Here is a 72,089-nt window from a genome sequence, read left to right as displayed (position 1 = left end):
ATGGATGGATAAAGAAAATATGGTATGTATGCATATATAGATACAATGGAATATTATTTAGTGATTAAAAAAATATCTTTCCATTTGAGATAACATGGATGGACTTTGAGGACATTATATTGAGTGAAACACAAGTCAGAAAGAGAAAGACAAATACCTTGTGATCTCATTTATATGTAATCTAAAAAAAAAAAATACTACAACACCAAGCTCATAGATACGAGGAACAGATTAGTGGTTGCCAGAGGTGGGTGTTGGGGGAGTGGGAAAAATGGATGAATGGAGTTAAAAGGTACAAACTTCCAGTTATAAAATATATAAGACATGGGGACATAGTCTACAACATGGTGACTATAGTTAATAATACTGTACTTTATATTTGAAAGTTGCTAAGAGATCTTAAAAGTTCTCATCACAAGAAAAATTAATTTTGTAGCTAGGTATGCTGACAGATAACTAGAATTATTGTGGTGATCATTTTACAATATTGACAAATATTGAATTGTTATATTGTACACCTGAAACTAATATAATGCTATATGTCAATTATACCTCAAAAAAATAGAAGAAAATGTAACAGAATTAGGATCAAGAGAAGAAGAAGTAGGAGGAGAAAAAAATAATACCTCTCTCACAAGGATTTCCAGGGCATGCATGAGGTCACAAATGTACATATGGAATTATGTCTAGCACAGATCAGGCAATTATTGATTTATTAATTATTCAAGTAATATTAGCTCCAATCTCTTCTCCTCTCTACGAATGAAACAATACCATGAAGCTCATTAGAGAAAATTCAACGATGAAGAGAATTCAGAGAAATGAAAGGCCACCCTTCCTGGACATCTGGGGGAATCAACAGATTGATATTGACATAACGTGGGGCAGCTTTAAGTTAGAACCGTCTGGAGCAGATGTGTTTGGCAATCCATCAGATGGAGATTTAAACCGGACTAAGACAACAAGTTTCCGAATTATCTTACAAAATAAAAGAAAATCAAATGATGGCTTCTTAGCTACTGATTCATGAATTTTAAGTTAAACCACATTTTAACTGCTACTCGTGTGTCATGCTTTCTTTCTTCTCCCTGGCACTGAGGTGATTGTCAGCTGCCATTCACCTTGATTATGCTTTTTTTTTTTTTAAGTTCAGCTGGTATCATTACTTTTGTATCTGCCTGGCCCCTGTAAGTATTTACGCTCTCCTTCGTGGATTGGGGCAATCTGGTAGGCAAAATACTAGGTATGTGCTTGGAATCAGATAACTCCTGGGAAGTTAGTTGGTCCAAAAGAATTTTATATAATTTAGGTACATATTGACACAGTAGAAGTGCCATCAAGTTCCACCTAAATTTCAAGGTTCACCCCCATCCTTTTTTTTTTTAACATAATCAAATGTTTTCCCCATCATATCAGGGACACTCATGCCATTGTGTAATTGCTTCATCTCTGGGGAAGACTTCATTTCTCTCCACCATCTTCACTAGGATCTAAATTCTCAAGAGCATTATTCGAAATCTTCTAAAGGACTTCTGCTCTTTTCTGGAACTATAAGAACTTCCATCAGATGTGCCATTGTATATGTTTCCAGAAATCTTCTATTCCTCCTTTTTGAATGGCTACCTTCTAATCTTCTCCTTTATCAATTAAAAGAGAGTAGTTTTTTTCCCTTATATCCATTAGCATTCTTTACATTCTCTTATCATTTTAAATATTTGGATTTAAAAATGTCTATGAATTTATCTCTCTTATACGAATGTGGAAGCTCTTTGAATGCTGGGAGTCTAACTTATTCTGTCATTCACAATCTAGCACAACACATGGTACAATATAATTTTCCAGCAAGTACTTCATATATGTGCATGACATGAAGAATGATTTAACTGGTTATGCACAGCAATATTTGCCTTCGATATCTGGGATGAAAAATAAGAGGTAAAAAGTATTCTCTGAGGTATTTCCACTCAGTCATGCTCTTGGAAGTTGTAATAATGAGAATGTAAACTCCACATGAGTTTGGACTGTTGTGGTCACTGCCGTGTTTCCAGGTTTAGAACAAAACCTGCCACAGGTCAGCACTCACTAAATATACCACAAACGAAAGTGCATGGGTGAATGAACAAATGGGAGAACCTCTTTATGCTCCGTTCTGCATGGTCACTAATCCTTCTACTGGCCTTACTGTTCTGAAAAATGGTCAGAATTGGAAGGGAATGGATTACTTTTTGCTACTTTCTCTTATACAGAGTGAGACCAGTATACAATGTTTTTAAAAGAATACTTTTTATTTAATTAATTTTTGAGGTAACATTGGTTTATAATATTATATAAATTTGGGGTGAACATCACTATATTTTGACTTCTGTGTAGACCACATTGTGTTCACTACCCAAAGTTTAATTGTCATCCATCACCATACCCATGGGCCCTTTTACTCATTTTGCCTTCCCCCTGCTCCCCTTCCCTGCTGGTAACTGCCAAACTATTCTCTGTGTCTATGTGTTTGTTTGTGGTTCTTGTTTTTGTATCTTCTACGTATGAGTGAAATCATATAGCATTTGGCTTTCTTCAACTGATTTATTTCACTTAATGCCCTCAAAGTCCATCCATGTTGTCCCAAATGGGCAGATTTCATATTTTTTTGTGACTGAGTGGTATTCCATTGTACATTAATATTCCATAAATATATATGTAGAGTAGCATTAGTAGTATACTTTAGTGTATAGTGTATATATATATTTATATATATATTTATATTTATACCACATCTTCTTCATCCATTCATCCCTTTATGGGCATATAGTTTGCCTCCAAGTCTTGGTTACTGTGAATACTGTGCTGCAATGCACATCAGGGTGCATATATCTTTTTTTCGTGTTCTTTGGATAAATATTCAGAATTGGAATAACTGGTTCATATAGTAGTTCTATTCTTAATTTTTGAGAAATCTCCATACTGTTTTCAATAGTGACTGTACCAGTTTACATACCCACCAGCAATGTGTGAGAGTTCCTTTTTCCTCACGTCCCCTGCAACACTTGTTATTTATCATCTTTTTAGTAACAGCCATTCTGATGGGTGTGAAGTAATTTCTCATTGTATTTTAATTTGCATTTCCCTAATAATTAGTGATATTGAACATCTTTTCATGTGCCTCATGGCCATCTGTATATCTTATTAGGAAAATTATCTATTTATGTCCTCTGCTCTTTTTGTAATTGGGTTGTTGGTTTTTTTGTTGCTGAGTTGTATGAGATTTTTGTATATTTTGGATATTAACTCCTTATCAGATATAGGATTTGCAAATATCTTCTCCAAGTTGTTAGTCTGTCCTTACACTTTGGTTATGATTCACTTTACTGTGCAGAAGACTTTTTGTTTGATGTAGTCCCATTTGTTTACTTTTTCTTTTTGTTTCTCTGCCTGAGGAGACTTGATATTCAAAAAGATATTGCTAAGACTGATGTCAAAGAGTGTACTGCTTATGTTTTCTTGTAGGTGTTTTAAGGTTTCAGGTCTTAAACATTAAGTTTTTAATCCATTTTGAGTTAATTTTTGTGTATGGTGTAAGATAATGGTCTACATTCATTCTTTTCACGTGGCTGACCATTTATTAAGGAGATTTTTCCTTTCTCCATTGTATGGTCTTGGCACCTTTGTTGAAAATTAGGTGTTCATAGATGTGTGGGTTTATTTCTGGGCTCTTGATTCTGTTCCATTGATCTGTGTGTGTGTGTTTTTCTGCCACTATCACGCTGTTTCAATTACTATAGCTTTACTATAGCTTTGTAGTATATTTTTGAAATCATGGAGTTTGATACCTCCAGCTTTGTTTTATCTCAAGATTGCTTTGGCTATTGGGAGTCTTTTGGTGTTTCATGTAAATTTTAGGATTCTTTGTTCTATTTCTATGAAAGATGTCTTTGGGACTTTGGCAGGCATTGCATTGAATCTGTTGATTGCCCTAGGAAGAACGAATATTTTAAGTCTAATTCTTCCAATTTATGAGCACGGAATATCTTTTCATTTCTTGTCTTCGAATTCTTTCAACGTTTTATAGGTTTCAGGTAATAGGTCTTTCACATCCCTGGTTAAATTTATTCCTAGGTATTTTATTCTTTTTGTTGTGATTATAAATGAAACTGTATTCTTGATTTCTCTTTCTGGAACTTCATTCTTAGCGAACAGAATCACGACTGATTTTTGTATGTGGATTTTGTACTCTGCAACTTTACTCTATTATTTTATCATTTCTTATAGTTTGTTGGTGGATTCTTTAGGGTTTTATACAATATTTAAAAAGTTATCTGTTGAGATACTTTCCTTTTAAACCCTTTTATTTAAGGTTTTATCATAAATAGATGCTGTATCTTGTTAAATGCTTTGTTGGCATCTATGCAGATGACCATGTGATTTTTGTTCTTCATTTTGTTGATGTGGTGTATCACATTGATCAGTTTTTAGATGCTGAAGCATCCTTGCACCCCTGGAATAAATCTGGCTTGATCATGGTCTATGATCATTTTAATGTGTTGTTATATTCAATTTGCTAATATTTTGTTGACGATTTTTGCATCTTTGTTCACCAGTGACATTGGCCTGTAATTTTCTTTTTTGTTTTTTTTTAAAGATTGGCACCTGAGCTAACAACTGTTGCCAACCTTTTTTTTTCTTTTTGCTTTTTCTCCCCAAATCCCCCCAATACACAGTTGTACATCCTAGTTGTGGGTCCTTCTAGTTGTGGCATGTGGGACGCCACCTCAACATGGCCTGATGAGTGGTGCCATGTCTGTGCCCAGGATCTGAACTGGTGAAACCCTGGGCCACTGAAGTGGAGCACATGAAGTTAACCACTGGGCCAGGGAGCCAGCCCCTGTAATTTTCTTTTTTGTGCTCTCCTTCTCTTGTTTTGGTATCTGGGTAATGTTTGCCTAATGTTGGCCTAGCTGGAGTTAGGAAGCATCTCTTCCTCTTCAAATTTTTGGAAGATTGAGTGAGATAGGTATTAAATCTTCTTTGAATATAACTTCTTTGAATAATATAATTTACCAGAGAAGCTATGACTTTTGTTTTTTAGAAGGTTTATGGTAACTGTTTGGATCTCCTTACTAGTTATCTGTCTATTCAAATTCTCTATTCTTCTTCATTCAGTTTTGGAAGATTGCATAATTCTAAGAATTTATCCTTTTCTTCAAGACTATCTAATTTGTTGGCATATAGGTTTTCATAGCTTCTTCTATAATCCTTTGTATTCTATGTGTTACAATTTCTCATTTTTTCTAACTTTACTTACTTGAGCTTTCTCTTTTTCTTTGTGAGTCTGCAGTTTTTATAATTGTTAGTACTCAGTCCTTCCTTCCTCCATTGAGTAAAATTCGTGTCAAATACTTTCAGTAACAACATGCCCTTTTCTAATGTTACCCAAATGATGTTGACACTCAACTAATAACAAGAACAGTGAGGTCAGAAGACCCATAACCACTCCTAAGACCTTACCTTGCTTGGATACTGACTAATGTAGATGTCAGGTCATGTGTTCTCTACAACCCATAACCAGCTCCCATCCTTCTCACCTCCAGGGTTAGGGTGTCTTTGATATTCTTCTTTCCATTTCTGTGTGCAGCTTTTCTGAGTTCCCTTAAGCCCTCCTGAGGCTTGTTGGTGATAATCAGCCACCGAGCAGACTCCATCAGCCAACTGATCAAAGGACAGAACAGAGGTGCCGTTAACTCTCATTTTCCCATTTTTCATATTATCTTTGTCCAGAAATGGGAAGCAGCTCTGAACATGCCACCCAAAATACGCTGCTTTAAAACATTGATTATTTGAGCTGAAGGAACTTGGGAAACAGCAGATGCAGGAAGATCTCTCTGTCTTCCCTTTCTACCTAAGAGAGTCGTAAAATTTACCATGAAAAGATGCCCTTCTTGTGCCAGGAAGAAAAGAACATTCTTATCATCAGAGACTTGGAGTTGACATCAAAAAGAACCTATACAAACAAACTTACCAAAATAACTGTTACTTTCCCTTAGTTTCCCCATATATTTCTTAGTCTTGGTCCCACAAATTCCCACCCCTAGTCCAGACCAATGTGTCTTATCGCATCTACACAATTTATAGTTTTCATTGTGTATAAAAATGTAAATAAGCTTTTGGGCCTAATGGCTTCTTTGGGTCTTAATTTTTCTCCTGAAGACGTATACATATAAAATATTGAATAAATTTCTGTGCATTTCTCCTGTTAATTGTCTTATGTCAGTTTAATTCTTAGGCCATTCACAGGACCTACAAGGGTAGAAGGAAATTTTCCTCCCCTGCTTATGCCTTTCAACTCCAATGTAATATCCACCACTGTTTGGTTATACCAGAAAATATAAACTTACTTTCTCTTATATTGTAACTAGGAAAATATGAAGATGACACCTTAATGCAGTACACTTTCACTACTTGGAACATTGGCTTCACTCTTATTCAGGGGAAATGCCAATATCAGTAACTATAAATAAAGTGTGCCTAATTAAATTTGTATTCAAATAAACAGTGAATAACTCTTTAGTATAACTATGTTCCATGCAATATTTGGGGCACACTTGTACTAAAATATTGTTTGCTATTTACCCAAAATTTGAATTTAATGGAACATTCTGTATTTTTCTACTTAGCACATGAAAATACAGACCACTCGGATAAATAGAAATTTCACAAAAATGAAGAATTTTCAGTGTAATTGTGTGCCATTTAAACTTTGGGATATTATTATACAAAAATATTTGTTGTTTATCTGAAATTAAACATAATTTCATTTCCATGATATAATCTGGCAATGGTGTCTGTTGAGCTTCTGAAATTACACAGATTAGTAGAGTACATGCTCAAGTGTTGACCAAGGATCACAGAGAATTCATGTCTCTTGATTCCATGCATCTTTCATTCCAGGATCCTCTAAGACTGAGAGAGAGCTTGTACCTTGAAGACAGAAAGATGACAAATACCGGCACAGAAACCACCAGCTGGAGGGTGCGCCAGTCTCGAATGGCATAAGCCAGTCCTCCTGATATTATCTGTCCAATACTATGAGAACAGAATGCAAGTGTTGTTCCCATGGCTTGGAATCGGGGCACTGTCCATTCTACAACTGAAAGAAAACACAAACAGGATTTTGATTTTAAACAACGGTGGAATGTCTACATCAAAGTCAAGGCTTAGAAAATGTACAAGATCAAAAGTGTTGACTTACTGAGCATGGTGCTATTTAACATGATGGTCATGACAGAAAAGCCAGCCAAGAAGCGTAGTGAGCAGTAAATGAGGAAGGTGGGAGCAAAGGCTGCACAGGTGTCAGCAATGGCGAACTGGAGCAAACACCATCTGAGTATCAACCTCCTCCCAAACCTGAGAAACAGGTACAGGTTAGATCAAGGAACAAGAACTACCCAGTGTAAAAATAACTATGAGAATGTAGCCACGTTTTGAAATTTAGGGAATGTTTGTGCAAGTGTCAGTGCGCTCTTTATGCTGCTTGTGCCTCCGAGGATGCTGGTGCCTTGCTGTTTAAAATGTTGCTTCAGTTTTGGGTGTTGCCTCCTGGGTCACCAGGCTGTAAGCATCATTGCTGCTTCTGGGGTCACCTGGGTCTCCTGTTCCCTCACTGACTTTCTGTGGGTTTTCCACAGCCTCAGGTGCTGATGCCCCCTGCAAGACCTGTGTTGCTTCTCCTAGGTTATCTGGGGCTGTAGGCAGCACCACTCCTGGGGGCTGAGTCATGGGTGTTGCTGCCACTGCCAGGGAGTCTTGTATATGTCACCTGTTACTGATAAGGCCAGTGTCAGAGGTATTGCCACTGGGGGCTGGGTCAAAGGTTGTATTGTGATTTGTGAAGCCTCAGGTCACAAGTGCTACCTGCCACTGCTGGGGAGGGGTAGGGCTCAGCCACAGCACTGCTGCTTCTCCTGCAGACTCTGTCTCCAGCACTGGTGCACTTTTTGAAACCTCAGGTCAGGGCACCATTGCCTCTGCTAGAGGTATTCACATTTTGGATTGCCACCACTGAGGGAGACGGGGGGAGCTGGGCCACAAGCACCAGTGTGTTTCTGGAATCATCAGATCATGGGTGCCCTCTGCCACCACTGAAAGAGGGAAAGGGGTAAACCTAGAGTGTTTTTGCTGCTTTTGCAGCCTTGGTCTCTGGTGTCATTGTCTTCTTTGAAATCTCAGATCAGGGCACCACCACCAAATGCTGGGGGTATCTGCCTCTTGGATCACCGCCGTCACTGGAGGGGTAGGGGGCTGCTCACCTAGTTCCACCACCTCCTAGAAGTCCAGTCCACCCACCTTCAGATGTACAGATGCATGGATCTCTCAGACATTCTGATGTGCTGTGCAGGGAGTCCTTTGTTGGCCAATGGATGCCCTACAGCTTGCAACTTAGAGGGGGGAGACAAAGGAGACAACTGACCCTGCCACAATGCTGATGTCACTCCTCTAGTTTTCCTCTTGCAGTGTCTTTTTCTGGCTTTGGTATCAGGGTAATGCTGGTCTCATAAAATGACTTTGGAACTTCTCCCTCTGATTTTTTCGGAAGAGTTTGAGAAGGATTAGTGTTAATTATTCTTTAAATGTTTGATAAAATTCAGCAGAGGAGCCGTCTGGTTCTGGGCTTTTCTTTGTTCAGAGATTATTGATTACTGATTCAATCTCCTTGCTAGTAATTGGTCTGTTCAGATTTTCTATTTCTTCCTGATTCAGTCTGGGTAGGTTGTTTCTAGAATTGTTTTCATTTTATCTTGATTGCCCGGTTTGTTGCAATACAGTTGTTTATAGTGGCCTCTTGTCTTTCTGTGGTATCAGTTGTAATGATTCCTCTTTCATTCATAATTTTGTTGATTTGGGTCCTCTCTTTTTTTACCTGTTACTCTAGAAAAAGATTTGCCAATTTTGTTTATCTTTTCAAAGAGCCAATACTTAGTTTTGTTAATCTTTTTTGTTGTTTTCCTGTTCTCTATTTCATTTATTATTTCCTTTCTTCTGATAAGTTTGGGCTAAATTTGTTTTTTGGTTTCTAGTTCCTTGAGCCATTGAGTTAAGTTTTTTATTTGAGGTCTTTTTTGTCTCTTAATGTAGGCATTTACTACTATGAACTTTTCTCAGAAATGCTTTTGTTGCATCCCATAAATTTGGGTATGTTGTGTTCCCATTTTCATTTTCTCAAGATACTTTTTAATTTCCCCTTTAATTTTTTGCTGGATCCATTTGTTGTTCTGGAGAGTGTTGTTTAATTTGCATTTTTTTGTGAGTTCTCCAGTTTTTCTCCTGTTATTGTTTTCTTGTTTCATACCACTGTGGTCAGAGAAGATATTTGGTATCCTTTCAATCTTCTTTAATTTGCTGAGACTTGCTTTCTGGCCTAACATATGATCTATCCTAGAAAATGTTCCATGTGTACTTGAGAATAATGTATATTCTGCTGTTGTTGGATAGAATGTTCTGAATATATCTCTTAGGTCTGTTTGTCCTCAGTGTTGTTCAAATGTTCTGTTTTCTTATTGATTGTTTTTCTGGATGATCTATCCACTGTTGAGGGTAGGGTATTAAATTCCCCAACTATTATCATATTGATGTTTGTTTCTCCTTTTAGCTCTGTTAGTTTTTGCTTTATATATTTAGGTTCTCTGATGTTGGGTGCATAAATATTTACAATTGTTGTATCTTCTTGATGTATTAACCACTCTGTCATGCTGTCATGGCTTTCTTTGTCTCTTTTTACCCTTTTTAGTTTAAAGTCTATTTTGTCTGATACAAGTATTTCTACCCCTGCTTTTTTTGTTGTTTATCATTTGCTTGAAATATCTTTTTCCAGGCCATCATCCCAGTCAATTGTGTCTTTAAGGCTAAAGTGAGTCTCTAGTAGGCAGCATATCAATGGATTGTTCATCTTGTTTTATTGCTGGATTTTTTTTATCAATTCAACCATTCTGTCTTTTGATTAGAGAATTTAATCAATTTACATTTAAAGTAATAATTGATAGGTAAGGACTTACTATTGCCATTTTGTTAATTGTTTTCTGACTTTTTTGTAGACCTTTTCTTCCTTGTTATCATGTTCTTCTTATCATGTTCTCTTTTTGTGTTTTGATGTTTTGGTATCAATATGCTTTAACATCTTGATCATGTTCATTTGTGTAATCACTATAGGTTATTCTCTGGTTACCAGGGAAAAAGCTGAACTCATAGAAACAGAGAGTAGAATGGTGGTTTCCAGGGCTGGAGGATTTGTGGAAATGAGGAGATGTGGGACAAAGGGTACAATCCTTCAGTTATGAGATGAATAAGTTCTAGGGATCTAATATGTCTTGGAGACTATAGTTAACAATAGTCTTGAAAGTCATTAAGGAAGTAGATCTAAATGTTCTCACCACACACACAAAATGGTAATTATGTGAGGTGATGGAGATGTTAACTAACCCTATATTGGTAATCATTTCACAATATATATCTGTATAAATTATTGTATTGTACACCTTAAACTGACATAATGGTATATGTTAATTATGTCTCAATTAACCTGGAAAAAGGAATATGAAGCATTCTAATAGCAAAACAAACCTGATGTAAAAGCAACATCTGTGAAAAAATATACCAAAGTTAATGAAAGTTTGCATAAGAACTACTCTCTGCTGAGTGTGGGTTTGCAGATATTGGACAACATGCTTCCTCTTAAGCATGGTAGAAGAGAGCCACAATACATACAGAGGAACTCATAGAAAGTTCTCAGAGGAAAGAAATTATGTAAGATGGAGAATGAATAACTAGAAAACAGTGAGGTTAAAAAAATAAAAGGGAAAGAGAATTCTATGTTTCACAGATTTCTGGAAAAAGGTGTCTTTCTGTGGAATAAGGCCCCTGTGCTGATTCTATATGGCCATTAATATTAACAAATGGACAAAAATTGGACTGGGAAACTGTTCTATAATATTTACTTCACTCACACTATACTTATATTATAATACAACTGTCAAATATTTTATATTCTGAGTTATTATACAATATATACTTTATTCTTATATTTGTGTTTCAATTCAGAATGGTATGGAATCAATACAAAGAAGTGCTATGATTAAGGAAATGATGTAGTGGTGATTATTGGAAAGCCTGGTCAGTCAAAACAAAAAGTAGTTATGTATAATGATATATAATGTACTCAAAGGAAATAGTCACAGGTAAGTTTTTTACATGTAGGGAAATTTGTGGTATCAGGTCTTTGGAGGCAATCTGGCTATCCTTTCCCAAAAGAGGGGTTAAGAACAGTGTGATGGAACCACAATGTGCAGCAATATTTAGCAACTAGGAAAATAAACTAGAAGTGTACATAAGAATGTGTATGTATCTAAAAAACATAGTGGTGATTGTACAAACAAAAAATAATGAGAAAATATATTTACATAATATGTAAATTACCGTAAATGTAAATGAAACAATGTCACTAGTTTTGTGAAAACATACATAATTTTAAAATAGTGTAATCAACACACTATAATAATCCCTACATTTGGAGGAGAGAAATGGGAGTAGAGCATGGAGAAAAAGTGAAACAGATATATACATATGCATATGAGGGGATTTCAAGACCAAGTTAATGAGAACACTGTCTTATGTAATGAGGAGTATGATAATTCAACCATCTCTTCTTGACATCCAAAAAAAGGGAAATCTGTGTTGTGCAAAATATAAACATTGTTTCATTATCAATTATTGTGTGAACTGGCTAGATGCTCACCATTGCTTCTCTTTTTTTCTGGACACGGAGGAAGACTATACTTCCCAGTCTTGTAATTAAGTATGGTCCATTCACCTTTGTGTTGACCATGGGCTGTGGACAGAAATGACGTAGACCACTTCCAGCTCTGTCCATATAAAATCAATTTTGATTCTACCTATTCCATCTGACAACATGGCTGGAAACAAAAACTGCTTGATGAAAATTCACATGATGGAAGGAATTGTTTCCTTAGTCATTGTCTAGAAGATGGGGGCCTGGATCCCTACTTAATCCACACCAAACTATGACATGAATGAGAATCACTCTTTTATTCAGGTAACCAACTAGGATTCTGGATTTTTTACTGCAACCAGTTATCTTGAGTAATATAGTAATGCTGTGATTACAACGATGTTTAATGAAGATAAGTGGAGAATCTTTGTGTGTATTTCTTTTTGGCTTTGTTACAAAATTTATTTGAAAAAATATTTTATTTGAAAAGAAAATGTGATATATATCTATAAACAAATATGTCAAAAGAGGTTACACAATTGTACATACATCACATATATCCCAACTTTACTTAAAACATATGTTTGTGATATATGTAAATATAACAAGATGATGTTAATGTTGGCTCTCATTTGGGTGGATTTATTCCCAACTACTCTTTATTTTGAAAGTTTTCAAACATGAAAGACAGTTTAAATGAATACTGTAGCGAATCCTGGTATAAACCTCAATCAGGCTCACCATGAGATATCATTTTGCTGCATTGGCTTTATTTCTTTGCATGTATGTGAACACACACACACACTTTTTTGTTGAATCATTTGAAAGGCAGTTACAAACCATATGACACATCACTCCTGAAGTTTTTAGCATACTTGAGTTAAGAATAAGGACAGTTTCCAATCTATTATAATTCCATTATCACACCCAAGAACACTGATTCCATCCTATCAGCTATTAGACTATATTCAAATTGTTGCAAAGGTCCTCAGACTCTCTTTCTAGCTGTTCTTTTTATTTATTCCATCCATGATGTAGTTGGAGTTTACAGATTGCATTTTGTTCTTACATTTTGTTAGGGTTTTTTTGAATCTAGAATGATCACTCCACTTATTTTTTGCATGACATTCCTTTTTTGAAAAGTCCAGGTCAGCTGTCTTATAGAAAGTGAATTAAGGACAATTTAAAATGTTTTTTGGGTGATGGCCCAGTGGCATGGCAGTTAAGGTCGCATGCTCCACTTTGGTGGCCCAGGGTTCACTGGTTAGTATCCCAGGCGTGGACCTACACACCACTCATCAAGCCATGCTGTGGTGGCATCCCACATACAAAACAGAGGAAGATGGGCACAGATGTTAACTTAGTGACAATCTTCCTCAAGCAAAAAGAGGAAGATTGGCAACAGATGTCAGTTCAGAGCCAATCTTCCTCACTAAAAAAAGAAAATTCTATTTGGTTCCATTTTAATAATTTATATCACTTTGTAGATATTCTCATTTTGTTCATATAGTATTTTCCTGAGTTATTTTAGTTCTTTTTCCATGCTTTATTTCATCTTTTTGAACATATTTAAGACAGTTGTTTTAAAGTCTTTGTCTGGATGTCTGACTTCCAAGCTTACTCATGAATAGTCTCTATCAGGGTTTTTCCTCTTTTTAAAGGGTCGTGTTTCCCTGTTTCTTTGCATGCCTTCTGATATTTCTGTTGTTGTTGAAAATTGGGCATTTCACTACTGTATGTTGTAACTCTGGAAGTCAGATTTTCCTTCTTCCCCATTGATTTCTCATTCTTTTTTTAATAGCTGAAGGGTTAAGTAGTCTATTTTTCTGAGACTTTTCCAAACTGTTTTGCAAAACTATTAGTTCATGTTCAGCTAAGTTTTGACAGACATTTCCTTGAGTGTCTGGAGATCTCCCAATGTTTGCAGATTGCATCTGTTTCAAGGCACTCCTTAAAGCCTTAGCCAGGTTTGTGGTAGGGTAGGCATCAACCTGAGGCAAAAGCTTTATATGTTCTCATGTGTTTTCTGAGCATGTGTGTTGCCTGGCCTCTTGCATGGCTTTCTGAATTACACCTTATGTATGGCTGCTTTTGAATGTCTTAATCTCCAAAAAAATCTGAACTAGGCTTCTCCTTCAAGTATTAGATGGTCTATAGTATGTCTTCAATAGCACTTACTATCTTTCCAAATAAAATATTCAGGAAACCAGAAACAGAAGAAAACTTCTTAAAACTCATTAAGAGTATCTACCATTATCCTCTATCTCATATTATACTCAAGAGTGAAAGGGTCAGTGCATTCTACCTAAGGTCAGATGAGGCAAGATTATCATCTCTCACCAATTGCATTAAGCATGATACTGAACGTTATAGCTATTGATAGAAAAAAAGAGTAAAAAGCAAAATAAATGAAAATAATAAGTAAAGCTATCTTTACTGGCAGATGAAAAGATAGAGTAGTAGGAAACTTCAAGGAATTCACAATAAATCTACCAGTAGTAATAAATTTATCAGGATGGCAGTTGGTAGAATCAATACATAAAAATCAATTGCATTTCTACGTATGTGCAATGAATGATTAGACATTAAAGTTACGAAAAACAACTTCATAGCCTCATAAACCAAGTTAAATAGAAGTAAATTTTATGGAAAAAAATGCACGACTCTTCCCACAAACTATGAACACTGAAAAAGGAAATTTAAAAATATCTAAATTAATATCTCCATAATATTCTCAGATCACAAAAATCAGTATGTTAAAAATGACAATCTGACCCAAACTGCTCTACAGTTTCAAGACAATCACAGTAAAATTCTAAAGAGAACCAATTTTCCAACTTCCAACAACTTAGTATAGCTTGCCTGTTTTTGACTCCACCTAAAAGTGTAATTGTCTGATATGTAATCATTTGTATTTTGCTTGTTCTGCACAACTGCATGATTCTGATATTCATTTGTGTTACTGCACAGAGTAGTTTGTTCATTCCCTTTACTGTAGATTAATTTATTATATGAATATCCTGCATCTTATTTTATCATTGATCGACTTCTAGATTGCTTCCGGTATTGCAATATTATGAATAGTTGAGAGTGTTATTTAAAAAGTATCAATTTGTTCATGCCCCTTTCCTACACATACCTTTTAGTTTTTCCTCTTAGCTTGCTGATGAAGTTCAAAATCCTTGGATTTTTCAAACTACCTCAATTTCAGCTAGTCCTCCACTGTTATCTGCTACTAAGCCTTTTCCATCCCTTGCCTCTACTACCATGTAATCCATAAAAATTGATATATCTATAATTTATCATGACACTGTCACAGGAGGCCATGTTACTGGACTGTTGAAAATGAAAACTCTGGCTCTGAACTCTTTTCTATGTTACATTTACTGTGATATATTTAACGTTCACATTTCTCAGCTGAGACAACAGTAAATATTATGCAGGTGAATGGTAAGGGGCACCTCATGTGCTCCACCTCCCTCAGGAGAGACATGGTTGAGTGTTGGCAATGATTTCAGAGTTAAGTCTATATGAGAAGAGGTACGGTCAGGCACAGAATTCCCCAAACTTCTCACATGAAAAATGTGACAGCAGTTATTCTTAGATTAATTACTTTAAACGATTACAAAACTTACCTTTAAAAACCTGTTTGTGCAAAACCAAAAACTAAGGTTACTGGCATAATTTTTTAACACACCACCAATGATGCACTGCTCTGTACCACACAGGTTTTATAAGAAAATCTATCCATCACAGTAGGGCAACTAGACCCTGGTGATCATTTTCTGGGAAGCCACAATTCAGCTCACAACGTCCAGAAACATGACACCCCTGGACAAGGCCAGCAAAGCAGTTTTCTATATCTGAGTCTTCAAACAGGCCAAATCTCATGCCATGAAATATTTCCCTCTCCATTCCCATAGGTGTCGCTTTCTCATGTTTCTAAACTACAAGTTATAGCACCTCTTTTCTGTATCCTGTCCTAATATGCTTCCAGATTAGATGGAAATGCCATTACTGAGTCCTGTACACAAAGCTCAATGCTGAAAAAAACAGCACTCAGCACAATGATTAATTCTCTATTTGTACTTCTAGAACACTGGAGACCAAGGCAGCTCCAGAGGACTGTAATTTGCAATATTTATTTCCTAATGATGGAATGATTCATGAAATCATGAAAATACCCAGGAGTAAAGGGAGCTGTGATCTAGAGACACTCACCTGTCTGATAAATGGCCATATATGATGTTTCCCACCAGCATTCCAGCTATGACTAAGAATTTAGACACTGAGATCAGTGACTGAAATTCACATACCAGGTCCCACTGCAAGAGAAGGAAACTTGCAAAAGAGAGCTCCACAGCAGTTTATAACCCCTCATTGGAAACAGCTTAACATTACTTGCAAATTTTAGTATATTGGACTCCTATCTTCCTTTCCAGCTTCCCTTTCTAAATTAGCTGATCTTCTCATTCCAATCTCAGCTTATACATAACTGTTTTTGGAAGCCTCCTTTAAAATTGTAAGTTTTGGTAATGCTCTGTTTTACTCCATGCTAACTGGCCATAGAGTTCAATTATCTGAGTTTTAAAATTTTTTCATGACTGAATTTCATCATAGACCTTCTTATAGGATTGCTCTGCGGTACAGTCTGAGCATGGAGGTTTTCATCAATCTCCCAAAAATTTATAATTTGCAACCAAAAGGTAAGCATTACTGACTTACAATAACATTTCTAACACATTACATAAATTAGTTGTTTAAACTTTGGTCCTTCCAAGAATAAAAGCACTGTGATAGCAGGGTTCACATCCATTATTGAATTCATTAGTCTTATTATTTATTTAAAAGTGAAGCATTTAATAGAGAAGCAATTAATATCTACTGAAAGAATGAAGAGTTGTTACCTATGTAGTGACTAAAGGCTGGAAGCATCTTCATTATTTTTCTACCTTTAATACCCACACCATGTACTCACAAAAGGTGAATGGGGCCTCTTACCTCAGACACAATGGTGGAGGAGTAGGAGATTCGGTCATATACCCAGCCATCGACACAGGGTTCTGTGTCTGGTTCACTCGTGTTAGGGAAGGTGCCATTCAGGTGAAGGAGCTGCCACTGGGGATGGACATAGCGATGACACTTCTCTGGCTTCAGGTTTGAATCCAGTGGGATAGAGATTCTCAGGAAAGCATCTTGGCTGAGGATACCAGTGCCATTAGAAGAGACAGTGTCATTGTCGAGGATTTGGACCCAACAGCGGTGACCAGGGACGGCTGCAGTGAAGTTCTCCAATAGAACATGAGGGTATGCTATCATGGCGCAGATACAAAGGAAAGCTGTCTGAAGGATCTGGAATCTCCCCAGGCCTCCAACTTGATCCAGGAGGTCCTTAAAGGCCATGGAGGCTGAAGAGGTGATCCCCGAGATAAGGCAAAATGACTGTATATAGAAAAGTTCAAGAGGAGAAAATGCTTCCTTCCACACTAAGTGTGTGATGAACACAATTTCTCCTCAATTAGCCCTGTCTCACCTCCAAAGCAGGGCCATAGAAGCTGTTTCTCCAAATTTTTTAGGGTCAAGTAGGTAGCTGTTTTCATTAGTTACAGAAAGAAATATTTTGCTGAGTTACTTCCAGCAGTTGACAAACCAGTTAAAGGTGTACTTTGTAAAAATTCTTGTCCTCAGCAGCACATCAAAGTCAACATTGGACTTTGATCTACAGAATCTGAGTAAACAGTCTAATATAAACCTGCTACATTGTTTGCAGTTCTTTGCAGAAAATCTACTTGGGGAGGCTCATAAGTGAAATACTTTTTGATTTTCCTTTGAAAAGAAGAGAAAGCATTTTGCTTGGTTAGTGCTGAATTTTGATTAAAAGAGTAATGAAAACAATCCTGAGTTAAACTAAAGCAAGTGAAATATGGCGCAATCATCCCCTTTCGGTAAGTGACATTCTGCTTCAGTTCAACTCATACCACAAATTCACACTGAAAATGAGTTACTTGAAATGGGGGCAGAGTGGGAAGTGATGGAGGCCAGAAGGGTAAACCGGTGGTAAGCTCCTATAGAGGTTTATATTTATTGGTTTATTGATTCATCCAGATAACATTTGTGGGAACCCTTTCTACGCTAGTTCTAGGAATATAGCACTATGTCAGACAAGGTCTTCATGACTCTAAAGTCCAGTGAGTAGGGGAGGAATAAGTAACTAATTACACTCAGATCTCATAAAATTGCTCTCTGGTACATGCACAATATGCCAGGGAAGAAATGAAGAGAAAATATGGGATAAAATGTCATAGCATTATTAATTTGCACAAAACATCTATTAAAAATTTCTTTTTATGGCTTTAGTGAGATATAATTCACATACCATCTGTTAAAAAGCAAAATTCAACTGAGTAAATATGAGGATGTAATTGGCTTTCTTAAGCAATTCATGAATCAAGCAGCGTCCCATCCAGCTGATAGAAGAGCACTATGAGGAGGCTTACAAGATGGAAAGTTTTTATAGGAAGGAGGGTGAGGTCAGGAAGTAACTAGCAAAAGAAAAGATAGGGTTATTTTCAGCCAGAACATCTTTATTGGGGGAAAGGGAATTGGCATGGATTTTATCATGCAGGTTACCTAACTTGTGCAACTCAGGAAATTTCAGATTGACTGTTTAAAGGTCACATCCTGGGAGGCCTGAAACTGCAATTAATTCTTGGTTTGCTGTCATGGGAGCCATTTGGGGATTGTTATTTCTTTGTTTTAACAATCCCTTCCATTTGATTAAAACTCTCAGCCAAGCTGAGAGATGTGATTAAAAAAATTTCTGCATTAGCATCACTCAGTCAGTCCTCCATAGTTCTTAGGGCTTTTCATGGTCTTCTGAGTGATACTTGCAGGTCGTGATTGTTTTGCTCAATCCCTGTTTTACTCACAGGCCGTGTCTTCTGGTTCACATTCTTTCAATTGGTCATTCTTTGTTCCCTTTCCGACATTCCAGTCTCAGGGAGATTACTTCGCTATTCGGAGCTAAAAATATGCAATTAAACTTTTTGCAAGAACACAACATGCCAGAAAGATTATTATAATTATAATACGGAGGATAATTCCCAATGTTTGAACTGCACTTCAGAGCCACGGTCCCTAAGACTCAAACCCATGAAAGAAAGATCTCGTTGAAGGAGTAAAACCTTTAAAGCCAGACTGCTTACTCAATGATCTAATGTAACTGAGTTTCAACTTCTCTAGGAGTGTTAGTCTAGGTACGACAGGTGGTGTTGCCCACCGCACAGACAGCTCTTTGCTGAGCTGGAAGAAAATCAAGGGCTATCCTACTATCAAGAGCAACCAGAAAGTCTAAGGAGTTTTCTTGGGCAGCTATTGCTTTAGCATTGGATTCTCAATATTTTTAAGAGCTAAGGAGAGGTTTCTGATCATAGCCTCATTACTGTTTACTCCTAACTGAGGAAATAGGAATCTGAAAGTGAGTTAATTTTGAATTTATAAATGCCTCCTGGTAGGTCCTTTCTAGAGCAGTGAGGGACACAGTTAGATAACCTAAGAGGCATTGCCAGCTGTGTGCCAGCCATCTAGTCATTCATAAGTCCAAGGAAAATTATAACCAGACAAAGATAAACCCTGTTGAGGCACAAATACATCCACCGAGGTGGCACTATTAATCGATTCATTCACAGGAATTGTCGTATTTGACTTTTTAAGCAAAGAGTCAGTTAGATTTTCTCCTAGCCTGATATAAAAAGTTGTTTTAAATTCCATAGTTTACCTACCTTAGCAATCACCTGGGAGGTAGAGATGAGGGCATTATTTTTATAGGTCAATGTCAGAATAAAGGAAAGAAAGAAATGAAGAAAAAGATTTCATGTTTAATTAAAATAGGAAGGTTTTTTTCTGGTATCTTGGGTAGAAGCAGTCTACACCAATGTCAGCTACTTCTCTTCCTAGTCAATTTGATATGGAGGTCTCCAGCATTTGTACAGAATACATGTTATCCTATACAATGCCTTCCAGTTTTGCCCTTCCAATGGGCCTCAAGGGCTCTCTTTCTCTGATGATGCTTCCAGAATGCCCCGTCATCAGGCTCTAGACGGTGACAAACAGGATCCTTTAAAATCAGATCCTTGGAAAGCTTCTTTAACCTGTTGATGATAGGCTTGAGCATAAGATATTAGAGACTTACAGTAACTGGTCATACTAGCATGAAACAACAAGGGATCAGCAGAAAGTGAAATACCGATAAACATTTGTCTGCCAGTGACTATCTTGTGTAGAGTGTGTTTGTTTTCCTGAGGGGCTACTGAGAGCAGTCAGCAAGAAGCAAGAACAATGACAATACCTTAGGCCAGGGGAGCCCAGTCTACAGGTTAATTACAAAACCTCAGAGAAAATTAACAGGCCTAGAATCTAATATCTTCAAAGTTGCAAACATAATTTTTCTCTCTGCAATTACTTCCATCCTTTACAAAAGATAAGCACGGTAAAATTTTTTTTTATCTTAACACTTGGCCTGATTATTTATATAATTGAAACAATACTGACTGTCTCTGAATTCTGAGAGATCAGATAGACAGAAAAGGTAAATGTTTTATGTGTTTTCACAAGCGTGTATCTTACCAAATTGCTAATATGTTAAATAAAAAGATTTGTTTGAATGTGGAAAAACATTAAAGCCATTAGTTCTCTTGACCTTGCCTGATAATTGAAAGGGACAACAGTGATAATTCTAAAAGTTTGCAAGGTTTTCATTAAGGCTTGTATGATTTTCCCAGCGATGTGGGTGCCTCGATCACTGGAGATTGTCAAAGGTATACCCTAAGTGGAATAGATACTTTCTAACAGTTTCTTTGCCACTGTGAAGGCATCAGCCTTGTGGCATGAGAAGGCTTCAAACCATACAGTAAACATTATATGACAACAAAAACATATTGGTAACCCATGCTAAGTGGCACTTGAATGAAGTCCAGATGCAGGTATTCAAAGAGTACAGAAAGAGGAGGTCTGAAGCCTCCGGGGACAAAAGTAATTTTTCTTAAATCCAGTATGGGGGGTGAAAGAATGTAAAAGCTGAAAAATGAGGTTGCCAGGGAGCTGGGAAGAATGGAGGGGTCATCCTGTGTTTCCCACAGCCCTGACTGTTTAATTTACAGCCATTGTTTACCCATCTTAATTTCTCTGATTCAGACGCAGACTGCTGCCGTGTTAGAAGGACATCAGGCTGGCAAAAGCCTGGCAATGAGGGTTCATTTTTTGCAGAAGCAGAATGGACTTCATCCACATGTGCCACTATTTTTTTAGATTTTGTTGCTGCTGCCTTTGTCTGAAAGTCAGCTAGGGTGTTTTCCTGATACTCAGATTCAGTCCTTTTAGTGTGGACCTCGATTTTGATGACAGTAATTTCAGAAGGTAAGAGAATGGCACTAAGAAGATCATTTACTTGTCGCCCCTTTTTGATTGAGCTCCCAGAGGATGCCCTACAACATTTAAGATAATGGCTAGAATTACAAGTAATAACATCACACCAGGGCATATCAGATTTCCAGAAATTTCACACAATTTCTGGAACCCTTATATACCTATGCAAATACAACAGAAAAAAGGCAGAGTACGACTTCTTATTTGACAGTGCTTCCTATGCAATTTAACAAATCAAATAAGCATAATTGGTTTAATAGATCTTTAAAAATGTTCCAAGTGTTCTCTGGAAAAGTCTCGGTTTCTTCCAGGTCAAAAAGATTTCAGTTTTAGATTTTGATTTTGGAAGTTTGTCAGGGTATAAAAAGGTCTGGCCGCTTGACTAAATAGGATCAGAAATCAACATGAAACAATATTTAATTACCTAGTAGCAAAACAATTCTTTTAATATTAAGAAGACTGTTTTACCTATGTAATTAAAGACCTGATAAAGCACATAAAATTATTTTGATAAAACACTAAATCTTTGCTTTTCTTTTATAATCTCTTATCAGGAGAGGAGATAACAGTCCAAGAAAACTGTGTCCTTTAGCAGGTAAAAGAAAATTAAGGTCTAGTTTTACACAAGTATGCTATTGGTATTAAAGGTTAATTTTTAAACCGTTGTAAGTTTCTAATTTTTGTCAGTCTGATCACACAATAAAAAATCCTCTTTCTCTCTTTCTTGCTATGTACATTTAGTTTGTCCTTCATTTTTCTCCTTCTCATTCTGAAATAAAATTATTCTCATTTCCCTTAACAAATGCATCTTCATATTAGAAATTTTAACCTTTAGAAACCTTAATTTCTCAGAGAAAAACGAGACAATAAACAATTATGAGCTGTCTCTTATTTTTCGCATTCTGAGGATTGGCAGATTTATAAATATTTTTATAATTTTCAGAAACACATGCTTTTTCATAGAAAATTTCTCAGTGTGACATAAAACATGTTTACTAATATACTCAAATTTATCTTTTGTTTCTGCATAATAGGAAGCCAACAGTTGATAAACCTATTTTCAATAATTAATGTTTCATTATTTTCATCTTATTTGAAAATGATCTATATATTTAATAAATTTCTCATCACTTAATTTAACTTAGCAAACTCTAAAGTTTCAAGTTTCCAGAAAAATGTTGGATGGTATTTTTAAGTACATATGCTGTAAAATGTGATTGTTGCTAAAAAGCTTATCTATAAACTTTTATCCTAATTACATCTATCTAAATTATTTATCCCCATCAATTACATTTAGATTACTCACAAAAACTTTAGGAGACATTGGACAAAATCAGCCATTATTTTATGTTATTTTTTGCTGATAAGTTTTGCAATAGAGATATAAATTTCACTAGGAAACATGCGTGGGATAAAAGTTGTTTATGTGCGTTGTTTTCAACGTTGGTAACTTTAAAGTATTTTTTTAATCAAACCACCCAACTTAAGCTAGTTTTTATACCTAACATTTCCCCAGACCACTTGAAGTTGAAAAGAATTTGGGTTAGCTTGAATTATATTTCTGAAAACTTTAAAATGCCCAATCCTTACAAGTGCTTGGCCTTTAACCCAATTAAATAGAGCTCTTTTGCTAATTTATTTTAGCAATGCCATCCGGAGGTAGAAAATATCACAAATCTACAATATACACATATATAGATGTACAGACAGACATACAGAGAGACTCAAAGAGACCTTATAGTTACTCATTTTTGTGGAGAAGATTTGTAAGATTGCTCATTAGTCCAATTTCAAAATACTTTCTCTTTCCTTTTATTTTGTTCTGATGAGAGACATTGCATCTTAAGAAATGACTCTCAGGTCATAGTGAAGTTAGGGGTAGAAAATCTACATCACAAAGGCAGAGAGAATATATCCAAGTGTTATTCATGAAGTTTTTGAAGCATATTTAGAGGACAAATCTATTTCTAATATCCCAATATCTATAAGTATTTTTTCTTTGGTGGAGAAGATTAACCCTGAGCTAACATCTGTTGTCAATCTTCCTCATTTTGCTTGAGGAAGGTTGTCACTGAACTAACATCTGTGCTAATCTTCCTCTATTTTGTATGAAGGGCACTGCCACAGCATGGTTTAATGAGTGGTGTGTAGGTTCATGCCCAGGATCCAAACCTGTGAACTCTGGGTTGCCAAAGCAGAGCATGTGAACTTAACCACTGTGCAACAGGGCTGGTCCCTACAAGTATTTTGAGATGAATAGGGAAAGTGTTGGGATTGGCAAAATGGACTGACACATCCATCCACCTATTGTTGGAATGTTTCTTTCCCTCTGGGTACATAGTTTCATTTTTACTTAGGGGAAGAGGCCTACAAAAAATTCCTATCAGGCTCTAAATATCTGTTTTCAATTTGGCAAATTTCTGGTCATAAATTTATTAAATCCTTGTAAATATCTTGTCAGGTTTCAGCTAAACAGTAAATATAACTGGCAATATTGGACAACTATACTAATTATAATTTTAGTTTCTGCTTGGCTGTTTATGGGAACAAGATAGCAGTTTACCAGGAATCTCTCAGAGTACTGCCAACATTGGTAGGAGCCTATATGGGGGTTCTTTTTCAAAGGTAGATATAGGGTGTCTGTAAGGTCATTAACTTAGCCAGCTTTTTTTTATGGTCATATTGTCTTTTCAGAGCAAGGCAGACAGAAGATTACTAATATACGTATTCAAGTAGAGGAGGCAGTAAGTGATATGTCAGTGTTACATCCTTCTTAAAGTCTTTTGTTTTAGGTACCTCTTACCTCTTTAATTTTTTATGAGTTTTTTGCAGTGAATCTTTCAATGCTTAATTTTGATACTTTTCTAAGATTCTGCATTGATTTTATCTAATTGGACTATTCCCTAGAATGACTATTATAATTCTCAGTTCTTTCTAGTCAAATTGTGCCATTTTTTTGCAGATATCTACCACTCCAGGACCACAGGTCTTAGGTATAAAATAAACAGATGTGCTAGAAGGTGGTGCACTCAATTCTTTGAAACTTGAGGATCTCATTTTTTTCACCATGTCTTCGGATTTCTCTGAACCAAACTAATACCTACGAGGGACTTGCCATAGGGTTGGGAGGTGGCAAGTGGTTTAACAGCATTTAAATGTTTGACCCAGGCACACCAATTATGCGGCATTTTTTCCTTCATAGATTCCCATTACCAATTAGCCCTTATTTAATATTCACCTGAAGCCTCCAAGTGGACTCAGTCCAGCTTAAATTGGACCCAGTCCAAACCCAGGCTCCACGTGGTTCCTAAATCAGACCCAGCCCAACTCTGGCTGGTAACCACCAACAATTCCCAGTGAACTTTGTGCTGGGAAAAAGTATTGAGCCAGCAAACCAGAAACAATGGACACTGTGGACTGATTACAAACAAAATGGACAACTGTGACTGTCACCAACAGTTCCCAGTATGGGATCTGGAGACTGATTGGAAACAAATGGGGAATTGCAGACTAAACCATCAGTCATTCCCAACATGGGAATCTGGAGTTGGTGTATTTGCCTCCCCCAGGTCAGATAAGGCTTTGGTTATGTAGTTTGTCTTGAGATCTGGCTTTGCTTACAGAGAATAGAGCCAAGAGCAGATGCTCTTGCTCTGGGAATGTTTCTAAATGGTTACATTGCCCCTCTTCCTAATGGAATAAAGAGAGGATTTTCCTCAGATCTTCACAGCAAGAACCTACCGAGGCTCCAAAAAAGCATGCTGTCCCCCTAAGACTGCCTCCTCATTGAGTTTTTAACTCTCAAGTTAGTCCACCCTGAGTCTCCAGTAATTTTTCAATTACATTCTAAGTGGACCCTCCTTAGTTCCACGGTCTCCTGGAAGAGCAGTCCACCCATCTTCAGTAGTATAGATGTATGGATCTCTCAGCCATTCTGACGTGCTGTGCAGGAAGTCTTCGGTTGGTCAATGGATGTCATACTGGTTGTAACTTAGAGAGGAGAGACAAAGGTAAGAACTCACTCCACCATGTTGCTGGCAACACCCTCATGAACTTATTTTTAAAACAAATGTGTAGCTGGGTCCACAGATGCCTGGGACCAACTGTATAACTAGAGTTCTCCAAATCAATGTCCATGTAGAATTTATATTCAATAAATAAGTAACCAAAATGTGTTAATTTGAAGCCTACAGATATATTATTAAAACTTAACAGTAACCACATCAATTGTTTAGAACTTAGACCAACAAAATATTTTTATGAGTTGGCAGGAAGATTTTATCACTTACATTATTTAATATCACTGAGGCCTGGTGATAACAAAACAGAGACTGTTAGTAAGTTTTATTATTCTTTTCATATTTTCTACATAAATGCACCTCATTATACCCTCGGTTTTCTACTGAGTGAGAGAGTCCGTTCTCTCCATTTTGAATAGTGGGGCACATATCCTTATCAGATTTCTTCACCAGTTTCTACCCTCTTTTTATTTTCTCTCAGATACTCCTTCCCCAGCTCAGAAGATCTTTAGCTAGTGTTGGGGTTGATAGAATGGCATGGAGGACAGGACTAGGGAAATAAGCTGTCTTCCTAAATCATTTTTACACTTGGACAAAGATTTTTTAACTCAAAGTAAAGATTTGCTTGCTTCATTTGACAATTTCCCTCCTATGACATGATGACTTGACTTGTGATTAGGTTTAGTGATTCATTTCTGCTATTTGCCATGAAAAGAAAAGCCTTAGGTAGGATCATAAAAATGAAACAGAAGCACTTTTGGTAATGAAAGTGGACACTCAATAATTCTGCCAACATAAAAAGTGTAAACTGAGGCCGTCCTTGGAAACCAGGATGTATGATCACACTAGTGCATAAGTGAAGAAATTAAATAAAAGGTCCTATGTGTGTGTTTGGGGGTGGAGAAAACATAAATCACATTTGGTATTACTGAAAAATATTGTCTTGTTCTGCATACAAAAATATGATATAACACTGCTAAATACCCCTGGCCTTTTGGATACATTTTGATGATATAATTCTAGCATTTCACATATCATTTTAAGTTGTGTTCTTTCTCTTTGCATTAAATATAGACTCTTCTGGCTTAAGCCAAAGTATCACCTAACGTAAACAAAAAAGACTTCTAGTTTTTGAGAATTCCAGATGATTTTCTTCTTTTCTTCAGCAATAACTTTCTGAGACTCTATGTTTCTTTTTTACTACATACCAGCATTTTATTGTTATGTTTTCCACTCACTCAAGAAAATCGTTTGCTGGCTTTCCCAGCATTGCTCAAGAAAGTCATTAACCATTTTTAGTAAATAAGTCCCTGATTTTACTTAAGCTGAAGCTCCCAACCAGGATTTGCCCTGTGAAAAGCAGCCGGATTTCAAATTCCAACACTTGTCATTCAGAGCATTTGTTTTCCTGCCTTTCAAACTGAGATTACAGTCATGCATTGAATAATGATGTTTTGGTCAAAAATGGACAACATATACAATGGTGGTCCCTTAGATTAGTACTACATAGACTCAGTGTGTAGTAGGCTCTGCCGTCTTGGTTTGTGTAAGTACACTCTGTGATGTTTGCATAATCATTAAATAGCCTAACATTTCTCAGAATGTATCCCCATCATTCAGCAATTGTATTCATGACTGTATACTTTCAGTTATACTTGAAATCACATTGTTTTCTCTGTCTTTGGGTTCCTTTGGGCTTCAGATCCTACTGCTTTAGAGAGTGAGACGGCCCGTGGCTTTGAGATGCTTCAAAGGTCTACCAAAGAAAATTTTGGACCTCTAAATTGTCTATATTTTAAGTCAGACCATTCCCCAAATAAATTCCAAATTTAATAGAATCAATCCATCAGTTTTGTGTGATGTTTTTATACACAGACAGAAGGTAGCTTTTATTTATATAGATAAAAGTATTTCAAAAATGTCAAATATGGGCTGGCCCCGTGGCCGAGTGGTTAAGTTCGCGCGCTCCGCTGCAGGCGGCCCAGTGTTTCGTTAGTTCGAATCCTGGGCGCGGACATGGCACTGCTCATCAGACCACGCTGAGGCAGCGTCCCACATGCCACAACTAGAAGAACCCACAACGAAGAATACACAACTATGTACCGGGGGGGCTTTGGGGAGAAAAAGGAAAAAATAAAATCTTTAAAAAAAAAAAAAAATGTCAAATATAAGTGCAGAAGCTGCCTATATAGATAAAGATGATGATGCTGTCAAAATGGAACTGTTAGTCTGGTGGGCAATATAACAATTGTTAGACATCTCAGAATGTTCATCCATTGGTATTTGAACTGCAGCATGTAAAAGTGACTTGGGTCATTAAAGTAATAATACATAAGATGCAGATTGTATAAAACTCAAGTATATGAAAGACGAAGCTGTTCCCTTCATCATAATAGCTACCTAGAAATACGTTATTCTTCTTATAGACAGGAGTGACAGAATGGCATTTATGCAGAGAAGGGTCAGTTCCATTTATCCTTGGCCATCTATGAGTAAACTTGAGTGAAATGGACATATCTCTGCCCTTGGATGAATCATTCATGGCTGGGGAGGCAGGGATGGGACACACACAAGGTTGCTGGAGAATCATTCTGAGTGAACAACTCTCTCCTGAGAATTTGAAACTTGCCTGAAAAGATGCAGAGAAAGGAAATTGTTGTGGCTGAGTCATTTTAACATCTTCAGACAGAAGGTTCCAGGTTCCTGCTGCCCAGGCTCCAGCAATTCCCCTGTCACTGTTTTCCTGAGACCTCCAGGTCTTCTTTTGATTTTCTAAGCTGCCCCAATATCCTTTCACAATACTCTCCTTTTTTGTATAAGCTAGCTGGCTCTGTTGCTTGCAGTTTAAAGAACCCAAACAAGCATAAACCACATTTGATTTTCAGAAATTCTTTTTCAGGCCAAGATGAATCAAAAGTCAGTGAGACTCAAATTCCTTACTTCTGGTCAGAAAAATTGTAGCCTGTGACACACGGTGATGAATCAGTTTGCGGTTGTCTGTTCTATGTTTTCTTTGAGAAGGAAGGAGTTGTGTAGACCCACTGTAAAGAGGATGAAGGAGATCCTCTGGGTTGGAGTAGTGGATTCTAGCTTCTTTGCATACCTAATAATGAGAGATTAAGAGAGTCAAGCCTTGATGTGATAAGTCCATGGAACAACATGAAACTCAGGGCCATTATGCAATCCCATTGAAGTGTCTCTTAATTACCATCAGATAATTGAAAAGAGGAGAACTTCGTGTTGTGTATCAGGATTCTCCTCTCACTTATTAAGAGCCAGAATTTTAATTACCACAAGCTCCCTCACTAAACTTCAAGGTCTCCAAAAATACCCAGGGCTCAGGGAGATGGGGCAGGATCAATGATACTGTTGCCCACCACAGAGAGGCAACCCTTTCTTTGTCCATTGCTGGCCCTCCAATTGGTTGTCCCTTCTGGTCTAACAGCACTTAATATGTGGAAGAGACATTGGAAAAGTGTGCAAACAACTCATCTTCATTTGGTCATCTCTATTGTGTTATAATTTACATAAATACAAGTTACCAATTTTAAGTCTATCATTTGATGAGTTTTGACAAATGTATTCTGTCATGTAACCATAATCACAATCAAGATAGATCACATTTCCAGCACCCAAAAAAATTCCCTGTTTTTTCAGTTCGTATTAATGTGCAGAGTACTTACCACACTCCTTGGTAGTTACTACCTGCTCAATAAATGGCTGCTGAATTCATGAGTGTTTATTTCATAGCTCTCGGTAAGATGCCAAACTGTGTTTTCAGCAGCTCTCTAACATGAATTATTTTATAATTCCGTCATCAATCAATGAGTTTCTATTTAAAGTGAACTCTCACCAACCTTGATTTGAGCACACTTTAATTAAGTTGGTCTTTCATTTGAGTTTCTGTGTCTTTAATTTCTAGTGGATGTGTACAGTTTTTCATAAATTTATGGCCTATGTGACTTTTTCTCTTGAAAATGATATGTTCTGCTTTTTACTCTTTTTCTACTGATTTATTATCTTTTGGGTAGATATGATGAGAATTCTACATATTAAAAGTATATTTTTAAAACTTTATTTTGTCATTTGTTCTTTCATTTTTGACATCTTATAATATTTGGAAATTTGACATATTCTTTGTTTAAGCTTTGAATACAGAAACTTACAAGGAAGAAAGTAACAATCACTTAAAAGTCCACCAGCAAAGGTTAAGTGCTTTTATCATTTTGGTAAATATTTTTCTAGTTTTCTTTGACAAGTTATTAGGATTTAGCCCAACAGAGACTTTAGATGGGTATTATTCAAATCCACCTGCCTTTAAATTTCTGACATTTGCTTTACTATTCAAACCATTTTTATCCCAATATTTTGTATCCAAATTTTATAAAGAAAAGTTTAGTTTTTTTATTCCATTTAACATTTATTAAAGCAGAATATTTTTCGATGTAGAGTATGAAGTCACATCATTAGTCATTTGTTTTTAAATAGTTATTTACGCTATTTGTTGCATAATCCTGTCTTTTGCCCTGTGACTTCTGATGTCAAAATTATATATTCAGTGTTACATTTACTATAGTCTGTTTCTGGATTTCCTTTTATATGTAAATGGATCTGCTACTACTATTTTGACTATTGCATCTATAATAAAGTCCAGCATATGCTACCCTATATGATAGCCAGCCTCCTCTCATTCCATAGTCCTCTTTTTAGGAATCACTTTATTGTAATTTCTAGATAAACTTATAACTATTTTTTAAATTCTTCTGAAAGTATGTAGTTTTCCATTATAATTACATCAATTATTATACCAATTAATTAGGGGAAAAATTGTTACTTTTAGTACTAATCAATCTTCCTATCCAGAAATATGCTGGTTATCCACAATTATACAAACGTTCTCAGTTTTTTGAAAATGTTATGATTTTCTTCACATTTCTTATTATGATTAATTATAGGTATTTTATCCTTAGTAATTGAATATTGCAATTAGAAAAAAACATTTTTCCATTAAATATTTTTATTTATTTATTTTACAAATTTTCCCTTATGATAAATTATTTCATTTTTCCCATTTATTTTGCACTTCAATCAGCAGTTAGTTAGCTCCGGGAATTCCTTAAAATGGTGTCACTTTCATGGAAATTTCTTCCTGTTTTGCTTTCCTCCAGTCTTTTCTCCTGGTAAAAATACAAGGAAACAAACATAAAAAATGAAAAGATGTGGAATAAACACAGATGCCCTGCATTCTTTAGAGCAAGCTTATCCTTCACCAGCTAGCGTTACTATAAACCATGAACCCTGCCCCAGGGGTTTGAGTAAATCTTGTAAAGAAAAAGACCCAGGTCCCAAGCAGGATCTGGGAAAGCAGCTTTCATAGTTTCTACTGTCACCCTTGGACACCATGGCATTGGAAAGAAGGGTTTTAGAAGAGGAAAGGGAAGCACAGAAAAGTTTTAGAATCCTTTCCCAATCTCTATCACTTTAAAATCTCTATTCTCAACACTTTCATTCCCAGTGAAAACCAGTTGGTCTGAATCTCACAGGCAGCACAACAGGACACTTTTCCCTGAGAAATGTTGTCAGCTGAGGGAGGGGCTCTTGTCCTCTCCCTGACCTCCCTCAGATTCGTCAGTGACCAGGGCAGGACTCAGGTCTTGTGATGGTGAATCTTGTATGTCAACTTGGCTAGGCAATAGTGCCAAGATATTGAGTCAAACACCAGTCTAGATGTTTCCGTGAAGGTATTTTTTAGATGTTGTTAGTATTTAAACCAGTAGACTGTCAGCAAAGCACATCACTCTCCATAATGTGAGAGGGGCCTCAGCCAATCATTTCAAGGCCTTAAGGGAAAAAGACAGGTCCCGCAGAGGAAGAATGAATTCTGCCTCGAGATTGCCTTTAGAATGGAGAACACTTTTCTTCCTTCAGCTCTTCCCTAGGTCTCCAGGCTCCTCCCTGATTACAGATTTCAGACTTGCCAGCTCCCACAATACTGTGAGCCAATTCCTTAAAATAAATCTGTCTCACTGTATATATATGCATCGTATTGGTTCTGTTTCTCCGGAGAATAAGAATCAAATTATACAGGCCTACAGGAACCAGCAGTCTCAGAGAGCTTACCTGCACTCCCTGGGCTGAGGGCTGCCAGGGACAGGGGGATGAGAACCTGGTGTTTGAATCTGTGCATGTTTGTGAAATAACTTCAAGGCTGTATGTGTCACACTAGGGCACCTAATTTTGGCCTCTTCGCCACTAAACCTACTGGTTCAGCCTGGGTAGAGCAGATCTGTGTGATCTGGGGAGGCTTTGGGGAGTCTGAGATCACTGTGGGGGAGGGATGAGGTTGGAGCTGAACCAAAGCACTGACCACATGGCAATAGTCTGGGTCTCAACATTCCCCTGGAGATAATGACCCTGAATGGTGTTCTGCCCTCCTCATCACAGACCTATAGTGCACAGCAACCCTAAGGGACAGCTAAGAGGTCTACTCACTCATTCTCCACATCCTGGATGGAGTCAGGCAGGGGCTGATTCCTGGTTTCAGGAAGGAGTCGGACAGCAAGGGCACTGAGGATGGGGGAGACTCCATAGATGATCCAGGGCAGGTGGGGGGAATACACCGTTAGGATCATCAAGAGGGGGGCCACAGCTGCCCCAATATTAGCAGCAATTCCAATGACTCCTACAGCTACTGCTCTTCGGGTGCAAACAATAATACAAAAAAATCTGGTGAAAATCCACACATATAATTTGCGATTTATTAGTTTGTTTTGGTTATGGGAGACAGCACATCAGTGTGTTTAGACATGGAAATTGATGCCATAGTCTTGTTTTGGACATTTTCTCTCTTATTTGCTAGGAATTTTTTTCAAGTTCACATATGCATTAAAACACAATTTGATCATTGAAAAAATATTGTTACTCATAACATTTACCCTTCATGTAGTTCAGAAGATTACATGAGAAGAAACATAAAAGGATCTATCTCCGTTCAGGGCAAAAAGTCAGCTTTTGATGATATTTTGCTGTAATTTTTATTATTATTATTACTATTTTCATTTACTTTTTTTCCCAAGTAATTTTATTGGGATTACGATTGTTTATAACATTGTGTAATTTCGGGTGTACATTATTGTTTACCAATTCCTCAATACACTTCATCCTGCTCACCCCCGGTAGTCCAATTTTTATCTATCACCATACATATGTGCCCCCTTGTCCCTTTTGCCCATCCCTCCTTTTGATAACTAGCCAGTCTTAGTTTTCCTCCACCAATAAGTGTCAGTTATCTAGGAAAGGCGTATTTTGATCCTGACAGATGATCCATGAGATCTGTACCTGACTACAGTGGGGATTAGTTCATTTCCATGGGTAGCAGAACTGGTGCTGGCAGCAGAAGAAACTCCTACTCCGAAAGTTGCCAAAGCCACACGCAAGCTCTGCATTTCTGGAAAGAAGAAGACCAGTGAGATTCAGGAAATCAGAGCTGAAGGAATCAGCATCCCTCAAACTACAACTGAAGAAGACTCTATTGGAGGTGTTTGCAAGGATAACATATATGGTAGAGAAACTGCACAGAGGCAGAAAATGTGCTATGTCTAATCAGGTAATAAATGTGACTTATCTGCATATTATGACTTACAAGAATAAAAGAATTGAGTTATTTCATCAACTCTCCATTCATAGCTGAGATTTGCCAGAAACAGAGAGACAGAGTTAAGTCCAACAGGTGCTGTCTTCCATTAATTCTGTGCTGTATCCCCTTCGTCCTTAACACAGAACTTAAGACTGTCATGTGGGCAATTACTGAGGGTGTAAGATCCATCCATGTCTTTGAGAGTTTAAAACCTAGGAGTTACACAATATTGACAAGGGGCTAGTCAAGCAGAAGAGACGAACAAAATAACAGAACTCCTATGTTAATAGATAAGCTGGAGATCATTATTCTTGGTCAATCAATCTGGTGGAGCTGGTGGAAATGGCACCAGTTTCCAGATACTTCTTGGATATAATGAATACATCATATATCAGAGCCAACCTTAATTGAACTTGAGCTCCTTTCCCAAAAACTTGATGGCAAAATATATGCTGAACTTTCAGGTTGGTTTCAGAGAATTTTTAGAACCTAATCTGCATTTCCTTAGGGCTTTGAATAGGTGTGACCAGTACAATTCATGAGTAATGCAAGGAACACATCTTCTCTGGGTGCTTCAACGTGTGCTCTTTTCTCACCTTCAGGCACAAATGTGGTGATCAGAATGGAGATTCCCAGCAGGAACAGGAAAAGCATCTGGCTGACTCGACGGCCCAGGTGATTCAGTGCCAAAAGTGCAACATAATTGCTTGGAAGTGTGACTACACCAAAAAGAACCTGGGACAGGAAAACATTTTTCCCCAAGTGCTGGACATGGAGATTCAGGCCAAAATAGGGAAGGAAGGTTGTAAATCTGTGGGGAACAGGAGGAAAGAAAGATACCATGGGGTTTAGATTCTCTGTCCTACAAGTGATAATATTGAGCCAGGAAACTAGGGGTAGGTGTAAAGAATAAATGCATAGTCTGATTTGTAGAATATTTCTGTGTTGATTGTATTCTCTTATTTTATGTATTTTTGATACTCTGGTATTTAGGGCCTTGATACTCGAGAGTCTGCTTTTTCTGGGGCTAGATAATTCCTAGAGATAGCAAATGACCCCCCTGTGAAAGTACCTTTCATATGCAAGCCAACAATCCATAGCTCACACCCCCAACCATCTCTTTTATCAAACTCACACACCAAGCCAATATCCCCCCTCCCCTAAATCACCCCAGGGTGAGGTACTGGACAACTACAGATCACCACTACAGCTCAGAGTCCCCTAAAATTATTCAAACTATCGAATCCTAATCTAATTCAGGTTACCTACTCTCTTCTCACATTCCTTCCAACAAAAAAAGCCAATAAAGTCTCTTATCCATGCTCTTTCTTTCCTTCTCTCTTTGGCCTTCTAACTGACCCTGCTACCTCCCTGAATGGCCCTGTGTGCTGTTTCATGCCTCCTCTTTCTAGGGATCTGTGGTATAAAGTTCCTTCATGACAATCATTCCTGAGTCTGTGTGTCTTACCATACATGATTAAAATAAACATTGGGTATATTTTATATGCAAGTTCCTTGCAAGTTAATGATTTAATAATTATCATAAAATAATGATATGATAATGGAGCTTATAATTTTTGCTTAGTTTTTTTAGGAGGTAGAGAGTGTTTTTGTGAAGGATACTTGAGGGAGGCCTCCTAGGGTTTTAGAGTTTTTCTGTATCCTGATCTGAGTGATGGTTATATACTCACATATGGAAACATTCATTGAGCTTCATATATTTCAGCACTTTACTGTTTGTAATTTTCTCTCAATTAAAATGAAAACAAACAAGTGAAGAAACTTAAAGTCAAACTCTGTGCCATGACTGAAGTTCTCAACCTCATCTCCAATGATAAGCCTGGTAGAGTGATGTGATAACAAAACTCCTAACTGTACAGTTAGTTCTATGTTGGTCTTTTCACAACAATTTGTCTACCTCCAGACATAGCAATTATCTTTATTGCTTTCTCTTGTTTTATCTCAAGTCTGTCCCTACAGCATGTTATATTTTTGAAATAAGAAGTAGAATCATGTATCCACTATTTAAAGTTCCTCACACACTGTGTGAAGCCTACCTCATAAAGGACAGTACACAGATCCTTTTACGCAGGTTGCGTGTGCGGAACAAGTCATACACAGGAGGTTTGTTCTGTGCTGCCTCCAGCTCCTCCTGCGTGGTGGATCTCAAAACCTTCAACAACAACAGCAAACTGTTTAGTTGTCACAAAATGGTAGATATTGTGAACCCCCAACAGAAGACGAGATAGATGATTTCTCTTTTTGTCCTTTGGAAACTACAGCCATGGAAGATGCAATGACAGGTGTAAAAGTGGTATGAAAGGTTAATTAGGGATTTAGAGGGGCCTGAGGGAAATTATGCAGCAACAAGGACATTTTAACATGAGACTCAATTTGGCTGAAGGACATCAAAACATGTATGTAGGTTAGGGATTTAGATCAGGACGGGGACTAAATGAAGAGTGGCTTGGATAACGGTCCACAGCTTCATTTATACCAGAAGGGCATGAAAGGTGTTCTCAGCTGGCTGCTCTCAGTAGAAAAATTTTTTTCAGAAAGGAGAATAATTTTCTGAGAGCCTTTATTCTGGTTCTTGGGTCAGTGTCGTTCAGAGAAATCTTGGCATATGTTGTGCCTCTATGCATGAGATGGCTAGAATTACATCTGAAGATGAATTCAGGGGAGATCTTGATGTTGTATGATTTATACCCAGACTTTATAATCTGACATTATACAATGGCTCTGCCACATGCTAGGCATATACTTTGAGGAAGGAAACAGGACATCTCTTAGCCTCAATTTCCTTGTCATTAAAAAGATGAATAAGAATAAGAAGATGTGGCAAGCTGCCAAATGGGAGAAAATATTTGCAAATCATATGTCTGATAAGAGGTTAATCTGCAAAATATATACAGAGCTCATACAACTCAAGAGCAAAAAACCAAACAGGTTAAAAATGAGCACAGGATCTGAATAGGCATTTTTCCAAAAAAAACATACAGAGGAACAACAGGTATATGCAAAGGTGCTCAAAATCACTAATCATTAGGGAAATGCAGATCAAAGCCACAATGAGATGTTACCTCACATGTGTTACAATGGCTACCCTCAAAAAGACAAGAAATAATGAGTGTTGATGAAGACGTAGAGAAAAGGGAACCCTGTGCACTGTTGGGGGGAATGTAAATTAGTGCAGCCACTATGGAAAACAGTATGGAAGTTCCCCAAAAAATTAAAAATAAAACTAATATGTGGTCCAGCAATTCCACTTTGGGGTATTTATCTGAAGAAAAGGTAAACACGAACTTCAAAAGATATATGCACCCCCATGTTCATCACAGCATTATTTACAACAGCCAAGATATGGAAACAACCTGTGTTCATCTATGGATGAGTGGATAACGTTATATATATATTATTCAGCCCTAAAAGAGAAATCTTGCTATTTGAGATAAAATGGATGGACCTTGAGGACATTATACTGAGCAAAATAAGTCAGACAGAGAAAGACAAATGCTGTATGATCTCAATTATATTTGGAATCTAAAAAAACAAGCTCAGAGATAGAGAGAACAGATTGGTGGTTGCCAGATGTGGAGGATGAGGGGATAGGCAAAATGGGTGAAGGGGATCAAAGGTATAAACTTTCAGTTATAAAATATATAAGTCATGGGGATGCAGTGTACAGCATGGTGACTATAGTTCATAATACTGAATTGTATATTTGAAAGTTCTAAGACAGTAGATATTGAGTTCTCATAATAAGAAAAACACATTTTATAACTATTTATGTTGATGGGTCATAACTAAACTTATTGTGGTCACCATTTTACAATATATACAAATATTGAATTGTTATGTTGTACACCTGAAACTAATATAATGTTGAATGTCTATTATACCTCAAACAAAAAGGAAGAAGGAAATGTAAAAAAATCAAGATCAGGAGAAGAAATAGTAGAAAAAATAATACCTCTCTCACAAGGATTTCCAAGGCATACACGAGGTCACAAATGTGTGTATGGAATTACATCCAGCACAGCTCAGTCAGTTATTGATTTTTTAATTATTCGAATAATTTTAGCTCCAGTCTCATCCCGTCTTTATAAATGAAACAATACCATGTAGCTCATTAGAGAAAATGTCGTGATGAAGGGAATTTAGAGAAATGAAAGGCCACCCTTCCCAGAGATCTGGAGTAATCAACAGATTTGTATTGATATAAAGTGGAGCAGCTTTACATTAGAAGAATTGTCTGAAGCAGGTGTGTTTGGCAATCCATCAGATGGAGGTTAAAACAAAACTAAGACCACAAATTTCTGCATTATCTTTACAGAACAAAAAAAATCAAATGAAGGCGTATTAGCTACCCATTCATGAAGAGAATCCTTTGTGTAAACCACACTTTTTTTTATTGAGTTATTGATAGGTTACAATCTTGTGAAATTTCAATTGTACATTAATGTTTGTCAGTCATATTGTAGGTGCACCACTTCACCCTTTGTGCCCACCCCCCACCCCACCTTTCCCCTGGTATCCACTAAACTGTTCTTAGTCCATAATTTTAAATTCCTCATTTGAGTGGAGTCATACACAGATTATCTTTCTCTCGCTGGCTTATTTCACTTAACATAATTCTCTCAAGGTCCATCCATGTTATTGCAAATGGAATGATTTTGTTCTGTTTTGCAGCTGAGTAGTATTCCATTGTATATATGTACCACATCTTCTTTATCCATTCGTCTGTTGATGGGCACTTAGGTTGCTTCCACGTCTTGGCTATTGTAAACAGTGCTGCAATAAACATTGGGGTGCACAGGACTTTTGGGATTGCTGACTTCAGGCTCTTTGGATAAATACCCAGTAGTGGGATGGCTGGATCGTATGGTAGTTCTATTTTTAATTTTTTGAGGAATCTCCATACTGTTTTCCATAGTGGCTGCACCAGCTTGCATTCCCACCAGCAGTGTATGAGTGTTCCTTTTTCTCTGCAACCTCTCCAACATTTGCTGCTATTAGTTTTAGATATTTTTGTCATTCTAGCGGGTGTAAGGTGATATCTTAGTGTAGTTTTGGTTTGCATTTCCCTGATGATCAGCGATGATGAGCATCTTTTCATGTGCCTATTGGCCATCAGTATATCTTCTTTGGAGAAATGTCTGTTCATGTCTCCAGCCCATTTTTGATTGGGTTGTTTGATGTTTTGTTGTTGAGTTGCGAGAGTTCTTTATATATTGTGGATATTAAGCCTTTGTCAGATATATGACTTGCAAATATTTTTTCCCAGTTAGTGGGTTGTTTTTTTGTTTCAATCCTGTTTTCATTTGCCTTGAAGAAGCTCTTTAGTCTGATGAAGTCCCATTTGTTTATTCTTTCTATTGTTTCCCTTCTCTGAGAAGGCATGGTGTCCGAAAAGATCCTTTTAATACTGATGTCAAAGAGTGTACTGCCTACGTTTTCTTCCAGAAGCCTTATGGTTTCAGGTCTCACCTTTAGGTCTTTGATCCATTTTGAGTTTATTTTGGTGAATGGTGAAAAAGAATGGTCAATTTTCATTCTTTTACATGTGGCTTTCCAGTTTTCCCAGCACCATTTGTTGAAAAGACTTTCTTTTCTCCATTGTATGCCCTCAGCTCCTTTGTCAAAGATAAGCTGTCCATAGATGCGTGGTTTTATTTCTGGGCTTTCAATTCTGTTCCATTGATCTGTGCACCTGTTTTTGTACCAGTACCACGCTGTTTTGATTACTGTAGCTTTGTAGTATGTTTTGAAGTCAGGGATTGTGATGCCTCCCGTTTTGTTCTTTTTTCTCAGGATTGCTTTAGAAATTCGGGGTCTTTTGTTGCCCCATATGAATTTTAGGATTCTTTGTTCTAATTCTGTAAAGAATGTCACTGGGATTCTGATTGGGATGGCGTTGAATCTGTAGATTGCTTTAGGTAGAACGGACATTTTAACTATGTTTATTCTTCCAATCCATGTACATGGAATGTCTTTCCATCTCCTTATGTCGTCATCCAGTTCTCTCAGAAAGGCCTTGTAATTTTCATTAGATAGGTCCTTCACTTCCTTAGTTAAATTTACCCCAAGGTATTTTATTCTTTTTGTTGCGATTGTGAATGGTATTGTATTCTTGAGTTCTTTTTCTGTTGGTTCATTACGGGAGTATAGAAATGCTACTGATTTATGCAAATTGATTTTATACCCTGCAACTTTGCTGTAGTTGTTGATTACCTCTAACAGTTTTCCAATGGATTCTTTGGGGTTTTCTATATATAAGATCATGTCGTCTGCAAACAGCGAGAGTTTCACTTCTTCCCTCCCTATTTGGATTCCTTTTATTCCTTTTTCTTGCCTGATTGCTCTGGCCAGGACCTCCACTATCTATGTGAAATAAGAGTGGTGATAGAAGGCATCCTTGTCTCGTTCCTGTTTTCAGGGGGATGGGGTTCAGTTTTTGCCCATTGAGTATGATGTTGGCTGTGGGTTTGTTGTATATGGCCTTTATTATGTTGAGGTAGTTTCCTTCTATGCCCATTTTGTTCAGTGTTTTTATCATAAATGGCTGTTGGATTTTGTCAAATGCCTTCTCTGCATCTATTGAGATGATCATGTGGTTTTTATTCCTCAGTTTGTTGATGTGGTGTATCACGTTGATTGATTTGCGGATGTTGAACCATCCCTGTGTCCCTGGTATGAATCCCACCTGATCCTGATGTATGATTCTTTTGATGAATTGCTGAATTCTGGTGGCCAAAATTTTGTTTAGAATTTTTGCATCTATGTTCATCAGTGATATTGGCCTGTAGTTCTCTTTTTTCGTGGTGTCCTTGTCAGGCTTTGGTATCAGTGTGATGTTGGCCTCATAGAATGTGTTAGGAAGTGTTCCATCCTCCTTAATTTTTTGGAATAGCTTGAAAAGGATAGGTATTAAATCCTCTCTGAAAGTTTGGTAGAATTCCCCAGGAAAGCCATCTGGTCCTGGGGTTTTATTCTTTGGGATGTTTTTGATTGCTGTTTCAATCTCTTTCCTTGTGATTGGTCTGTTCAAATTGTCTGCCTCTTCTTGAGTGAGCTTTGGGAGATTGTAGGACTCCAAGAATTTATCCATTTCCTCTAGGTTATCCATTCTGTTGGCATATAGTTTTTTGTAGTATTCTCTTATAATCTGTTGTATTTATGCAGAGTCTGTTGTTATTTCTCCTCCTTCATTTCTGATTTTGTTTATTTGAGCTTTCTCCCTTTTTTTATTTGTAAGTCTGGCTAGTGGTTTGTCAATTTTATTTATCTTCTCAAAGAACCAGCTCTTTGTCTCATTGATCCTTTCTACTGCCTTTTTCGTTTCAATAGTATTTATTTCTGCTCTGATTTTTATTATTTCTCTCCTTCTGCTGACTTTGGGCTTCATTTGTTCTTTTTTCTCTAGTTCAGTTAGGTGTGCTTTAAGGTTGCTTATTTGGGATTTTTCTTGTTTGTTAAGATGTGCCTGTATTGTGATGAATTTTCCTCTTAATACAGCTGTTGCTGTATCCCATATGAGTTGGTATGGCATGCTATCATTTTCATTTGTTTCCAGGTATTTTTTTATTTCTTCTTTAATTTCTTCAATGATCCATTGCTTATTCAGTAGTGTGTTGTTTAGTCTCCACATCTTTGTGCCTTTCTCAGCTTTTTTCTTGTAATTAATTTCTAGCCTTATAGCACTATGATCTGAGAAGATGCTTGTTGTTATTTCAATTTTTTTGAATTTGTAGAGTCTTGCCTTGTTTCCCAACATATGGTCTATCCTAGAGAATGTTCCACGTGCACTTGAGAAGAATGTGTATTCAGCTCTTTCAGGGAGGAGTGATCTATATATGTCTATTAAGTCCAATTGTTTTAGTTTTTCATTTAGCTCCACTATTTCCTTGTTGATTTTCTGTCTGGATGATCTGTCCATTGATGTGAGTGGGGTGTTGAGGTCCCCTACTATTATTGTGTTGTTTTTAACATCTTCCTTTAGTTCTGTTAATAGTTGCTTTGTGAATCTTGGTGCTCCTGTGTTGGGTGCATAGATATTTATAAGCGTTATTTCTTCTTGATGAAGTGTCCCTTTGATCATTATATATTGTCCCTCTGTGTCTCTCTTTACCTGTCTTATTTTGAAATCCACTTGGTCTGATATAAGAATTGCAACACCTGCCTTTTTTTCCTTGCTATTTGCTTGAAGTATTGTCCTCCACCCCTTCACCCTGAGTCTGTGTTTGTCCTTGGGGCTGAGGTGTGTTTCCTGGAGGCAACAAACTGTTGGATCGTGTTCTTTAATCCATTTTGCCACTCTGTGTCTTTTTATTGGAGAGTTCAATCCGTTCACATTGAGAGTGATTATTGATGCATGTGGACTTAATGCTGTTAATCTGTCGCTCATTATCTTGTTTTCCTGTGTTTTTTTTTCCTGTGTGCTTTAGACTACCCATTTAATACTGCAATTTCTTATGCTGGGTTTCTTAGATTTTTCCTTATTTATGATTTGTGACTCTGTTCTGTACTTTATTTTAGTGTCTACCTTGAAGTTTGTATTTAGAATCTCGTGTATAATATAGTCTATTCTCTCGTGGTCTCTTACCTACTTGACCAATACTGATTTAGACCCTTTGCTCTTCCCCTCCTAAATAATTATTTTCATTTTTTATTCCAACTCGTCTTATTAATTTGTAGTTAGAGTGCTAAGATCGTCCTTGTTTTGGTAGTTTCCTTACCTTTACCCTAATGCTATAATTGAATATTTGCTATCCTGTTCTGGTTCTATCCATCGGTCTCCCTAGTCTGTGGATTGTGTCCCCTTTCTCCCTTTCTTCTTTTTTCAGGTATGAGAGCCTACTTGAGGATTTCTTGTAGTGGAGGGCTTTTAGTTACAAATTCCCTTAACTTTTGTTTGTCTGGAAAAGATTTAATTTCTCCCTCATATCTGAAGGAAATTCTTGCTGGATAGAGTATTCTTGGCTGAAGGTTTTTATCCTTTAAAGCTTTGAATATATCACTCCATTCTCTCCTAGCTTGTAGAGTTTCTGTAGAGAAATCCGCTGACAGTCTGATAGGGGCTCCTTTATAGGTTATTCTCTTTTTTTTCCTTACTTCCCTGAGTATTCTCTCCTTATCATTCCTATTTGCCAACTTTACTACTATGTGCCTTGCAGTAGGTCTTTTTACATTGACAAATCTAGGAGATCTAAAACCCTCCTCTACACACATTTCTCCGTTGATCCCTAGATTTGGGAAGTTCTCTTCAATAATTTCATTAAGCACACTTTCTGCTCCATTTTCCTTTTCCATATTCTCGGGAATTCCTATGATCCTTATGTTCTTACTCCTCATTGAATCCATTATCTCTCAGAGATTTTCCTCATTTTTTAAAATTCTTAGTTCTCTTTCTTCCTCTGTCTGGTGCCATTCAGCCTGTCTGTCCTCGATTATGCTAATTTTCTCCTCTATGTTGTCTACATGGGCATTCAGGGAATCCGTATTCTCTTTTATCTGGTCCATTGTGTTTTTCATCTCAAGTAATTCTGTTTGATTCTTCTTTATGATTTCAATCTCTTTTGTGAGGTAACTCCAGAACTCGGCTTGTTTCTCTGTCTTTCTCTCTACCTCATTGAGTTTTTTTATTATAGCTGCTCTGAATTCATTATCACTTAGTTTACCTAATTCCAAGTCCTCAGGACTTAATTCTGTGTTTTTACTGTTTTCCTTCTGGTCTGGGGCATTTATAAATTGCTGGATGGTAGAGGAGTGGTTTTTTCTCATGGTGGTAGAATTCATTTGCAGTTACAGCCTGTCGCCACTAGAAGGGGGTCGAGAGCGGCGTGTTATGAGCACTCCGCCTTGGGGGCAAGATGGCTGCGCCCACTGGCTTTGTTAGCGGGGAGGGGCTGTTACTCACACGCGCCCGTCTGGGTTCAGATCAGTTCTGTTCTCTGGTCTCCCAAGGCCCTTGCTTTTTGGGGTCCCTGCGGATGGAAGCTTTCCCCCCGTCAGCGGGTCTCCACTGAATCAGCGGCAGGAGTCCTGGATGATCCCCTGGTCACGCAGCCCCTCCCCGGCTCCTTCCTGACCCGCGCCACAGCAATCGCAGACTCTAGGGGAGGGAGCGATGTTCTTTCCTACCGTTCCAGCGCCTCCGAAGGTGTAAGCAAGGTTTATGATCTCCGCCTTCTTGGTATTGTAGGTCTCTAATGAGCTGGCATTATGTTTATTCTCTGAAATTCAGTTCTTCCAATCTTTTGTTGTATTTTGGAGGGGAGAGAATCCCGGGTCAGCTCACTCCACCATTTTGCTCTGCCCCCTTCTGTGTAAACCACAATTTAACTGCTGCTCTTGCCATGCTCTTTTTCTTCCACCTGGCAGTAAGGTGATTGTCAGTTGCCATTCACCTTGATTATGCATAGTTTTTTTCCTGATTTCAGTATCACTCACTTTTTCCTGCTTTCAGTATCACTTACTTTTGTATCTGCCTGACCCTTGTAAATATTTAAGGTTTCCTTCTCTGGATTGGGCCAATCTGGTAGGCAAAATACTAGGTAAGGGTGTGGAAGCAAAGATAATTCCTGAGATGTTAGTTGGTCCAAAAGTATTTTGTATAATTTAGGTGTATATTGGCACAGTATTGAACTGCCATAGAGCTCCACCTAAATTTCAATGTCCACCTTCATCCTTTTTTTTTTTTTTTTTTAAGGCACAAGCCAATGTTCTCCCCATCATATCAGGAATGCTCAGTGCTATTGTCTGTGTAATGCTTCACCTCTGGGGAAACCTGATTCCTTCCAGCCATCTTCAGTGGGATCTGAATTCTCAGGAGCATTATCTGAAATCTTCTAAAGGACCTCTGATTTTTCCGGGACTATAATATCTTCCATCAGTTGTGCCATTGTACGTGTTTCCAGAAGTGTTTTATTCCTTCTTTTTGAGTGGCAAGCTTCTAATCCTCTCCTTTATTAATAAAAGAAGGATGGATTTTTTTTCCTTATCTCCATTAGAATTCTTTACATTCTGTTATCACTGTAAACCTTTGAACTTAATTTCACATTAATGTGAAAGCTCTTTGGAGGCTGGGATTGATTCCGATATTCACGAACCGGAGTCATGCCTGGCACTACATAATTTTTCAATAAATAGTTTATATATGTGCATGACATGAAGAATGATTTAACTAATCATGCACAGCAATATTTGCCTTCCATACCTGGGATGGAAAAGAAGAAAAGGAAAGACTTCTCTGAAGCATTCCCACTCAGTCATGTTCTTGGAACATGTAATAAGGAGAATGCAAATTCCACACAACGTGGATTTGGACTTTTGTGGTCAATGCCATATTTCCAGGGATGGAACAAAACTGGCCACAGGTAGGCACTTACTAACTATACCATGAAAGAAAGTGAATGGGTGGATGAACAAATAGGAGAACCTCCTTATCCTCTATTCCGCGTGGTCACTAATCCTTCTACTGGTGTTACTGTCCTGAAAAATGGCCATCAGAACATTAACTGGAAGGGAATGGATTAGTTTTTATTACTTTCTCTTACATAGGGTGAGACCAATATACAAGCTTCTTTTAAATAATTATTTTCATTAACTTAATTTTTGAGGTAACTTTGGTGTATAACATTATGTAAGTTTCAGGTGTATATCACTATATTTCGACTTCTATGTAGACTACACCACATTCACTACCCAAGTCTAATTGCCATCCATCACCGTACCCTTGTGCCCTTTTACACTTTTTGCCCTCCTCCCTTCCCCCTTTCCCTCTGGTAACCACCAATCTGTCCTCTGTGTCTATGTGTTTGTTGTTGTTGTTGTTTTATCTTCCAGTGAAATCATATGGTATTTGGCTTTCTCTGTCTGACTTATTTTGCTAAGCATAATGCCCTCAAAGTCCATCCATGTGGTTGTAAATGGCAAGATTTCATTTTTTTGTGGATGAGTAGTCCTCCATAATATTCATATATGCAACATCTTTATCCATTCTTCCCTTGATGGGCACTTAGATTGTTTCCAAGTCTCGGCCATTATGAACAATGCTGCAATGAACATGGGGATGCATATATCTTTTCAAATTAGTGTTTTCATGTTTTTTGGATAAATAGCCAGAAGTGGAATAACTGGATCATACTGTAGTTCTATTCTTTATTTTTTGAAAAATCTCCATACTGTTTTCCATAGTGGCTGCACCAGTTTGCATTCCTACCAGCAGTATATGAGAGTTCCCTTTTCTCCACATCTTGACCAATACTAGTTCTTTTCATTTTTTTAATAATAGCCATTCTGACAGGTGTGAGGTGATATCTCAATATGGTTTTGATTTGCATTTCCCTAATAACTAGTGGTATTGTACATCTTTTCCTGTTCCTCAAGGCCATCTGTATATCTTATTTGGGAAAATGTCTGTTCAGATCCTCTGCCTATTTTTTAACTAGGCTGTTTGTTTTTCTGTTGTCAAGTTGTACGAGTCTTTATATATTTTGGATATTAATCCATTATCACATATATGATTTGCGAATATCCTCTCTCAACTGTTGGGTTTTCTTTTCTTTTTGTTGATGATTTTCTTTGCTGCGAAGAAGCTTTTTAGATGGATGTAGTCGCACTTGTTCATTTTTTCATTTGTTTCCCTTGCCTGAGGAGACATAATATTCAAAGAGACAGTGCTAAAACTCATGTCAAAGAGTGTACTAGCTATATTTTCTTTTATGAGTTTTATGGTTTCAGGCCTTACATTCAAGTCTTTAATCCATTTTGAGTTAATTTTTATGTATTGTCTAAGATAATGGTCTGCTTTCATTCTTTTGCATGTGGCTTTCCAGTTTTCCAAACACCTTTTATTCAATAGAATTTTTTTCTCCATTGTAAGTTCTTGGCTCCTTTGTCAAAAATTAGCTAACCATAGATGTGTACATTTATTTCTGGCCTCTCAATTCTGTTCCATTCATCTGTGCATGTGTGTTTTTCTGCCGATACCAGAGTCTTTTGATTACTATAGCTTTGTAGTATATTTTGAAATCAGGGATTGTGATACCTCCCTCTTTGTTCTTTCTTCTCAGGGTTGCCTTGGCTATTTATTTGGGATATCTTGTTCCATGTAAATTTTAGGATCTTTGTTCCATTTCCATGAAAAATGCTTTTGGGACTTTGATAGGAATTGCATTGAATGTGTTGATTGATTTAGGAAGAATGGATGTTTTCAGTGTGTTAATTCTTCCAATACATGAGCATGGAATATCTTTCCACTTCTTCACATGTTCCTCGATTTCTTTCAACAAGGTTTTATAGGTTTCAGGGTACCAGTCTTTCACCTCCTTGGTTGAATTTATTCCTAGGTATACTATTCTTTTTGTGGTGATTGTAAATGGAATTGTATTTTTGATTTCCCTTTCTGCTACTTCATTGTTAGTGTATAGAAATGCAACTGATTTTTGAAGATTGATTTTGTACCCTGCAATGTTATTGTTTTTGTCAATAATTTCTAATAGTTTTTTGTGGATTTCTCTAGGGTTTTCTATGATAGTTGAGACACTGTCTTTTTATACTCATCTATCTAGAATTTTTTATCATAAATAGATGCTGTATCTTGTTGAATACTTTCTCTGCATCTATTGAGATGATCATGTGTTTTTCATTCTTCTTTTTGTTAATGTTCATCGAATGTAGATGTTGCACTATCCTTGTGTCTCTGGAATAAATCCCACTTGATCATGGCGTATGATCCTTTTAATGTATTTTTTATATTCGATTCACTAATATTTTGTTGATGATTTTCACATCTATGTTCATCAGTGATATTGGCCTGTAATTTTCTTTTTTGGTTTTGTTCTTGTCTGGTTTTGGTGTCAGGGTAATTTTTTCCTCATACACTAAGTTAGGAAGCCTCCCCTCCTCTTCAATTTTTTGGAAGAGTGAGAGGGATAGGTATTAAATCTTCTTTGAATATTTGGTATAATTTGCCAAGGAAGCCACCTGGTCCTGGACTTTTGTTTTTTGGGAGGTTTTTAATTACTGTTTTGATCTCCTTACTGGTGATCCGTCTGTTTAGATCCTCTATTCTTTTTGATTCAATTTTGGAAGGTTGTATAAGTCTAAGAATTTATCCATTTCTTCTAGATTATCCAATATTTTTGCATAAAGTTTTTCATAGTTTTCTCTTACAGTTCTTTTTATTTCCTTGTATCTGTTGTAATTTCTCCTTTCTCTTTTCTGATTTCATTTACTTAAGCCTTCTTTCTTTTTTCTTGGTGAGTCTACAATCTTTATAATTGTTAATATTCAGTGCTCTCTGCCCCCATTGAGTAAAATATGTATCCAGTACCTTCATCAAAGCATGTCTTACCCTTAGGTTAACCTAAACGAGGTTGAGACTCATTGGGAACCAGGACAGTGAGGTTAGAAGACCCATAACCACTCCTGAGATCTTACCTTCAATCCCTCTCATGGGTATTGACTAATCTAGATGTAGGTCACATCTTCCCTACATCCCATATCCAGCTCCCATCCTCCTCACCTCCAGAGTTAGGGTGTCTGCAACATTCTTCCTTCCATTTCTGTGTGCTGCTTTTCTAAGTTTATTTAAGGCCTCCTCAGGTTTGTTGGTGATAATAAGCCACCGAGCAGACTCTGCCAGCCACCTGAGGAAAGAAGAGAACAGAAGTGCAGTTAACTCTCACTTGCCCGTTTTTCACGTAACCTTTGTCCAGAGATGTGCAGGAGTTTGGAATATGCCACTCAAAATTTGCTGCTTTAACATATTGATAATTTTGAGCTGAAGGCACTTGAGAAACTGCAGATGCAGGAAGATCTCTCTGAAGTCTCCCTTTCTAGCTACAAGTAGGTCCTAAAATTTCCCTTGTTAAAGATGCCCATCCAGTGCCAGGAAGAGAAGAACATTCTTATCACCAGAGACTAGGGGTTGACACTGAAATGGACTTGTATAAACAAACTTAGTAAAATAACTCTTATTTTCTCTTAGTTGCCCCACATATTTCCTAGTAATTGTCCCACAAAATAATGCCCCATGCCCAAGCTACTTTGTCTTGTCACGTCTCCAAGGTTTTTTTGTATGTGTAAAAATGTATATAAGTCTTTGGACCCAATGGCTTTTTGAATCTTTGTTTTCCCTCTGAAGACTCATGTGTACATGTAAAAACAGTAAATAAATTTGTGTGTGTTTCTCCTGTTGATGTCTTATGTCAGTTTAGTTCTTAAGCCATCCAGAGAATCTAAGAGGCTTAGAAGGAAGTTTTTCCTTTCCTGCAGGTGCCTTTCCATCCTATCTAATAAGTACCACAGTTCGTTTAGACCAGAAAATAAATTTACCTTCTCCTGTACCATAAGTACGAAAACACTTCGTCTGCTGGGAACACAGGCGTGGAGTCATGTTGACTCCCCTCTTATTCAGGAGAAGTGCCAATTTTGTAAACTAAAAATTCCCTGTGCCTAGTTAAATTTGTATTCAAATAAACAGCAAATCACTTTTTAGTATAACTATGTTTTATGCAGTATTTATGCAATATTTGGGAGATACTTATGCTAAAATATTATTTGCTATTTATCCAAAATTTGAATTCAATGAGGCACTCTGTATTTTATCCTCCTAGCACATAAAAATACAGAACTCTCAGATAAATAGAAATTTCACACAAACCATGAATAATTTTCAGTGTAACTATATGCCATATAACATTTGCTATGTTATTATACAAAAATATGTGTTGTTTATCTGAAATTCAAATTTAATTTAATGTCCACGATGTTATCTGGCAACCCTGATTGCTCAGCTTCTGGAATTACACAGATTAGTAGAGCACAAGCTCAAATATTGACCAAGGACCAAAAAGATCCATGTGTCCTGGTTGCATGCATCTTTCATTCCAGGATCCTCTAAAACCGAGAGAGAGCTTATACCTTGAAGACAGAAGGATGGCAAATACAGGCACAGAAAACACCAGCTGGAGGGTGCGCCAGTCTCTAATGGCATAAGCCAGTCCTCCTAATATTATCTGTCCAACACTATAGGAACAACCTGTCAGTGTCATTCCCAATGCTTGGAATCGGGCCAATGTCCATTCTACAACTGAAAGAAAACACAAACGAGATATTGACTTTACACAAAAGTGGAATGTCAAAATCAAAGTCAAGGCTTGGAAAATGTACACGATCAAAAGTGTTGACTTACTGAGCATATTACTATTTACCAGGATGCTTATGAGAGAAAGGCCAGCCAAGAAGCGTAGTGCGCAGTAAATGAGGAAGGTGGGAGCAAAGGCTGCACAGGTGTCAGCAATGGCTAACTGGAGCAAACACCAGCTGAGTATTAACCTCCTGCCGAACCTGAGAAACAGGTAGGTGTTAGATTAGAGAACAAAAACAACCTACTGTAAAAGTAAATGTGAAATAGGAGGCACATTTTGAAATTTAGGGAACGTTTTCACAGGTGAAACTTTGCACTTAATGCCTTAAAGAATCAACAGATAATCAACAGTAGATCTCAGAAGCAGCTCTCCCTGTTTGTAAACAGATACTAAGTACAAAAAAGCTTCTTCTCTAATCTTTTACCAGTAGGTCTTTGACACCAATTGGAACAAAATAAGACAGGCTGCAATACTGGAAATATTAATAGATCATAAATATTCCTTGTACTACGACATTCATTTAGCATGGTAGAAAGTCTGTGTAGTGTCTAGAATGCAATGGATCTTAATCTCTACTTGGGACTCTAGGGTCTTGCAGGCTAAGGCTAAAGTTATGTGAAAAGTCTCCTTCTGTTATTGATTTCCAGTTTCATACCATTTTGGTCAGAACAGATACTTGATATGATTTCAATCTTCTTAAATTTTCTAAGAGTTTTTTTGTGACCTAACCTATGATCTATGCCAGAGAATATTCCATGTGCACCCAAGAAAAATGTGTATTCTTATTATTCCTATCTTGCCTTTCCAGTTGATTTGGATACTTCTCATAGAATTTCTTCACTTTTAAAAAATCTTATTTCTCGACTCTCCGACCCCGACCGAGCAGCCTAGTACCCGCAAGCGGCTTTCTTCCAACGGACGCCCCCAGAGGATCTACACACATCTAGGGCAGGAGCAAGCACACAACAGAGGAGTGACGGTGGAAACAGGTGACCAGAACCCTACCTAAACCCCCCGCAATTACTCCTAAACGCAGAGGGAAACTTTGGAGTTGCACACCTGAGCCCGCGGGGAGAGTCTCTCCCCGCCATTGGCAGGGAGACCCCGCCTGGTGTTCGCGGCACCCGGAGGGTCCCAGAGAGAGTCGCTGAGGGTACGGAGGTCTCCCAGCTGCTGTTGCCCGCCCCGTGGGAGTAGGGATTGCCGGAGATCTCGGAGAGGACTGGGGCTGGGGGAAGTTTCAAAGGCCGGCTCTGCGACCCGGAGGGGAAGCTCCGGAGTTCCGCCCGGGCAGCAGACAAAACTCTCTGTCTGCCATTAGCAGAGGGGCTACACCCAGCATTCACGGCTCCAGGAGAGTCCCGGAGAGAATCCCAGAGGGCGGGGCAACCCCCAGCTGCCATTGCCCGCCCCGTGGGACTAGGGATAGCCAGAGATCTCGGAGAGGACTGGGGCTGGGGGAGTTCCAGAGACCCAGCTCCATAGCCTAGGGGGAAACCCTACAGGCTCACAGCAGCCTTAGGGAAAGCCTCTGCACAGCACCAGTAGAAGGCACCCAGCCGGCAGCCACAAGGCTGGAAGACCCCAGGGCAAAAGCAGCATAGCTAGGTGAACTAACCACAGACTGTAGAAGATGCCAATAGCTCTCCTGCGACCCATAGAGGACAAGTGAGATTTTGTGGGTGCTGACAGCAACGGAGCGACAAATATAAGTGATCCCACCCCTGGCCGCTGGAAAAGCCCATAACACCGTTGCAGACCCCAAGGAGGGAGCACATCTAGGTGGGCTGCAACAGTAGGCACCTGCAGCCTGAAGCCCCCCTGTGACGGCCCCCATGGCAGAGGAGGGAATCCAAAGGGCCACTGTGGCTACGAGGAGGGGCCCAGGCCCAGTTAGCAACTGCGGACAGGGTTCCTGGTTGGTGCAGTATAAACAGCTGCTCCCCCACCGCAGCAGCTGAAACAAGTGAAAGGAGCAACTAAACTCTATCTCCATGCGGAGGCACAAATCAACAACATCAAGCAATATGAAAAAATACATTAAATCTCCAGAACAGAAAGAAAGTAACAAATACACAGAAAACAATCCCAAAGAAAATGAGATATATAACCTAAATGATGATGACTTCAAAACAGCCATCATTAAAATTCTCAATGAGTTAAGAGAGAATTCTGACCGACAACTCAACGAGTTCAGGAGCTATGTCACAAAAGAGTTTGATACGATAAAGAAGAACCAAACAGAAATATTGGAAATGAAGAACACAATAGAGGAGATTAAGAAAAATCTAGATGCTCTGAACAGTAGGGCCGATAATATGGAGGAAAGAATTAGCAATTTGGAAGATGGCAATATAGAATTGCTGCAGGCAGAGGAGGAGAGAGAAGCAAGACTAAAAAGAAATGAAGAAACTCTCCGAGAATTATCAGACACAATTAGGAGATGCAACGTAAGGATTATAGTTATACCAGAGGGAGAAGAGAAGGAGAAAGGGGCAGAAAGCCTATTCAAAGAAATAATGGCTGAGAACTTCCCAAATCTGGTGAGAGAGATGGATCTTCAGGTGACAGAAGCCAATAGATCTCCAAACTTTATCAATGCAAGAAGACCAACTCCACGGCATATAGTAGTGAAGCTAGCAAAAGTCAACGACAAGGAGAAAATATTAAGGACAGCCAGGCAAAAGAAACTAACCTACAAAGGAACCCCCATCAGGCTATCAGCAGATTTCTCAGCAGAAACTTTACAGGCTAGAAGAGACTGGAATGATATATTCAAAAATCTGAAGGACAAAAATCTACAGCCGAGAATTCTCTACCCAGCGAAAATATCCTTCAAATACGATGGAGAAATAAAAACTTTCCCAGATAAACAAAAATTAAGGGAGTTCATTGCCACAAAACCTCCTCTTCAGGAAATCCTCAGGAAAACCCTCACTCCTGAAAAATCCAAAAAAGGAAAGGGGCTACAAAACCAAGAGCAGAGGACATAAGTAGAAGGACAACAACAGAGAGTATCAGCTCTACATCAGAACAGATTAAACCATGGGACGAGAAACAAAGGAAACTGAAGAAAACCGGAAAACAAGACACAAAATGGTAGTGGTAGGCCCCCACGTCTCAATAATCACTCTAAATGTAAATGGATTGAACTCCCCAATCAAAAGACACAGAGTGGCAGGATGGATCAAAGAACAAGATCCAACAATATGCTGCCTCCAGGAAACACACCTCAGCCCCAAAGACAAACACAGACTCAGAGTGAAGGGATGGAGAACAATACTCCAAGTTAATAATGAACAAAAGAAAGCAGGTGTCGCTATACTAATATCAGACAAGGTAGATTTCAAAGCAAAACAGATAAAGAAAGATAAAGAGGGACAGTATATAATGATAAAAGGGACTCTCCACCAAGAAGACATAACACTTATAAATATATACGCACCCAACACAGGAGCACCAAAATTTGTAAAGCAACTCTTAATAGAACTAAAAGAAGACATCAACAACAATACAATAATAGTAGGGGACCTCAACACACCATTAACACCAATGGACAGAACATCCAGACAGAAAATCAACAAGGAAATAATAGAATTAAATGAAAAATTAGACCAGATGGACTTATTAGATATATATAGAACACTTCATCCAAAAACAGCACATTACACTTTCTTCTCAAGTGCACATGGAACATTCTCAAGGATTGCCCATATTTTGGGAACCAAAGCAAACGTCAATAAATACAAGAGAGTTGAAATAATATCAAGCATCTTTTCTGATCATAATGCTATTAAACTAGAAATCAACTACAAGAAAAAAGCAGAGAAAGGTGCAAAAATGTGGAGACTAAACAACACGCTTCTCAACAAACAATGGATCATTGAAGAAATTAAAGAAGAAATCAAATTTTATCTGGAGACTAATGAAAATGAGAACACGACATACCAAATCATTTGGGATGCAGCAAAAGCAGTCCTAAGAGGGAAATTCATCGCAATACAGGCTCACCTCACTAAACAAGAAAAAGCTCACATAAGCAACCTCAAACGACACCTAACAGAACTAGAAAAAGAAGAACAAACAAAGCCCAGAGTCAGTAGAAGGAGGGAAATAATAAAAATAAGAGCAGAAATAAACGATATTGAAACAAAAAAGACAATAGAAAGGATCAATGAAACAAAGAGTTGGTTCTTCGAAAGAATTAACAAAATTGACAAACCCCTAGCCAGACTCACCAAGAAAAGAAGAGAGAAATCGCAAATTAATAAAATTAGGAATGACAGAGGAGAAATCACAACAGATACCAGTGAAATACAAGAGATCATAAGAGAATACTATGAAAAACTATATGCCAACAAATTGAACAACCTGGAAGAAATGGACAAATTCCTAGACTCCTACAATCTCCCCAAACTGAATCAGGAAGAAATGGAGAATCTGAATAGGCCAATCACAAGTAAGGAAATAGAAACGGTAATCAAAAACCTCCCCAAAAATAAGAGTCCAGGACCAGACGGCTTCTCTGGAGAATTCTACCAAACATTCAAAGAAGACTTAATACCTATTCTCCTCAAACTGTTCCAGAAAATTGAGAAAGATGGAGAACTCCCTAACACATTCTATGAAGCCAACATCACTCTGATCCCCAAACCTGACAAGGACAACACAAAGAAGGAGAACTACTGGCCGATATCACTGATGAACATAGATGCAAAAATCCTCAACAAAATTTTGGCAAACTGAATACAGCAATACATCAAAAAGATTATACACCATGATCAAGTGGGATTTATACCAGGGACACAGGGATGGTTCAACATCCGCAAGTCAATCAACGTGATACACTACATCAACAAAATGAAAAGCAAAAACCACATGATCATCTCAATAGATGCAGAGAAAGCATTTGACAAGATCCAACACCCATTTATGATAAAAACCCTCAGTAAAATGAGTATAGAAGGAAAGTACCTCAACATAATAAAGGCCATATATGATAGACCCACAGCCAACATCATACTCAATGGACAAAAACTGAAAGCCATCCCTCTGAGGACAGGAACAAGACAAGGGTGCCCACTTTCACCACTCCTATTCAACATAGTACTGGAGGTGCTGGCCAGAGCAATTCGGCAGGAAAAAGAAATAAAAGGAATCCAAATAGGTAACAAAGAAGTAAAACTCTCGCTGTTTGCAGACGACATGATCTTATATATAGAAAACCCCAAAGAATCCATAGAAAAACTATTAGAAATAATCAACAACTACAGCAAAGTAGCAGGGCATAAAATTAACGTGCATAAATCAGTAGCATTTCTATACACTAACAATGAACTAACAGAAAAAGAACTCAAGAACTCAATCCCATTCACAATCGCAATGAAAAGAATAAAATACCTTGGGATAAACTTAACCAAGGAAGTGAAGGATCTATACAATGATAACTACAAGACTTTCTTGAAAGAAATTGACGATGACATAAAGAGATGGAAAGACATTCCTTGCACATGGATTGGAAGAATAAACATAGTTAAAATGTCCATACTACCTAAAGCAATATACAGATTCAATGCTATCCCAATCAGAATCCCAAGAACATTCTTCACAGAAATTGAACAAACAATCCTAAAATTCATATGGGGCAACAAAAGACCGCGAATTGCTAAAGCAATCCTGAGCAAAAACAAAGCCGGCGGAATCACAACCCCCGATTTCAAAACATACTACAAAGCTACAGTGATCAAAACAGCATGGTACTGGTACAAAAACAGGTCCACAGATCAATGGAACAGAATTGAAAGCCCAGAGATAAAACCACACATCTATGGAGAGCTAATCTTCGACAAAGGAGCAGAGGGCCTGCAATGGAGAAAAGAAAGTCTCTTCAACAAATGGTGCTGGGAAAACTGGACAGCCACATGCAAAAGATTGAAAATTGACCATTCTTTTTCACCACACACCAAAATAAACTCAAAATGGATCAAAGACCTAAAGATTAGGCCTGAGACAATAAGTATTTTGGAAGAGAATATAGGCAGTACACTCTTTGACATCAGTTTCAAAAGAATCTTTTCGGACACTGTAACTCCTCAGTTGAGGGAAACAATAGAAAGAATAAACAAATGGGACTTCATCAGACTAAAGAGCTTCTTCAAGGCAAGGGAAAACAGAATTGAAACAAAAAAACAGCTCACTAATTGGGAAAAAATATTTACAAGCCACTTATCTGACAAAGGGTTAATCTCCATAATATACAAAGAACTCACACTGATTAGCAACAACAACAGCAAAAAAACCCGATCAAAAAATGGGCAGAGGACATGAACAGACATTTCTCAAAAGAAGATATGAATATGGCCAATAGACACATGAAAAGATGTTCATCATTGCTAATCATCAGGGAAATGCAAATCAAAACTACACTAAGATATCACCTTACACCTGTTAGATTGGCAAAAACATCCAAAACCAAGAGTGACAAATGTTGGAGAGGATGTGGAGATAAAGGAACCCTCATACACTGTTGGTGGGAATGCAAACTGGTACAGCCACTATGGAAAACAGTATGGAGATTTCTCAAAAAGTTAAAAATAGAAATACCCTATGACCCAGCCATCCCATTACTGGGTATCTATCCTAAGAACCTGATATCAGAAATCTCAAGAGTCCGTTGCACCCCATGTTCATCGCAGCATTATTTACAATAGCCAAGACGTGGAACCAGCCTACATGCCCAGAAACTGATGATTGGATAAAGATGATGTGGTACATATACACAATGGAATACTACTCAGCCATAAAAAAAGACAAAATTGGCCCATTCACAACAACGTGGATGGACCTCGAGGGTATTATGTTAAGCGAAATAAGCCAGTCAGAGAAAGACGAACTCTATATGACTCCACTCATAGGTGGAAGTTAGTATATTGATAAGGAGATCTGATCGGTGGTTACCAGGGAAAAGGGGGGGTGGGGGGAGGGCACAGAGGGGGAAGTGGTGTACCCACAACATGACTAACAAAAATGTACAACTGAAATCTCACAAGGTTGTAATCTATCATAACATTAATAAAAAAAAAAATCTTATTTCTCTCTCCTCTTCCACCTGAATCATTTCTAGATTTCTATCTTTGAGCTCACTAATTCTCTTTTCCACATCGTCTGCTCTATTTCCAATGCCTTTTAGTTTGTTTTTCAATTCATTAATTGTGTTCTTCATCTCCAGATTTTTTTTTTTCTTAGAACTTCAATCTCTTTGGTGAAGTACTCCATTTTCAATAGTTTTACTCCTGAGCTCTTTGAACTTTTTGAGTTTTCTTGTACTCGTTGAGCTTCTTCATGACAGCTGTTTGGAATTCTCCATCAGTTAGACTGCAATCTTCTGTGACTTCAAGTTGGGTTTCTGGAGAGTTGTCATTTTCTTTCTGTTCTACCATGTTGCTGCTGCAATTATTCATGGTGCTTGATGAGTTGATCCTCTGCCAGTGCATGTGTGGTAGTACACACCTTTCTTACTTGGGTAAGGCTTTGGTTACTTTTATTCTGATATGCTTCTGGTTGTATCTGAGATTCTGCACTTCCCACCCATCACTGCTTGTGCCCCAGGCCATCAGTACCCTCCTTGTTCTGCATATGCCTTGCTGCTTATGATGTGGCTTCAGTCTCGGGTGTTGCCACCTGAGTCACCAGGCTGTGAGCACCTCACTGCTTCTGGGATCTCTTGGGCCTTATGTTCCCCTACTGGCTTTCTTTGGGTTCTCCCTGGGTTCAGGTGCTGCTTTCCCATGCACCACCTGGGTTACTGCTTCTCCTGGGTTATCTGGTTGTGCTGACAGCACCACTGCTGGGGGGCTGTGTTAACGGGTGTTGCAACCACTGCCGGGGACCCAGGGTCTTGTATACATCACCTGCTGCTGGTAGGGCTGCTGTCACTGATGCCAAAGCTGGGGGCTGAGTCATAGATTCTGCTGTGGTTTGTGAAGCCTCATGTCTCAAGTGTTACCTGCCTCTGCTGGGAGAGTGGGAGGGGCTCAGCCATGAGTGCTGCTACTGCTCCTACAGACTCTACCTCCAGTGCTGGTCTGCTTTCTGAAACCTCAGATCAGCAGACCATTGCCTCTGCTAAGGGTTTCCACATTTTGGTTTGCTACCTCTGGGGAAGAGGGAGGGAGCTGGGCCATCAGCACTGCTGTGCTTCCTGAAGCCTCAGATGGTGAGCTCCCCCTGCGACTACAAAGGGAGGGCAAAGGGTAAGCCATGTGTGTTCTTGCTGCTCCTGCAGCCTCTGGTCTCTGATGTCATTGCAATTTTTGAACCTCAGGTCAGAGCACTACTGCCACTGCCAGGGTGCTCTGCATTTTGGATCACCATCACCACTGGAGAAGGAGGGGCTGCTCCTCTGGTTCCCCTGCCTCCTGGAGGTCCAGACCACCCACCTTCAGACATACAGATGCATGGATCTCTCAGACATTCTGATGTGCTCTGTGGGGAGTCCTTTGTTGGCCAGTGGATGTCCTACTGCTTACAGCTTAGAGGGGAGAGACAAAGGGAAGAACTCACACTGCCATGAGGCTGATGTCACTCCTCTAGTTTTCTTTTCTTGTATTGTTCTTTTCTAGTTTTGGTATCAGGGTAATGCTGGCCTCATAAAATGACTTTAGAAATTTTCCCTCCTCTTTGGTTCTCTGGAAGAGTGTGAAAAGCATTGGTGTTAATTTTTCTTTAAATGTTTCATAAAATCAGCAAAGAAGCCACCTGGTTCTGGGGTTTTCTTTGTTCAGAGAGTATTGATTTCTGATTCAATCTCGTTACTAATAATTGATCTGTTCAGATTTTCTATTTCTTCCTGATTCAGTCTGGGTAGGTTGTTTTGTTCTAGGAATTTTTCCATTTCATCTTTTTTGTCCAAATCTCTTATAATATATATATAAAATAAAATTATAATAAATTTCTTATAATAAAATCTCTTATAATATAGTTTTTGGCATATGGCTGTTTATAGTGCGCTCATGTATTTCTGTGGTATCAGTTGTAATCTTTCCTCTTTCATTTAAAATTTTGTTGATTTTGGCCCTCTCGTTTTTCCCTTGGTTACTGTAGCTAAAGGTATGTCAATTTTGCTTATCTTTTCAAAGAACCAATGCTTAATTTTGTTAATTTTTGTATTGCTTTCCTGTTCTCTATTTCATTTATTATTTCCTTCCTTCTGCTAAGTTTGTGCTTAATTTTTTTCTTTTTCTAGTCCCTTGAGGCATTGACTTAGGTTTTTTATTTGAAATCTTTCTTGTTTCTTAATGTAGGCATTTATCACTATGAACTTGTCTCTTAGAACTGCTTTTGTTGCATCCCATAAATTTTACTATGTTGTGTTTCCATTTTCATTTCTCTCAAGAAACTTTTTATTTCTCCTTTAATTTCTTCTTTGACCCATTGGTTGTTTGGGAGAGTATTGCTTATTTTCCGTGTATTTGTGAGTTTTTCAGTTTTTCTCCTGTTTTGATTTCTAGTTTCATACCATTGTGGTCAGAGAAGATGCTTTCAATCTTCTTGAATTTTCTAAGACCTGTTTTGTGGCCTAACATATAGTCTATCCTAGAAAATGTTCCATGTGCACTTGAGAAGAATGTGTGTTTTCCTGCTGTTGGATTAATGTTCTGCACATGTCTGTTAGGTCCATTTGGTCCTTAGTGTTGTTCAAATTCTCTATTTTCTTATTGATTGTCTATTTGTTTCATTATTAATTTTTGCTGGCTAGATTGTCACCATTACTTCTCTTTTTTTCTGGACACAGAGGAAGACTGTCCTTCCCAGTCTTATAATTAAGTAGGGTCTATATATCTTTGAGTTGACCGTGGACTGTGGACAGAAGTGACATAGGCCACTTTCAGGCCAGTCCATATAAGATTTATTTTGATTCTACACATTCCATTTGACAACATGGCTGGAAACAAAGAACTCGTTGATGAAAAAGTCACCTAATGGAAGGAGTTGTTTCCTGATTCATTGCCTAGAGGATGGGAGCCTGGATGGCTCCTTGATTGACACCAAGTTATGACATCAGTGAGAATCATTCTTTTATTCAGGTAACCAATTATGATTCTGGATTTTTTTTACTGCAACCAATTACCTTGATTAATACAATAATGCTGTGATTATAATGATGTTTAAAAAAGATAACTAGAGAAGGTTTGTATTTATTTCTTTTTATATATGTTACCAAATTTATTTGAAAAAATATTTTACTTGAAAAGAAAATGTAATATATATCTGTAAACGAATGTGTCAAAAGAGGTTATACAATTATACACATATCACACATATCCAAATTTTACTTAAAACGTGTATTTGCGATGTATCTAGATATATAAAAATGATGTTAATGTTGGCTCCCAGTGGGTGGATTTATTCCCAACCACTCTTATCTTGTTTTTAATTTTAATTAATTAATTTATCTATTTTTGGATGTACATCATATTTCGAATTCTGTGTAGATTACATCATGCTCACCACCCGAAAACTAATTATAGTCCATCCGCTCACGTGTGAGCCTAATCACCCCTTTTGCCCTCCCCTCTCCCCCCTTCCCCTATGGTAACCACCAATCCAATCTCCAATGCTATGTGTTTTTTTGTCGTTTTTATCTTCTATTTATGATTGAGATCATATGGTATTTGACTTTCTCCCTCTGACTTATTTCACTCAGCATAATACCCTCAAGGTCTATCCATGTTGTCACAAATGGCCGGATTTCATCATTTCTTATGGCTGAGTAGTATTCCATCATGTATAAATACCACATCTTCTTTATCCATTCGTCCCTTGGTGGGCGCCTAGGTTGCTTCCAAGTCTTGGCTATTGTGTATAATGCTGCAATGAACATAGGGTGCAAGTATCTTTATGCCTTTATTTTGAAAATTTTCAAATATGAAAGGCAATTCAAATGAATACTGTAGTGAATCCTGGTAAAAGCCTCAGTTAGATTCACCACTAGATATCATTTTGCTGCATTGTAGGTATTTCTTCGTATAGACAAAAATACACACACTCTTTTTGTGTTTTGCTGTTGTTGTTGAATCATTTGAAAGGCATTTAGAAGTCATATGATATGTCACTCCTAAAGTTTTAAACATGATGTATTAAGAATAAGGATAGTTTCCAATATTATTACAATTCCATTATCACACCTAAGAATGCTAACAATAATTCCTTCATATCAGCTATTAGACCATATTCAAATTACCACAAAGGTCCAAAACATCTCTTTCTAGTTGTTATTTTTCTTTATTCCATTCATGATATAGTTGGGCTTTACACATTGCATTTTTCTGTTATGTTTTATTAGTCTTTTTAAATCTAGAATGATCACTTCACTTATTTTTTTCATGATATTATCTTTTTGAAATATCCAGGATGGTTGTCTTATAGAGTATGAACTAAGGACAATTTAAAATGTATTTTAAATTTTTATCTATATTCTAATTTTTACATGGCACATTTTTGGTCAGAAAAATAACAAAAGGTTAAAAATGTAAAAAAAATATTTGCATTTTCCTTGCTGATGTCTTTGAGAATCCTTTTTTAAATAGGCTATTTTTTAGAGCAGTTTTAGGTTCACAGCAAAACTGAGCAGAAGACACAGAGGTTTCCCATACACCTCCTTCCCATCCACCCCCACATGCATAACCTCCCCCATTACCATATCCCCCACCAGATTGGTCCATTTGTTGAACTGACAAACCTACGCCGATATGTCATAATAATCCAGAGCCCATAGTTTACATTAGGGTTAACTCTTGGTGTTGTACATTCTATGGGTTTGGACAAATGTATAACGTATAATGTATCCACCAATATAGTATAATACAGAGTATTTTCCCTGCCATAAAAATCTCCCATGTGTGCCTATTCATTCTTCCCACCCTCCACCCAAACCCCCGGCATCCACTGATCTTCTCACTGACTCCTTAGTTTTGCCTTTTCTAAAATGTCATACAGTTGGAAGTGTACAGTATGTAGCCTTTTCTGATTGGCTTATTTCACTTTGTAACACGAATTTAAATTTCCTCCATGTCTTTTCATGGCTTGATAGCTCATTTCTTTTTAGCGCTGAATAATATTCCATTGTCTGAAGAACCACAGTTTATGTATCCATTCACCTACTGAAGGACATCTCGGTTGCTTCCAAGCTTTGTCAATTATAAATAAAGCTGCTATAAACATCCATGTGCAGGTTTTTGTGCGCACATCACTGTTCAACTCTTTTACTTTGGGTAAATACCAAGAAGCATAACAGCTAGATCATTTCATAAGAGTAGGTTTAGTATTGTAAGAAACCACTAAACTGTCTTCTAAAGTAGCTGCACCATTTTGCATTCCCTACAGCAATGAATTAGAGTTCTTGTTGCTCCACACTCTCAACATTTGGTGCTTTCAGTGTTCTGGATTTTGACCTTTCTAATAGGTATGTGGCATTATCTCATAGCTCTTTTAATTTGCATTTCTGTGATGACATATGAGATGGAGGATCTTTTTGTATGTTTTATCGCCATCCATATATCTTCTTTGATGAGGTCTCTATTAAGGTCTTTGGCCTCTTTTTTAATCGGGCTATTTGTTTTGGGTTTTTTTATTGTTGAGTTTGTATTTTTTACCTAAAAATTCTTTATCAGATATATTTTTTGGAAATATTTTTTCCCAGTCTGTGGTTTGTCTCTTCATTCTCTTGACAGTGTCTTTTATAGAGCAGAAAATTTGATTTTAATGAAGTCCAGCTTATAATTTTCTTCTTTCTGGACTATACCTTTGGTGTTGTATCTAAGAAGTCATCATCAAACTCAAGGTTACCTAGATTGTCTCTTATGCTATCTTCCTGCAGTTTTATAGTGTTATGTTTTACATTTAGTTTCGTGATCCATTTTGAATTCATTTGGTGTAGGGTGTAAGGTCTCTGTCTAAATGCACTTTTTTGCACATTTATGTCTAATTGTTATACTACCATTTGTCAATAAGACTATCTTTGCTCCATTGTATTCCTCTGCTCCTTTGTCAAACATCAATTGATTCTATTTATGTGGGTCTATTTCAGAGCACTCTATACTCTTCCATTCTTTCACCAATACCACACTGTCTTGATCACTGTAGCTTTATAGTAAGTCTTGAAGTCAGGTAATGTCAGTCCTCCAACTTTGTTCTTCATCTTCAATATTCTGTTGGCAATTCTGGGTCTTCTGCCTCTCCATATTAACTTTAGAATTAGTCGTTGATATGCACATAATAATTTTCTGGGATTTTGGTTTTGATTGCATTGAATCTATAGATCAAGCTGGGAAGAAGTGACATCTCGAGAGTCCTTTTAATATGCAGTAGGAATAGGGAAGGCTTTTTGTTACTGACATTACGCAAAGAGCCACCAATAAACAGTTTCTACTCTAAGACAGTGAGTATGACTTATCACTTCCTCCTCTTTGCCCCAATTATTTAATACTTCTATGATCCTGAAAGAGGCTAAGCAGAAAAGAATGTGATGAAATTCTATATATTCTCAAAGTCAGTGGCCTAGATAAGGGTTCATAATAACTTCATTATCAAAAGGCTTGAGTGCTGTAGCAATGATTGCCTTTCTCCAACTTCTGAAATATAGGAGTCCTCTTTTCTTTCCATCATGAATAAGTAGAGTTACCATAGAATTTTCATCCTCAATGGGGTAGTTTGAGACCAAAAAGGGAAGTTATTCACAATTAAGTGTAGTGTGCCCAGGCACATGAGATGACTGGTCACTCAAGACTTAAGGAAAGTTGGGCTATAGCATTGGGTGTGCAAAGGGAAGGGATTCTAGGAACTGATGCTGAGCAGCTTTGTCTAAGCTCAGATTCGTGTTCAATTGGCACAAGACTGTGATTACTAAAGTAGCTGTCTGAGTACCAGAAGTCCATGCCTATACCCTGTGTCACCCTCGCCAAGAGTTTTTATAACTTGTTTCTACAAAGGCACCAGCATGACTCTTGCCCCTCAAATGGAGCAAAGGTGAGGTCTGGTTTGTTTGAGAAATTCAAACCATGAAGATTTTAGTTGTTTTATTTACAACTGGAAATTAAGATATTCAACTTTTTTAAGGAAGGAGTCCTCCCGAGAAAAGTATGAGACTGCAAGTTTTTTAATTTTGGTGGAGAAGGATGTTCTAATGGGAAGAAGGGATATTCCAAATTTTTAATAATCAATATATGAGGGTCACTTATCATTAATAATGGACATTGGCCTTAACACTTGAAGTGTTTACATAAAGTTGCCTGCTGGACCACATACCTCCCCTTTAGTGGATGGGTCATGGGGAGATGGTGAATATTTAGGATGCTTGGTATTTATGAGCTGAATATCAGCCTGGTAGACGTTATATTTGGGGTAAGTTGTTTTCAAGCAGGTAAATATTCTTAGTACTGCTTTCCCCAACTTGACATCTCCTGCTGCATGACCAACAGGCACTTCCAATTTATTATGTCCAAAACAGAAGTCTGGACTTTCTCCTCCAGATAGTTTCCTTTTCCTGTCTTCCCTCATCTTATTTAGTGGTATCAACATTCATCCATTTTCTTGGGCTGAAGATATAGATAAGATCCTTGATCTTTTATTTGCCGTATCAAAGGCTTCTTCTGAAAAATTTGAAACCATTAGGAAAATTTATTGCATTCTACAGATAGCTTCCTAATGCAGCTCCTTGTTAACATTTCCATGGTCCACTTTCTAATTAAAATTCCCACCATTTTTCCTTAGAAATATTTGATAGTCTCTTAAATGATATCCCCACACCAGTTTTGCTCCCTCAGTTAGTTATCAATGAAATACTAATAATATAGATTAAAATTCCATCATAATACTTCTCCTGAAATCCTTTGGTGGCTGCATTTCAGGTTCCAGAAATAAAGGAATTTAACTCTATAACCTTCCCTCCACTCCCTCAGAAAAAAGTATAAAACCGTGCATAACACAAAAAAGCAACTACTCAAAGAAAGTGTATTGGAGAATGAAGAGAAGCAAGTACTCTGTGGTGGAGAGTGTATGGGCCCTCAGAGGAGAGCAGATAGGGAACAATATAAGGAAGATCCTGTTTCCATGGCTATACCCTGGAGCAGGGTACATTCCACACAGTAAGTACAGATTGCAGTGCATGTGCAAAACCTGCGCTCTTGTAGCCTGGAGAACCAGATGATAGACTGTGGGAGACTGGGTACACTGAAGAGAGTGAGATTTCCAGCCATGGAAAGTGGCAAAGGGAGGATCTTTGTGTGTGCTACACATCCCTGACTGGCCCCTGAAACATACACTTGCAGGATAAGCTCAAAGCTGGTCAGCTAAAGACAAAGATCTGAACTGAGGGCAGTTGTATAAGAAACAAGTTTTTAGTTCAACCCCAGGCATGAGTATTACTCACTAAAATGAAAGAATTGGTATTACTGATGAATAATACTGGAATCCAGAGTCTCCACAACTTAATATTTATAATACTAAAGGTATAATTCAATATTTTCTGATCTGTGAAGACCAAAGAAATGAAATCCATTCTCAAGAGAATGGAAATAATTCAAATCTTCTCCTGAGTGAGACAAATTTTGAATTAACTAACAAGTATTTTAAGGAAGTAATATAAGTATCCTCAAAGATGTAAATAAAATATGATTGAATAATGTATGAAAATCACAGCTGAGAAGTAGGAAATCCCAGCAGAGAAATTGACAAAACAAACCATAATAATAGAAATTCTAGAACTCAGAAAGTATGGTTTCTGGTATAAATATTCACTGTATAGATTTAGTAGCCATGTGGACACAAGAAAAAGACTATGTGAACTTGAAGATAGAGCAACAGAAGTTATAGAAGGTGAAGAACAGAGAGAAACAATGCTTTAAATAAATCAACGCAGAGCCTCAGAGTGCTGTTAAACCAGAGTAAGCAAATATTTACAGTAAAGACAGATAATTATTGTTTCATGCTTTCTGAGCCACATACAGTGTTTATCAATGTTCATATTTGTTTTTCCTTTGATATTAATATTTGTGGTTCTTTATTGCAATTTAATATATATAAAAGAAAATTTGCCATTTTTATCATGTCTAAGTTATACACCCGTGACATTAATTAGATTCACAAACATCATTACTAGCAACATTATATAGCAAACATCATTACTATCTATTGCCAAAACTTTTTCATCATTCCCAACAGAAATTCTGTGTTCAATAAAGCAGTAACTCCCTTTCCTCCCTTCCCCCTCATCTCCAGTCGTCTCTGCTCTACTTTTCTCCTCTGTGAATTTGTGAAATCATGTGAGTGGAATCATACAATATTTGTCCTTTTGTGTCTGTCTTACTTTACTTGAGACTTGTTTGTGTCCTAAATGTGGTTTACCCCAGAGAGTATTCCACCTGCACATCAGAATTTTGTGTATTCTGCTATTGTTGGGTTCCACATAAGTTTGTAAGTTCTCGTTGTTTTAATAGTGTTAAAGTTTTCTGTTTCTCATTGTTCTTTGGTCTAGTGGTTCTGTGCATTATTGAAAGAGGTTTATTGAATCAGGTGACTGTTATTACGGAACTGGCAATTTTACTCATCAGCTCTGTCAGTGCTTACCTCGTAAGTTTTGGGCTCTGTTGTTTTGTGCACCTATGTTTATCATTGTTATATATTCTTGTTGAATTGAGTTTCTTAAAATAAATATATGAATTCCTTCTTTGTCCCTTATAACAGTTTTTGAGTTAAAATCTATCTTATCTGATATTAGGAATAGTCAACCAAGTGTTCTTTTGGTGACTGTTTACATAAAATATCTTTTTCCATCCTTTTTTTTTCAACTTATTTGTGTCTTTAGATCCAAAATGAATCTGTCGTAGACTGCATATAGTTGGATCCTATTTTTTTAACCCACTCTGCCAATCTTTGCCTTTTCACAGGAGAGTGCTTTCCATTTACATATAAGGTAATTAATGATAAAAATAAACTTACCTCTGCCATTTTGCTATTTATCTTCAGTGTGTCTTATAGCATTTTTGTTTTTCATTCCCTATATTGCTGACTTCTTATTTGCTTAGTTGCTTTTTTTGTAGTGACATGCTTTGTTTTTCCTTTTGTGTATATTCTATACATATTTCCTCTGTGGTTACCATATAGCATCTTAAAGTTATGGCAATCTAGTTTGAATTGATAACTTCAATTGCATAAACGTCTCTACATCTATACAACTATATGCTCTCCCTGTTTATAATATTGATATCAGAAATTACATCTTTATACATAAACATAGATTTAAAATTATTTTAATGCATTTGTGTTTTAAATCCTTTGGAAAATAAAAAGTAAACTTACACACCAAAATTGCAATAATACTTGTTTTCATATTTGCCTATATATTTATCTTTATCAGAAAATTTTTTTCCTCATATCTATTTCTTCTTTGAGTTACTGTCTAAATCCCTTTAATTGCAAACTGAATTTCTCCTTTGAGCATTTCTTGTAGGGTAAGTCTAGTGATGTTGAACTCCATCAGCTTTTGTTTGTCTGTAAGTATCTTAATTTGTAACTCATTTTTAAATGATCTTTTGCCAGATATAGAACTAACTCTTGTTTGATGGTTTTTTTTCTTTCAGCAATTTCAATATATCATCCCACTGCCGTATGGCCTCCAAAGTTTCTAATGAGAAATTTAGAAATGATCTCAATGAGGATGAGTTGTATGTGATGAGTTTCTTCTCTCTTGCTGCTTTCAACCTTCTCTCTTTGAGCCAGCCCTGTTGGCTTAGTGGTTAAGTTTGGAGCACTGTGCTTTGGTGACCTTGGTTTGGGTCCCAGGCATGTACCTACACTACTCATCAGTGTCCATGCTGTGCTGGCAGCCCACATACAAAATAGAGGAAGATTGTTCCTCAGCACAAAAACTAAAAAAAGATTTTGGTTTTTGACATTTTTATTATAATAAGTCTCAGTGTGGGTCTCTTTGAGTTATTCCTACTTGGATTTCCTTGAGGCTCTTGGATTTTCAGATTGATAGCTTTCATCAAATTTAGGCAGTCTCCTGCATCATTTCTCACATAATGTCTCTGCCCCTTTTTTCATCTCTTCTTTTTCTGAGACTCTCATAATTAGTATGTTGGTTGCTTGCTGATGTTCCCTGACTCCCTTAGGCTCTGTTCACTTTCCCTCATTCTTTTTTCTGTCTGTTCATCAGACTCAATAATTTCAACTGCACTATCTTCATGTTCACTGTTTCTTCTACCTGCTCAAAACTGCTGAAGAATCCCTCTAGAGAAAAATGTCAATTTGTTATACTCTTCACCTCCAAAAATTCTAGTTGGTTCCATTTTTGTAATTTCTATCACTTTGTTGATATTCTCTTTTTGTTCATGCAGTATTTTCTTGAGTTGTTTTAGTTCTTTTTCCATGTTCAATTTCAGCTTTATGGACATATTTAGGACAGTTGTTTTAAAGCCATTGTCTGAAAGTCTGAATTCTGGGATTACTAATAAACAGTCTCTGTCAGGTTTTTTTTTTTTTTTCCTTTTTAAGGGCCATGTTTCCATTTCTTTACATGACTTCTGGTTCTTTTGTTGTTATTGAAAATTGAGCATTTGATTATCATAATGACCTAACTCTGGAAATCAGATATCCTGTCTTCCTCAGGGTTTGCTCATTCTTTTATTAATTGTTGAAGGGTTTAGTAGCCTATTTTTTTTCAGTCCTTTCCAAACTGCTTTGCAAAACTATTAGCTCATGTTCAGCTAAGTTTTGACTGAAATTTCCTTGATTGCCCAAGGGTCTCCCACTGTTTGTAGATTTGATCTTTTTGTGGGCAATCCTTAAAGACTTATCTAGGCTTGCACTGTCGGTAGGTATCAACATAAGGTAAAAGCTTTAGATGTTCTTCTGTCTCTCCTGAGCATGTGTTTTGCCTGGCCTTATACATGACTTTCTAAATTCCCCCTTATATATGGCTGTTTTTGAAAGTCTTAATTTCCAAAAGGGTTTCAGCCAAGCCTCTCTTTCAGGTCTTAGATGATCTATAATATGTGTTCAGCAGTGTTTGTTGTATGTCAAAATCTTTTCAAATAAAACTCTCAGAAAGCCAGAAATAGAAGAAAATTCCTTAAACAACTTTAAGGGTATCTACTATAATCCTATAGCTCACATTATAATCAAGTTGGAAAAGTACAACCTGTTCTACCTAAAGTCAGAATAAGGTAAGGTTTTGTCATCTCTCACCACTTTCATTAGCATGATACTGAATGTTCTAGCTATTAACAGAAAAAGAGTAAAAGGAAAAAGATAGGAAAATAATAAGTAAAACTATCCTTACTGGCAGATGAAAACATAATGCTGTAGAAAACTTTAAAGAATTCACAATAAAGCTACAAGAACTAAAAAATAAATTTATCAAGATGGCAGTTGGTAAGATCAGTATATAAAAGTCAATTTCATTTTTAAATAACAGCAATGAATAATTAGAAATTAAAGTTACAAAAACAACTTCATAGCCTCAAAAACTAAGTTAATTAGAAATAGATTTAATGGAAAAATGACATGCTTTCCACAAACTATAAATGTTGAAAAAGGAAATTAAAGAAAATCTAAAGTAATAGAGAGCTCCATAATGTTCACCGATCAGAAAATTCAATATGTTAAAAATGATAATCTAACCCAAACTATTCTGTAGGTTCAAGACAAACTCAATACAATTCTAAAAAGAACCAATTTTCTGACTTCCAACAACATAGTATAGTGTGCCTCTTTTGGACTTTGCCTAAGTGTAATTATCTAGTCTGTTAATCACTTATATTTTGCTTCTTCTGCTCAACTATATGGTTTTGATATTCATTTATCTTACTGCACAGAGTAGCTTGTTCATTCCCTTTACTGTATATGAATTAATTATGTGAAGTTCCTGCATCTTACTCTATTACTGATAGACTCTAGATTGTTTCCAGCATTTGGATATTATGAATAGCTGACAGTGTTATTTTAAAAGTATCAATTTGTTCATGCCTCTCTCCTACACATAATCCTTTAGTTCTTCCTCTCAGCTTTCTGATGAAATTCAAAATCCTTGGATTATCTTTCCCCCCATTTCAGCTAGTTCTCCACTGTACTCTGTGACTAGACCCTTTCCATCCCCTGATTGAACTACATTGTGACACATAAAAATTGATTTATCTATAATTTCTCATGATACCATCACAGAAAGCCATGTTACTGGACTGCTGAAAATGAACACTCTGACTCTAAACTCATTTCTATGTTACGCTTCCATGATATATTTGGTGTTCACATTTCTCTGTTGAGACAACTGTAAATATTATGCTGGTGAATGATAAGGGGAACCTCCCTCAGGAGAGACACGGTTGGCTGTTGGCAATGATTTGAGAAGAGATCTGTTTCAGAAGAGGTACTATCAGCCATAGCATACCCCAAACTTCTTGCATGACAGACTGTGACAGCAGTTGTTATTAGATTAATTACTTTACATGATTGCAAAACTTACCTTTAAAAACCTGTTTTTGCAAATGCAAGAATTAAGATGCCTGGCATAATTTTTCAACACACCACCAAAGACACATTGCTCCCACAGGTTTTATAGAAAAATCTACTCATTATGTAAGGGCAACCAAGCCATAATGACCACTCCCTCAGAAGCCACAAGCATTCAGCTCACAGGGTCCAGGAAAGTGGCACCCCTGGCCAAGGGAACACACAGTTTTCCATATCTGTGTCTTCAAACGGGCTGAATCTCATGCAATGAAACATTTTCCTCTTCATTCCCATAGCTAACACTTTCTCATGTTTCCAAACCAGATGTTATAACACCTCCTCTGTACCTGCTCTTATGACGTGCTTCCAAATTTGATGGAAGTGTCATTACTGTGTCCTGTACACCAAGCTCAATGTTGAAAACGTAGCACTGACCATACTGATTAATTCTCCACTTGAAATTCTAGAACACTGGAGGCAAATGCAGCTCTAGGACAGTGTAATTTGCAATATGTATTTCTGGAGGAAAGAATGATTCATGAAATGATGAAAATACCCAGGGGTAAAGGCAGCTTTGATCCAGAGACACTCACCTGTCTGATAAATGGCCATATATGATGCCTCCCACCAGCATTCCAGCCATGACTAAGAATTTAGACACTGAGATCAGTGACTGAAATTCACATACCAGGTCCCACTGCAAGAGAAGGAAACTTGCAAAGGAGAGCTCCACAGCAGCCTATAACCCCTCCATGGAAACACCTTCAGATTACTTGCAAATTTTAGTATATCAGACCCCTATCTTCTTTTCCAGCTTCCCTTTCTACGTTACCTGACATTCTAATTAAGACCTCAGGTTAAACATAGCTTTTTTCTGGAAGGCTGCTGTAAAATTGTGGGGTTTATTAATGCTCTGTTTTACTCTATGCTAACTGGTTCTTAAACCTGGCATAGAGTGCAATTATTTGAGTTTTCAAATTTTTTTCATGCCTGAATTCATCACAGACCACTTATACGACTGCTCTGGGGTACAGTTTGAGCATGGATGTTTTCATTAACCTCCCAAATATTTCTAATTTTCAACCAAATGGTAAGCATTACTGACCTAGAATAACATTTTTAACATATTACATAAATTACTTGCTTACATTTGGTCTTTTCAAGAGTAAAATCACTACAATAGTAGTCTATTTTTTAATTCATTATTATTATTATTTATTTAAATGTAAAGCATTTAATAAAGAAGCAATTAATATTTGCTGAAAGATTTAAGAATGAGCACCTATGTAGTGACTGAAGGCTTGAAGCATCTTCATTATTTTTTCTATCTCTAAACACCCACATTATGAACTCAGAGCACATCTACAGGGCTTCTTACCTCAGTCACAGTGGTGGAGGAGAAGGAGCTTTGGTCATACACCCAGCCATTCACACATGGCTCCGTGTCCAGCTCACTCATATTAGGGAAGGTCCCATTCAGGTGAAGGAGCTGCCACTGGGGATGAAGGAAGCGACGACAATTTTCTGGCCTCAGGTTTGAATCCAGTGGGATGGAGATTCTCAGGAGGGTGTCCTGACTGAGGATCCCAGTGCCATTAGCAGAGACAGTGTCATTGTCGAGGATGTGGACCCAGCAGCGGTGACCAGGGATGGCTGCAGTGAAGTTCTCCAATAGCATATGAGGGAACACTATAATGCTGGAAATACAAAGGCAAACAATCTGAAGGATCTGGAACCTCCCCAGACCTCCAACCAGATCCAGGAGGTCCTGAAAGGCCATGAAGGCTCAAGAAGTGATCCCCAAGATGAGACAAAATGACCGTATCTAGAAAAGTTAGAGAGAAAATATTTCCTTCCACACGTCACACTAAATGTGTGATGACCACACTTTCTACTCAATTGATCCTGTCTCTCTTCCAAAGCAGGGCCATGGAAGCTGTTTCTCAAAATTGTGTTAGGGTCGGGTAGGTAGCCGTTTTCCTTAGTTACAGCGAGAAATATTTTGCTAATGTACTTCCAGTAGTTGACAATTAAATCTGTTAAAGGAGTACTTTGCAAAATTTCTTGTCTTCAGCAATGCTTCGAAGTCAGCACTGGACTTTGACCTACAGAATCTTAGTAAACAATCTAAAATAAACCTGTTACATAGTATGCACTTCTTGCCAGAAAATCTAACCGGTAAGGCTCAAAAGTGAAATGCTTTTTAATTTTCCTTTGAAAAGAAGAGGAAGCATTTTGCTTGTTTAATGCTGGATTTTGATGAAAGGTGTTAATGAAAATAGTCCTGAGTTAAATTAAGGCAAGTGAAACATGGTGCAATCCTTTCCTTTTCATAACCAACATTCTGCTTCAGTTAAAATCATATAGAAATTCACACTGACAGTAATTTACTAGAAATAGAGGCAGAGTGGGCAACGATGGAGACCAGAAGGGTAAACTAGTGGTAAGAGCATACTGAGGCTTATTTGTATTGGTTTGTTGATTCATCCAGATAACACATGTGAGGACCTTTTCTGTGCTAGTTTGAGGAATAAAGCAATGTTTCAGACAAGGTCTTCATGACTCAAAGTCCAGCGAGT

General features: G+C 37.4%; 2 protein-coding genes across 9 annotated transcripts in view; both read right to left on the bottom strand.

Moving 5' to 3' along the window:
- The window catches only part of LOC100060455 (organic anion transporter 7), a 29,813-nt gene extending 12,316 nt beyond the window's left edge, over nt 1-17,497 (bottom strand). For 3 of the 6 annotated variants that reach the window (XR_011424067.1, XR_011424068.1, XM_070230045.1), the window contains exons 1-5: nt 16,769-17,451; nt 15,989-16,092; nt 7,238-7,392; nt 6,967-7,135; nt 5,574-5,697 (exon numbers count right to left, since the gene is read on the bottom strand). Coding sequence is in view for 4 of the 6 variants with exons in the window: in XM_070230045.1 (XP_070086146.1) it covers nt 5,574-5,697; nt 6,967-7,135; nt 7,238-7,392; nt 15,989-16,092; nt 16,769-17,170 (954 nt within the window). In the remaining 2 variants the exon portion in view is untranslated. Of the gene's footprint in view, nt 1-5,573; nt 5,698-6,966; nt 7,136-7,237; nt 7,393-15,988; nt 16,093-16,768 lie in introns of all 6 variants that reach the window. The other 3 variants (XM_014729636.3, XM_070230043.1, XM_070230044.1) reach the window with 3 other exon arrangements.
- Nucleotides 17,498-30,208: 12,711 nt separating this feature from the next.
- On the bottom strand, nt 30,209-71,605 carry LOC100064462 (organic anion transporter 7). 3 transcript variants are annotated; one of them, XM_001495364.6, is made up of 10 exons: nt 70,889-71,588; nt 70,104-70,207; nt 49,047-49,201; nt 48,776-48,944; nt 47,376-47,499; nt 34,903-35,018; nt 33,442-33,656; nt 32,548-32,656; nt 31,702-31,905; nt 30,209-30,386 (listed from the first exon to the last, which is right to left on the bottom strand). In XM_001495364.6, the coding sequence occupies exons 1-10, from the start codon at nt 71,288-71,290 to the stop codon at nt 30,326-30,328; spliced, it is 1,659 nt and encodes a 552-aa protein (XP_001495414.3). In that variant the 5' UTR covers nt 71,291-71,588; the 3' UTR covers nt 30,209-30,325. The 3 variants fall into 3 exon arrangements, with proteins under 3 accessions (XP_001495414.3, XP_070086140.1, XP_070086141.1); XM_070230039.1 differs by having other exon boundaries at nt 48,776-48,938; nt 70,889-71,551; XM_070230040.1 differs by lacking the exons at nt 48,776-48,944; nt 49,047-49,201 and having other exon boundaries at nt 70,889-71,605.
- Between the last annotated feature and the right edge of the window lie 484 nt (nt 71,606-72,089).

This window comes from Equus caballus, chromosome 12 (assembly GCF_041296265.1).
Source record: "Equus caballus isolate H_3958 breed thoroughbred chromosome 12, TB-T2T, whole genome shotgun sequence".
In the NCBI taxonomy this organism is placed as follows: Eukaryota; Metazoa; Chordata; class Mammalia; order Perissodactyla; family Equidae; genus Equus; species Equus caballus.
This window is presented reverse-complemented; position numbering and strand designations above follow the sequence as displayed.

Excerpts from the sequence above, each read along its gene's own strand:
- LOC100064462 (XM_001495364.6), bottom strand. The coding sequence starts at position 71,290 with ATGGCCTTTCAGGACCTCCTGGATCTGGTTGGAGGTCTGGGGAGGTTC. Across the intron at positions 49,202-70,103 it reads TATGGCCATTTATCAGACAG|GTTCGGCAGGAGGTTAATAC; the intron begins GTGAGTGTCTCT and ends CCTGTTTCTCAG. Across the intron at positions 30,387-31,701 it reads ATCCAGGATGTGGAGAATGA|GAGAAAAGACTGGAGGAAAG; the intron begins GTGAGTAGACCT and ends TATTTTTACCAG.